The sequence below is a fragment of the Calidris pugnax genome, unplaced genomic scaffold (genome assembly GCF_001431845.1).
Source record: "Calidris pugnax isolate Ruff unplaced genomic scaffold, ASM143184v1 scaffold145, whole genome shotgun sequence".
Lineage (NCBI taxonomy): Eukaryota > Metazoa > Chordata > Aves > Charadriiformes > Scolopacidae > Calidris > Calidris pugnax.
In genome coordinates this window covers 865,618-928,649 of record NW_015090939.1, presented here as the reverse complement: position 1 = coordinate 928,649, position 63,032 = coordinate 865,618, and the positions used below count along the sequence as shown (strand labels likewise).

General features: G+C 50.6%; 3 protein-coding genes across 4 annotated transcripts in view; 2 read left to right on the top strand and 1 right to left on the bottom strand.

Moving 5' to 3' along the window:
• The first annotated feature begins 13,800 nt into the window (after nucleotides 1-13,800).
• On the top strand, nucleotides 13,801-25,499 carry LOC106893657 (transmembrane protein 45B-like). Its single transcript, XM_014951822.1, has 6 exons — nucleotides 13,801-13,873; nucleotides 21,222-21,423; nucleotides 21,735-21,947; nucleotides 23,278-23,462; nucleotides 24,353-24,498; nucleotides 25,339-25,499. Exons 2-6 carry the CDS (start codon nucleotides 21,240-21,242, stop codon nucleotides 25,454-25,456), a joined length of 846 nt encoding a protein of 281 aa, XP_014807308.1. The 5' UTR covers nucleotides 13,801-13,873; nucleotides 21,222-21,239; the 3' UTR covers nucleotides 25,457-25,499.
• An 8,712-nt stretch (nucleotides 25,500-34,211) lies between these two features.
• Nucleotides 34,212-39,751, top strand: LOC106893660 (transmembrane protein 45B-like). Of its 2 annotated transcripts, none has more exons than XM_014951824.1 (7): nucleotides 34,212-34,334; nucleotides 35,372-35,576; nucleotides 36,011-36,220; nucleotides 37,414-37,598; nucleotides 38,244-38,389; nucleotides 39,198-39,291; nucleotides 39,336-39,751. In XM_014951824.1, the coding sequence occupies exons 2-7, from the start codon at nucleotides 35,390-35,392 to the stop codon at nucleotides 39,369-39,371; spliced, it is 858 nt and encodes a 285-aa protein (XP_014807310.1). In that variant the 5' UTR covers nucleotides 34,212-34,334; nucleotides 35,372-35,389; the 3' UTR covers nucleotides 39,372-39,751. The 2 variants fall into 2 exon arrangements, with proteins under 2 accessions (XP_014807310.1, XP_014807311.1); XM_014951825.1 differs by having other exon boundaries at nucleotides 34,234-34,356.
• An 8,085-nt stretch (nucleotides 39,752-47,836) lies between these two features.
• Nucleotides 47,837-63,032, bottom strand: part of APLP2 (amyloid beta (A4) precursor-like protein 2) — a 54,060-nt gene continuing 38,864 nt past the window's right edge. Inside the window, exons 11-18 of the mRNA XM_014951826.1 lie at nucleotides 62,491-62,619; nucleotides 59,548-59,647; nucleotides 58,837-59,007; nucleotides 58,203-58,238; nucleotides 55,363-55,445; nucleotides 53,763-53,837; nucleotides 52,745-52,900; nucleotides 47,837-49,528 (exon numbers count right to left, since the gene is read on the bottom strand). Coding sequence (XP_014807312.1) covers nucleotides 49,427-49,528; nucleotides 52,745-52,900; nucleotides 53,763-53,837; nucleotides 55,363-55,445; nucleotides 58,203-58,238; nucleotides 58,837-59,007; nucleotides 59,548-59,647; nucleotides 62,491-62,619 — 852 coding nt within the window. The 3' untranslated portion in view covers nucleotides 47,837-49,426. The remainder of the gene's footprint in view (nucleotides 49,529-52,744; nucleotides 52,901-53,762; nucleotides 53,838-55,362; nucleotides 55,446-58,202; nucleotides 58,239-58,836; nucleotides 59,008-59,547; nucleotides 59,648-62,490; nucleotides 62,620-63,032) is intronic.

The following is a 63,032-nucleotide window of genomic DNA, read 5'->3' as shown; positions in this document are numbered from 1 at the left end:
GTGGTGGATCTGGAGGGTGGTGGGTTAGAAGGAAGATGTAACAATGCCCGTGGTGGATCTGGAGGGTGGTGGGTTAGAAGGAAGATGTAACAATGCCCGTGGTGGATCTGGAGGGTGGTGGGTTAGAAGGAAGATGTAACAATGCCCGTGGTGGATCTGGAGGGTGGTGGGTTAGAAGGAAGATGTAACAATGCCCGTGGTGGATCTGGAGGGTGGTGGGTTAGAAGGAAGATGTAACAATGCCCATGGTAGATCTGGAGGGTGGTGGGTTGAGGGGAAATATAGCGATGCCCATAGTGGATCTGGATAGTGGTGGGTTAGAAGGGAGACATAGCGATGCCCATGGTGGATCTGGAGGGTGGTGGGTTAGAAGGAAGATGTAACAATGCCCGTGGTAGATCTGGAGGGTGGTGGGTTAGAAGGGAGACGTAGTGATGCCCACGGTGGATCTGAAGGTGAATCCATGATGCTGTGGGCAAAACCCAGGTGGGACGTGCAAGCCCTTCCCATTGACCACAGAAATCTGCAGCAAATCCCTGCTTCATTTGGTCTGCTCAGCTCCAGCGGCGCATCCCACCCCCGAAAAGGAATTAACTGAAAACAGGGGGAAAGGGGAAAAGCAAAGAACCAACACAAGGAATTTTTCTCCGCAAATAGGGAAACGTCTCGAACGTGCCACTGGCGTGTTGCTGCAGACAGCTTAAGCCGAGAGAAAATTCTTTGGCAGTGACATCAATTCAGCAGTAAGTAATGCATTTTCTAGGGCTGAGATTCAATTTAAGGTCTCGCCAGTGAGTGGAATGATTGAATGGTACTTAAAAAAAAAACACCAAAAAAAAAACCCAACAGAAAAAAAACCCAACCAAAAACAAAAGCCAAAAACCAACAAATGAGACTCCTTTTGTTAAGCTCTCATCAGCCCATAATTTAAAAGGTTTTTTTTCCTCCCCCTTTTTTTTCTACTTGAACTGTGGCTTATGTACTGAAGTCTGCTAGAACTGCCTTGAACTTGGCTTTCTCTAGAAATAACCCCATCCTGCACCAAACCTAGAAGCTGACAATAATGTTTTTAGATGCTGAGTGACTCATCTGAGGCTTTGAGCATCTTTAGCCCCTCCACGTTCATCCCTTTTACCTACAAGCTGAGACCCAGCAGAAACCATGAATTCCCTGGTTGGCTGGGAAGGAGAGCAAGAAAAGGGTGATTTTAGGCTCTGCATCCTTGAGAAACACAGCACAGAAAAACTTTTTTTTTTTTCCTGGTAAATCATGCAGCTCTCAGCAGTCAGTGTTTTATAACCTCCCTAAACCAAAACCTGCCACCAGACCAGCAGGTTTAATAACCCCCGGCAAATCTGTCCTCTGGAAAGTGTCATATTTTTTCACTCCACAATAAAAAAAAGATTAGAAATTGCCATAATTTTACAGAGAGCTCTCACTGTCTATGAATTTAAGTCCAGCCTGGATAATGCTTGGGTGAATAGGCAGTAAAGAATAGTTTTGTACTAGCAAGGGAAGGGCTTAAAAGTTTATTTTCTCGCTGAGTGACTAGAGTTAGGCAAAACCCATCCCCAAAGGTTTCGTTGCTGGTGATGCAGCTGCAGGGATTGCCAAATACATGCTCAACAGAGGACTAGTATTCTAAAAATAGTGATTGGATTGTTAACTCTGTCTCCCTCTTGATCCAAATTAAGTCTGAGGACGGATCTGGAGCTGGTGTGAAGGGAAGGGGGGGTGCCGCTGAGCTTAGCGCTTTCCACCAGCTCTGTCCTCTCATCTCCTGCAGACCAGGGCTAGGAGGAAAGTTGGGGTGACCACCAGATCTCCACCTTTAAATATGGTGTGGTGTAGGCTAAGGCATTGTTTCACGCTGGGGGAAACCTCAAACTTGGACTGTTTTTGGGTCAATACTTGTTTATGATCTTGGCGTTGGGTTTGCAGGGTCTGCTGTGCCTGGCCGCATGGTCAACCAGAGGCTGTCTCTGGCTGGCAAAAGGGGTTTTATCTCATGTGGCTGTTTGAAAATGAGATGTTTAATCAAAACTGGTTGTCTTGACTCTGCAGCAAAGGGGGAGAGAGGGAGGTGAAGCCAGCAGCTCCTCCTAGCTCTTATAGACGCATCTCTCTGGCCAGGGTGAGCTCATCCATGGTGATGCTCACTGGGTTTGACTCCTGTGCGGGCGTCTGTAGGTGGATTGAGATGGTTTTGAGGTGGTCTGCAGGTCAACTGAGATGGTTTTGAGGTGGTCTGCAGGTGATTTGAGAGGGGATGCAGCAGGTACTGGAGCCTTTCCCTGAGCATCTCCAACTCCAGTGCCACCTCCATGTCACTTGACTTTTGAGTGACATGAGCCCTGGTGACTGGAGGTTCCTGCAACGCCAGAAAAAGCTGTAATCTGTGTCCCAACGAGAGCCAATGGTTTTTCAGAAAGGTTTTAGGAGGGACTGGTTCTGATGAGGTCCAGCATCCGTCCTGGGGAGGGGTGGTGTGAGGCACAGCCGGGTCGATCTCTGCCAGACATGATCCTTCAGGTCAAGGTTGGAGGACTCTGTGGGACAAGACATGGAAGCAGCTTCCATTGCTGAGCTGCAACCCACTCTAGAGGCACCTTATCTTCATCTCTACTTGTGTCTATTCACATGCAATCAAAACCCTAGGGGTTTGGGATTAGATCTGCTCTGATGTTTCCTGGGGTCAAACAGCAGCTGGGTGTAGAGTGTTTCTCTTGGGTGTTTGTGCCGCGGCTGAGGAAGAGGAGGCTGAGATGGGAAGAAGCTGTGATGAAGCACATCTCAGCTTCACACTGTGGCTCAGATTTGCTCGTCAAGTCCTCTCTCTCGCTTCCTTGCCTTGCTGGTGACTGCTGTGAAGTGAAAACCCAATAAATGGAAATGCTAGGCAGGGGGGAAATGTTAAAATAATACTACCACCAGGATTAGATTAAAATAAAATAGGAAAATCCCATTTAGGAATCAACTGCCACTAAATAATTCATCTCTCTCTCTCGTGGACCCTGTTTCCTGCCCTGTGCTTCAACAACTACAACTTTTTGGTTTGTGGAGTGGTTTGGAGAAAAAAAAAAAGAGGTGAGGGGAGAAAAAAGTAAGTCAAAGGCTCCAACATGTGTTCTTGGCCGGTTGAATTCAAGATGAGGGTTTTAGGCTTCCCGTGGGAGCTCCCTTTCACAGCTCTCCCCTAATCCTCTGGAAATCGCCTGTTCCCTACAGCTGTTGGTTCACCAGATAAACTATTTGTTCAATTATTCTTGGCCGAGATGGCTGGGGCTGCCTCAAAGGCTGCCGGCTCCATCCCTCGGCCCACTTCAATCGCCTCCGGAGGAGCCCCAGCCCGTTTGAAGCCCACCATCCTCCTCACAAGACCTTCTCCCCTCCCACCCCCGCGTCCTTTTTTATCCCGTCACGACGTCCCCCGAGCGCGGCCGACGATGCTCCGGCGCGGCTGGGAGGGCGTCTCCATTGTGGGAGCGCCTGGGCGAGAAAATAATTACAAATGAAAGAGAGATTAGCAGAAGCTGTCGCGACAAATGCTGCCAAAATGGTTTCTGGAGCGCCGGCGGTCCCTTCTAACGGGAGCAGTCAGCTGCAGCTGCCGTCCCTATGGCCATGAGGAGAAACAGGGGTCCCGTTGGGACCCCGGCATGAAAGCCCAAGACCCGACAAACCACGGCTCGGGGGGGATGAGATGATGGACCAGGGCAGCTTCGCGTCATACAAATGGACTGGTAATTAACACAATTTATTTTTTTTTTTCACATTTGTCTGCCCCCGCCGCCTCCGTCCCCCAGGCTCCAGCTTTTGTAGAAGAGTTCAAACCCGTCTAATAAATGGCTCGCAGCTGCTGAGAGACAGCTCTTGCCTGGTGCTGGGAATGGCTCTGGGTTCACCTTGCCTTCGGCCTCTCCAAGAGGGTTTGTCCTCACTTCAGGGAAAGCCACATTTCAGTTTGCCAAACCTCCCCCCTCTTTAACCAAAAGGTGAGGATAACAATAGAACGAGAGGGAACGGCTTCAAGCTCCAACAGGGGAGGTTTAGATTGAACATTAGGAAGGAATTTTTCACCCAAAGAGTGGTCGGGCATTGGAACAGGCTGCCCAGGGAGGGGGTGGAGTCACTGTCCCTGGATGTGTTTAGGGGACGTTTAGATGCAGTGCTGAGGGACATGGTGTAGGGGAGGACTTTGTAGAGTAGGGGAGATGGTTGGACTCGATGATCCCAAGGGTCTCTTCCAACCTCTATGATTCTATGATTCTATAACAAGTCGTGGTTATCTGGGTATGTCTGGACACATGGGAAAAACCTTGATGGTCTTCACAGGAGATGGTGAATAGTTGATTATTCATGAAAGGAGGAGAGATGGTGTTGGGGAAGATGTTCCTACTGGGTACAAGGCTGAAAGCATCCCGCCCATCTGCCTGTGCCTGACTTGGCCCAGGTAGACCTGATGGATCTGAGGTGTGGGGTGGATGGACACCTGCACCCCAAGAGAAGGCGTGACAAAATACCATTTTTCCTTCATTCACGTGGTAGTAGAAGACCTAACTCCATCTGCATGGGCATGTAAGCCCTGCATTGTGCAGGCTTGATGTGAGCAATGAATGAGAGCTGTGAGAAATGGAAATGTCCAACTAATCATTATACTAATAACGGAGTGTTTCCCCCAAAAAATCAAAGTTCAGGGCTAACTAGTGCCCAATATTTCTGGGAAAAGGAGGGGAGGGTTATTTGGAGGAAGAAGAAGAGAAGAGACAAAAGGGTCTATTATTTTTAAGGCTATTCATCTCCTGGAGTGGTTGACTTGGGGGGTAATTTCACCTTGATGGCCAAGGCAGTGGGACCATGCAGGGTTACAGGAAGGTCACTGGGATGGATGCACGACCCCTGGAAATCTAAACGTAGGAAGCATGCTTTAGTGGTTTGGGGAGAAATGATGCAAAATAAAGCAAAGAGCCTAGAAGATTCACCCCAGCTGAGCAATAGATGACCATCAGGAGGCCAAGATGAAGATGCATCCTTGTCTTCTCCCAAACATCCAGCCTCACACTAACCAAAGGGAATGGGAGGTTGGGGTTTCCTTTACCAATAACGCTTTAATCACCAGCTCTTATGCTATAGGCAGGATACAAAGTGTTGTGCTTTGGCCTGGAGCTGTGGGGAAGCTTTGCCTTGATGACCAAGGCATGGTCAGAGTTTTGTAGTCCAGTGGGATTAGGAGATGTGTTTCCCTTTTCCTCCAGACACTGAGTTTTGCCCCGGCGAGAGGAGATACTGGTTGTGTCGCTGCCAGAAGTGGTGTGGGACAAGAAGAAAAGCCATGGTGAGATGTGCTTCCCCCCCGGGCTCCTGTCTCCGTGCCCACAGCCACCCAGGTCTGCAGCACCTCAGCAGAAGCACTCCATCCTTCTCCTCTGGGTTTTTTTCCCCCTGGTTTCTCAAGCCAAACGGGATGTGCAACCTCTCCATGCCTGCATCCCTCTCCTAACCTCCCTCTTACCCCCTTCCACCCTTCACCCATCCTCCTTCCATCACCCCCCCACCCAGGGGGTTCCTTCCAGCTGCTCCCCCCGGCATCTCCTGAGCCTCACAGATTGCTCTTGAAACTGGGAACGTCAAAACACCATTAGAAGGTCCCAGGCCAGCACACAGCTCCCTTCGACGAGGACAGGCTGGCGCTGAGGGCATCTCGCCCGGGGTCTTTGAAGCGCCCGCCCGCGCTCGGCGGGGACAGCTGGGCCCTGCCACAATCCCCTCGGCCCTTTGGGGCTAAGCCGGGGCGTTTTAAAATAAGCCCCCCTTGCCCAAGGGTGACAACTGCACAATTATTTTAGACGCTGTTTACGGACCCCGCCGGCGTAACCGGAGCCCGGCGGGGAGGAATGGGAGGTGGTGGGCGAAGGGGGGATGGAGGAGAAGCAAGGAGAGATGGGGGACAGCCCTGGGTGGGTTTCACCCTAATTAGCAGCCCCTTCGTTTCTCAGAGGGGTGCTGGGAAAGCCCTGCCTGCCTGGAAAAGCCTCCAGCACCAAAGCAGGGGCTTTGCTGCAATCCTGGTTTTTGTTTAAGGATGGTTTGGAACCCCTCGGTGCCTGTTTTAGGGCTCACCCAAAAGCAACGTTGCCTCCTGGCTGGAAAAGGGGCGCTGGTGGGTGGGATGGGGCAGCAGGACCAGCACACAGCTCCCTTCGACGAGGACAGGCTGGCGCTGAGGGCATCTCGCCCGGGGTCTTTGAAGCGCCCGCCCGCGCTCGGCGGGGACAGCTGGGCCCTGCCACAATCCCCTCGGCCCTTTGGGGCTAAGCCGGGGCGTTTTAAAATAAGTCCCCCTTGCCCAAGGGTGACAACTGCACAATTATTTTAGACGCTGTTTACGGACCCCGCCGGCGTAACCGGAGCCCGGCAGGGAGGAATGGGAGGTGGTGGGCGAAGGGGGGATGGAGGAGAAGCAAGGAGAGATGGGGTGGAGGCTGGGGGGGACAGCCCTGGGTGGGTTTCACCCTAATTAGCAGCCCCTTCGTTTCTCAGAGGGGTGCTGGGAAAGCCCTGCCTGCCTGGAAAAGCCTCCAGCACCAAAGCAGGGGCTTTGCTGCAATCCTGGTTTTTGTTCAAGGATGGTTTGGAACCCCTCGGTGTCTGTTTTAGGGCTCACCCAAAAGCAGCGTTGCCTCCTGGCTGGAAAAGGGATGCTGCTGGGTGGGATGGGACAGCGGGGAGGATGGGAACTGCCCCTGGGTAGTGCTTGTGCCTCAGTTTCCCCATCAGTAAAACAGAGATAGGATGGAGGACACAGCCCTGGGAAAGGAGGTGAAGGGACCAGGGTCACGAAATCATGGGATCGCCAGAGTTGGAAGGGAACTTCTAGAGATCCTCTAGTCCAACCCCCCTCCCAAAGCAGAGCAGGATCCCATCCAGGTGGGTCTTGGAGATCTCCAGAGAAGGGGACGTCAATGGTTTTGGGTCTTCCCAAGGCCATTGCCATGGCCAAGCTGTTGCAAAGTGCCTTTAGCAGAGGGAAGGCTGTGACAAAGCCACACCAGGAGCTTCTCGCTGGCAGTTTGGGGGTTGGAAAGCTCACCCCGAAAAGGGGATTCAGCCCCACCATTCCCCCAGGGCCTTGCAGCCTGGTACCCTTGAGCATCACCTCGGCGGCGGCGGCGCAGGAGCCTTTTTTTTCTGCGAGCCCTCAGCACCACCTAGTGTTCCCAAATATTCCTGGGGTTCAGTTCTGCACACCCGAGACACATCTGGCCACATGACACCTCTTAGGTCCCCATCGGATTGTTGGTCTCCTGGTTCCCCAAGGTGGGGGACAGCAGCATCATCCCACAACCCTCGTCCCTGCATCCGCAAGGACCCCACAGACAGAACATTTGCTGCCTCTTTCCTCCCATTTAACACCACAAATCCCTTCTGCCAGCTCTCAGGCTGCTCCCCCAAAACCCCCAGCACCCTCTTCCCACCCCTCAAAAGCATCCTCCTCCCTGGGCACGGATTTTTTGGGGCTGCTGAAATGCTTCTCTTCTGCAGAGCTTGGGGAGCTGCTGGTTTGTAGCACGTGGGGGTTGGATTTCTCTCGCTAAAGGTCAATAAATAACAGGTTTTGAATTTGCCTTTGTCCCCAGGTGTGGGTTGTTTTGGGGTTTTTTTGATGAAATGCAGCATTTAGGAATGATGGGGATGCTGAACATGAGCAGAAATCACAAAGGTTTGCTCAGGAAAGGGAGTTGGAGCTGGAGTGCTGGGGAGGAGGGTAACCATGGGCAAAAATTGTAACCCATGATAAATATGGGGAAGAAGGAAAAGTAAATATCAGCATTTTCCCAAGCCTAATTAAAAAAAAAAAGAAGAGTTCAGCTTTAACGTGCCAAGATGACGAACTAATTTTCCCCTCTCTCTTTTCAGATGGAAGTACCCACCACATCTGTTCCTGCCCACGCCTCGCGGCTCTGTGTCCCCAGTAACCCCACCAGGAGCCAGAGATGTTTAGGGTGCTGCACCTGGGGAGGAATAACCCCCCCAAACCAGGACAGGTTGGAGGTGACCTGCTGGAGAGCAGCTCAGAGGACAAAGACCTGGGAGTCCTGGTGGACAACAGGATGCCCATGAGCCACCAATAGGCCCTGGTGGCCCAAGATGGGTGCCCCCCAAGATGCTGCTCTGCCCTGGGGAGGCCCCAGCTGGAGCACTGGGACCAGTTCTGGGCTCCCCAGTTCCAGAAGGACAGGGAACTGCTGGAGAGGGGACAGCAGAGGCTACAGAGATGATGAGGGGCCTGGAGCATCTCTCTGCTGAGAAAAGGCTGAGGGACTTGGGTCTTTTTAGTCTGGAGAAGAGAAGACTGAGGGGGGATCTGATCAACACCTATAAATACTTGAAGGGTGGGTGTCAGGAGGATGGGGCCAGGCTTTTTTCAGTGGTGCCCAGGGACAGGACAAGAGGAAATGGGCACAAACTTGAACATAAGAAGTTCCACCTAAAGATGAGGAGGAACTTCTTTGCTGTGAGGGTGGCAGAGCCCTGGCAGAGGCTGCCCAGGGAGGTGGTGGAGTCTCCTTCTCTGGAGACATTCAAACCCCACCTGGACACATTCCTGTGGGACCTGCTCTGGGTGGCCCTGCTCTGGCAGGGGGTTGGACTGGATGATCTCCAGAGGTCCCTTCCAACCCCAGGTGATTCTGTGATTCTGGCTCCAGGTGTTCAAGATCAACCTATCCCCAAATGAATGCCACTTGCTTTAAGAGGTGACGTGGGCTGGGGAGGTGACATTCCTTCCTCTGCCACCAAGATGTGCCCTTGCTCCACTCCCAGCTTGAAGGAGAGGGGGGCGAAACCACAAAATCAGACCTTTGGGACGTTTTTTGGGTTGTTTTTTTTTTTTGCTGTGCCCTTCCTCTGCCTGCACCAGCTCCCTGTAAAAGGGCCTGGGAGAAAATGGCAATTTATTTAGCCGAGAAGTGCTGCAGCTGAGAGAAATGATCACTGCAAATTAAAAAAAAAAAAAAAGAAAAAAATCACTGCAGAAATAAAACAGAGCAGCTCCCAGGGGAGCTGGGATTTTTTTAAATTTTAAGATTTAAATTTTCCTGCCTCCCAGGGGCCATATCGATGGCCTGGCCCTCAGACACCTGTGGGCAGGGGCTGCCCACCTGTACCTCTCCTGGTGGGGTCATGCAGGTGTTCTCCCCTCTCTGATGCCAGGATGGAGCTGGTTTCATGGAGAACGTTGTTGCCTGCCTCCTTCTTTCACTCCACGTCAGCTGTAAGTTATTTTTTTTCTCCTGCTTGCCCCTGTTAGACTTTCCCAGAGTTTTGCCCACTTTTTGATGCAATACCTTTAAGCTTCATCACCTCTCCCTGTATCTCCCTTTCCCTGTTTTCCTGCTCTCTTTCTCTTACATTTCTTTCATCTGGCTACACAATTTGCTTTTTAATGGTCTCCTGTCCCTGATTAGAGCTTTTGCCTTGTCCAAGCTGTGCTGCCATCCAGCTGGGATGGATGCAGTTTGAATCACATCGTGGCTGAGCCCTCCCTGCTTTTATTTAATTCCAGTCCCCTCTTGTCTGTTTTTACCCAGCCGGGGTCTGAGATCTGGTCACGGGGGGGTCTGTAATAGAAACCTTGGGGGTTTTTTGGGTTTTTTTCTTCACTTATGTCTGATTTCTCTGCCAAGCCTGTCCCCAGAGCAGTCCCTGTTCGGCCCGGGTCACGGGGGGGTCTGTAATAGAAACCTTGGGGGTTTTTTTGGGTTTTTTTCTTCACTTATGTCTGCTTTCTCTGCCAAGCCTGTCCCCAGAGTGATCTCCGTTCGGCCCTGCTGTGCGTGGATGCTGTTTTTACTCTCTGCAGATGTGCCATGTCGGATTTGTTCATCTTCTCCCTTTTGCCATCTGGCAAACTCCTTCCTCGGGAGCAAGAATTAGGTTGCGTTTCAAGTGGGACTTCAACGGGTCCCTCCTTGTCTCCTTTGCTGATTCTCAGTTTGCCCCTCCCCAGGGCTCTTTTCGCTCCCATTCCCACCCAGCGTGGGGACTAAAGGGTGAGGAGCAAATGGTGCAGGTGGTAGCTTGAAGGGAAGGCACTGGGGACATCTCGTTGCCCCTTCCAGTCCCTCAAGGGGCTCCAGGAAAGCTGGGGAGGGACTCTTGGTCAGGGAGGGGAGCCACAGGACGAAGGGGGAAGGGTTTGACACTAAAAGAGGGGAGATGGAGCTGAGATGTGGGGAAGAACCTCTTTGCTGTGAGGGTGGGGAGAGCCTGGAATAGAAGCTGTGGCTGCCCCATCCCTGGAGGGGTTGAAGGCCAGGTTGGAGGGGGCTTGGAGCAACCTGGTGTGGTGGGAGGTGTCCCTGCCCAGGGATTTGATGATCTTTAAGGTCCCTTCTAACTCCCTTCTAACCATTCTTTGGTTCTAAGAGATCTCAGGATGCTTTGAAGGGATCCTTCCCTGGGTACCAGGAAGGCTGATGATCTGTAGGAGGTGGCTTATTTGGTGGCTGGATGACAGCTGAGGGAGCTGGGATTGTTCAGCCTGGAGAAGAGAAGGCTCCAGGGAGACCTTATAGCGGCCTTTCATTATCTGAAGGGTGCCTATAGAAGAGCTGGGGAGGGACTCTTTGCCAGGAAGGGTAATGATAGGACAAGGGGAAACGGTTTTAAATTGGAAGAAAAAAGATTCAGATTAGATCTCAGGAAGAAATTTTTGACTCTGAGGGTGGTGAGACACTGGAACAGGTTGCCCAGGGAAGTTGTGGATGCCCCATCCCTGGAGGGGTTGAAGGCCAGGTTGGAGGGGGCTTGGAGCAACCTGCTCTAGTGGGAGGTGTCCCTGCCCAGGGCAGGGGGGGTGGAACTCGATGATCTTTGAGGTCCCTTCCAACCCAACCCATTCTATGATTCTATGATGTGACCATTGTCCCACAGATACATTGCCTGTGGTGGGTGCCAAGGTTTCCCCTGGCCCCATGCACGGGTGCAGGAGGGGAGGGAAAGGAAAAGAAGGTGTAATTATCCTGGATGGAAAACACATTGCTCTCCCAGCGAGGGACCTCCTAAATACCCATGTCTGGATGAGTGTGCCTGCAGAGAGCCAGCTCTCCAGGTTGTCCCCTGATTTTCCTGCATCTTAAAATTGCAACCCGGGCAGCTCCTCTCTCCCAACGCGTGTCCACCCAGCAGAGGACTCTGCCACCCATCCCTTCTGCCAGCACACGATAACGAGGGAGCTAATTCCCCAGCTCTGACACCTCTTCATTTACAGATTTTTTTTTTTTTTTTAACAGAAAAATTCCCCCCCTGATTTCTCTGAGCAATTTATTCAGAGCTAATTTACCCATCTCTCCCTCCTTTTCTCTCTGGAGGCTCCAGCCTGTGTCTGACACTGCATCCTCGGAGATGGCAGGTACCAAAGAGCACGTTCTCCTCCCAGAGAGCATCCTGAGGTGTTTCCCAGGGCAGCAAACTCCTATTTTCCAGCAAACCCTGCAGATTTGGGTGTCGGTGGGGCCGGCAGGTTGCTGTTTTGCTGTCAGAGTTCCTTAGGGGCTGCAGCTCTGCGTGGGACAGGGCAGGGAGAAAAACAGCCATCAGGAGGTGGAAAATCAGAGATGGGCAGGACACAAACCTCAAAAATTCCTACAACTGGGACTGTGATTTTTTATTTTTTTATTTTATTTTTTTATTTTATTTTTTTCCCCCAGGATGGATTTCATGTGAAGGCAATAAGATTCAGAAAAGCTGTTAATCAGGACTCGGGCCCTGGGTTTTGTATTTTTTTGTGTGTGTGTGGTGCAACGTGGGGACCAGGGCTCCCCCCCACCTCCAGAGATGACCCCGTGCCAAAATCTGGGCACGGTTGAGATGAGTTCCAGCCTTTGCATGGGATTTCAAGGCTGTTTAAAGAACAGCGAGGGGTTTTGAGCTCTAGTGAAGATGGGGCTATAAATTAGAGCTGATTTCGTGTTCTGTGGTGTTTTATGGGTTGCTCTGGACCACATGGAAAGGCGAAGCTTTGCTGAGGTTGAACCTCCAGCTCAGGGATGGTCTTTACTGCCATAAATACAGATGGAGAGGTTATTTGTTTCCGTCTAGTAAGGTCCATCCCCACCCACACCCCGCGGTTTCGCTCTGCAAATATTTGATGGTGCAAATTTCCTGGTAGCTGAGAAACACCCGACGCGGCGCAGGGGAGCGTTGGGAATGGGCAAGCTTCCATTTCTGAGCCAGGTTTAGCTAAAGGTCTGGGTTTTTTTAGCTAAACTCAGGTTTTTTGAGATGAAAGGAGCCGTGGGATTTATGTACCAAGTCCAGCAACTTCACCACTAATCACCATTATTTCTACATGGCCTTTTTTTGCTTCAGTTGTATTTTTGGACCTATATTTTTTCCCTATATCTAGGGAATATCCCCTATATTTTTTTTTTCCCCATGAGCTTGCACACAGAGGCAGCAAATCCCCAGTGAAATAATTCTTCATGTTTCCAGCCCCCCCCATCCCACCTCTTGTTTTCCTCCCATTTGTTTCTCACCTTGGTTTCAGGTGTGGAGATTTTTGGGGGTAAAGCCTCCCATGTGCCTGATTTATTCTGATTTATTCCAGGGCCTGCAGGACAGGCATTAAAATGGCAGGAGGCTCCTAGGACATTCATGGGCCAATTTAATGGAGGAGCTTCCAAGCTACAAAAAAAAAAAAAAATTAAAAAAAAATAAATGCCTGGAGCTTGGCTTTTGCATCTGGAAAATTTGAATTGCCCCACCTGAAAAAACATGCACAGTTTGGGCATCCAAACCCCACCACTGATAAAAATCAGTGGTGGGAGGATGCCTGGGGGGTGCTTCCTCCCTTCCAGCAGAGCCCACCCCTCCCCGAGCAGTGAGAAAGGGTGAATTAATGGATAATTATTTTTACAAGAAGTCACCTGTTTAAACAACAGCGCCAGGACAGGGTGAGGGAATAGAATTTGATTCTAATAAATCAAAATCTTAATAATAATAATAAAAAAAATAAAGACAGGGGGTTGCCAGACAGCGCTTTTAAGCGTGAAGTCATTTATAAAACGGGGTGGAAATGTTTAAAACGTTAAAATTGGTCTTTCTTACTGCAAATTCCCTGGGGCAGGTGTGTTTGCTCTCAGTGATGGAAGTACCTGAGCTGCTCTGTGAAAGCGAGTTAAAGGCAGGGCCGTTGCACAGAAGGCTCTGTCAGTCCTTCTTTTACAAATAGCGATAATAACGCTTACCTCCCTCCCAAGGGCGTCGTGGGGGTTAATTATTTAACATTCGTAAAGCACTCGCAGGGCTGGAGATGAAAGTGGAAAAGTATTATTAAGAATAAACTACCTTTTATAGGAGGCCTGGTCAGAAAATTGCCTTCGGAGTTGAAATATGGGTTATGGGGGTAGGGGGGTAGGGGGATCCCCAGAGGAGCATCCATCACGACCTGGGAAGCACGGAAAATAAAGTGCTCCAAAGAAATTAATCCACTCGGCAGCAGGTCGTGGTTTGGGGGGTGCAGGGGTCCCTGGGGGGAGGGAGTACCCCCTCTGTGATTTAGGTGTTGGGAGAAGTTTAATGATTGCAATGAAATGTGAGAAAATAAAGATGGGGGGGGGGGGAGAGGAAGGAAAAGGTAAGTTTTTCAAATCGGAAGAGGGTTTTTTTGGGGGGAAAGTGCAAATTTAAGCACCTGTAGGCTTTTTTAAATGCGTCCTAGGTTGTCTTTGCCCTCTTGTTGTTGTGAAGGGGGGTGGTTTGGGAGCAGGGAGGAGGCAGGAGCTGGAGGCAGGGAGGAGGCAGGTGCCTCAGGCAGGGGAGGAGCAGGGCTCACCTGGGCGCAGGTACGGCCGCAGGATCTGTGGGGCAGGTAAGGGTCTGGTTTGGGGAGGGAGGGGGGCTTCGTGTTGGGAAGGGGCTGGGGAACATCACCCCGAGCCATGGGGGTCACCCCACATCCCCCCTTCCTCTGTAGATGGGAGGGGAAGGGTCTCCATCTCTTCCCGCCTTTTTGGGTGGGTGGGGATAGGGGGGAACCCCTCAATTTGGCATCCCAAGCAGCCCCGTAGGAGGAGAGGAGAGGGATTGGGGTGATCCCAGACCCCTTCCCCTTGTAAAAGCAAACTGAGGTGTGTTTGGGGGGGTACATAGGGGTGTGTGGGGTCCTAGACCCACCAGAGGTGTCCCACCACCCCAGGGTCCTCAATCTGGCATCCCAAGCAGCCCCATAGGGGGAGAGGAGAGGGATTGGGGTGAGCCCAGACCCCTTCCCCTTGTAAAAGCAAACTGAGGTGTGTTTGGGGGGGTACATAGGGGTGTGTGGGGTCCTAGACCCACCAGAGGTGTCCCACCACCCCAGGGTCCTCAATCTGGCATCCCAAGCAGCCCCATAGGGGGAGAGGAGAGGGATTGGGGTGAGTTATCCCAGACCCCCTCCCCTTGTAAAAGCAAACTGGGTTGTGTTTGGGGGGGGGTACATAGGGGTGTGTGGGGTCCTTGACCCACCAGAGGTGTCCCACCACCCCGGGGTCCTCAATCTGGCATCCCAAGCAGCCCCGTAGGGGGGAGGAGAGAGATTGGGGTGAGTCATCCCAGACCCCCTCCACTTGTAAAAGCAAACTGGGGTGTGGTTGGGGGGGGTACATAGGGGTGTGTGGGGTCCTCGACCCACCAGAGGTGTCCCATCACCCCAGGGTCCTGGTGGGATGGGGCAGAAGGGGGGGTTGCTGGTGCCCCCACAGCAGTGGGGCACGATGGGGCAGCAACGCTCTCCAAGGAGGAAGTTGGAAAATAAAAACAGGGTATGTGGGGCTCGAAAACAGGTTGAGGGGAGAGTGGGGCCACGTGGTGGCATGGAGACCCCCCCAAACCTCCCCGAACCCCTCATCAGGACCCTCCTTGCTCTGCTCCCCAGCCAAATTAAATGTAAAAGCTCTGCCCTGAACAGCTAGAACAAAAATCACCGCCAAATTGTGGTGCGCTGAACCAGAAACTCTCTCCCCACCCTCCTCTCCCGGCGGAATTGCCCCCAAAATGCCTCTTTCAGTGCCTGAAAACGTGCAGATGAGGAGGAAAAGTGGCGTCCAGGGGATTGCCCTCCCCGAGGGACGGTGCCTCCCTTCGCAGGGCGCAGCTGGGGAAGGGTTTCTTCCTTCTTCCTACCAGCTTGGAGTTAAAAATAACACAAACTGATAAAATAAGGGACGGGGAGGTACTCAACGGGCTTGGTTTTTATGTGCTTAAGGTGAATAATTGGATATATCTGGGGTATATTGTGCTGGAAATGGGTTTCTTTAGTCTCTCGTCCTGGAGAGTTTTTCTTGAGGGATGCTGAAGGCAGCGGGGAGGAGCACTTACCCTGTGGGGCGATGGGGGGACAATTCTAGGACGGGGAATGGTCTCATCTTTGGAAAAATATGAGGGTTTTTTGGCGTTGTTGGTGGTGGCAGTGTTGGTTTTCAGTCCCTGTGTTGGGTCGGTGCTTGTGAGGCAACGGGGGTTGGTGGAGTCAGGGCTATTCCATCATCGCCCATCGCGGAGCTGGGGCAACCACCACCACTGGAGAGCACTTTAATTCTCTTCAGAAGAGAATGCTGCTTCTTTTCTTCTCAGAGGCGAAGAAAAATCACTTTTAAGAGGATAACACGCGTTTTCCCAAACAGATCATTTTTAAAGTCAGACCTCGTTGCCTTAAACCCACAAACAAACGAACGCGGGTTGTAAAGAGAAGCAAAAGGATGACGAAGCGCCCGTTCCGAGCCACTGTAATTAAGAAGGCTTTGGCTAATTTGTTTTATTTCTCAGCTTTCTCTGCTGGGCTGTAACTCGGAGCTGCTTCCCTGACGGCGGGGATGGAGAGTCCAAAGCAGAGAGAGAGGGGACATCTCCCTCTCCATCACCAGGGCTTCGGTCTCTCTCTTCTCCCAGCGCCTCTTTCCAGTTGGGTCCGTTGTGTCTATTGAGCAGATCTCAGGTGTGACATCTTCATCCCAGTTTGAACATCCACATTGATTTTTCCCATGACAGGGGGTCTTTGTTTTCAGATTAGCTCGATCTGTCTCCTATGTCATAGAGTTGTCCAGGCTGGAAGGGACCTCCAAAGGTCATCTAGTCCACCAACAGCCGCTCCTGATGGTCCTTCAGATATTCCCCAGCAATTGAGCCCAATAGATTCCAGTGATGATGTTATTTTTTAACCTAAGGCTAAAGCCCCCCCAGGATCTTTTAGGGGCAGAGAAGTTGCTTTCCTGGGCTGGCAGATGTGGCCGGGCTTGGGAGTATTATTAACGAATAACATGATTGTTGGGTGTCACCACAAACACTCCCCGGTGCAGACGGAGGCAGAGATAGAAGGAAAACCGAGGATAATGGGATGAAATGGTTCAGAGTGGGGTTTTAGCCTGACGTTAATGCATTAGGGATCCAGCCCCTCAGGGAGCTAATGGAAGTGCTGCTAGGGTTAGAAGTGCCTCTGCAGACAAATAAGACAGCGCTGGTAATGGAGAGAGGCAGCAGGCAGGAGGAGAGCTGGTATTCGTAGGTGATGCCTCTGCTGATGTCTCTTGGGTGTCTCTTCTGCCGTCTTTCTGTCCTCAGAGGGGACATCTCCCTCTCTTCTTCTCCAGTTACCCCATTGCTGGACTGTTGGACCTGTTGGTGTCCAAAAGAGGCCATGGAGATGCTTGGAGGGCTGGAGCTGAGAGAGTGGTTCAGTCTGGAGAAGAGAAGGCTCTGGGGAGACCTCATCACCTCTTCCAGTCCCTAAAGAGGCTCCAGGAAAGCTGGGGAGGGACTCTGAATCAGGGAGGGGAGCCATAGGAGGAGGGGGAAGGGTTGGACACTGAAAGAGGGGAGATGGAGCTGAGATGTGGGGAAGAACTTCTTTGCTGGGAGGGTGGGGAGAGCCTGGAATAGAAGCTGTGGTTGCCCCATCCCTGGAGGGGTTCAAGGGCAGGTTGGAGGGGGCTTGGAGCAACCTGCTCTGGTGGGAGATGTCCCTGCCCAGGGCAGGGGGTGGAATTGATGATCTTGAAGGTCCCTTCCAACATGAACCATTCTATCATTCCCCCCCAGGTGGAGGATTTGGGCCGTGGGGTTGTGTTGTACGGGGAGATACTCATGGAGAGCAGGCAGAGTAGGAAATGAGCTGATGGAGGATGCTTTTTTTGGCCAAAGCACCTCATCCACTGCTGGTCTGTCGGTCTGGGTTTGATGCTCTCCTCCTGCAGCCTCAGATTGAGCAGGAGGAGACACAAACCACCTCGAAAGCCTTAGAAATAGCTTCGGTCTTTCCAGATCCACACCTCAGTGACGTTCCCCAGCTGAGCCTCAGCCCAGCCTGTTTTTTTTTTTTTTTCTTTTCTTTTTTTTCGTGACCCGAGACATTTCTCCTCTGAGTCAGCCTTTCCCCGGGGACCATCCCTGTGACCTGCAGATGCTCTGAGATCCAGGCAGCAGGTCCCACGGTGAGCAAACCAGCTCTGGTGTGGTTGAACTGCCTGATTTGCAGAGGTCTAAGGGCAAAGTTAATTGCAGGGGGGTGATGGCTGCGAGCTGTTGCCACTGGAGAACTTTAGACTGTAATTTCCAAGCTGGAGAAAATGGAAGTGATGCCCTGACCGAGACATTATCAACACACTAATAAGACCTTTGCAAAAAAAAAAAGTGTTTGGTAAAGCGAATGAGACCTTTGGAAAACTCAAACAGTCCAGGGTTTTGGGCTGAAAAAAGACTATTTTTGGCTGCCAGGGTAAGGGCAGGAGGAGGGGGTGACAGCCTCCCCATGTGTTTGCATGCATTAACCATAAACCAAGAGGCAACCAGCTCTTTTGGGAGGCAGTAAGAGCAGATGAAACGGTAAATCATTAAGCGCGGCGTTGGAATAAACAGGGGGCAAAGTGCATTAATTACAACTCGTTACGTGGTGGCGTTGCCGACCGCGCCACGTTCGACGGCGAGGGAGAGGGGCAAAGTCAGGCCCCGCAGGGATGCCCTGGGGGTGGTGGTTGGTGGTGCCAACCCCAACATCAGCTGGACCTTCAGCTTTTTATCTGCTCCCCAGTGACCGCAGGCAAAAATCTGGCTGCCTTTGGAGCTGTAAGGACAAACGAGAGCCTGTTTGGCTCCAGGGAACTCACCGTTGAAAAGATAATTGGTTTGGCTTTTTTTTTTTTTTATTATTATTATTATTTCCCCCCCCCTCTGTGCTCACCTTTTGTATGTTTTCAGAGGAGGAAGAGAAGCAGGGGAAATAGTTTGGCTGGTGACGCATCCCAGATAAGCCACCTTGCTTCCTCCAGGTGAGGGATTGGGTGGGTACAGGTGGCAAGAACCCCAAAACAGTCCCCATCACCCTGCAAGGTGGGTGTGCTGGCTGCTGGACTCTATTTAAAGCAATCTTTAAGTTTCCTTGCTGGGTCAGTGTATCCTTTAGTTCCTCCTGTTTTGACTGTGGTGATCTCCTGTGGGACACCATCAGGTCCCATTAAACATCTGCCTTTAAAATGGCTGGTTGACAAGGTTATATGTATCCTTTAGTTCCTCCTGTTTTGACTGTGGCGATCTCATGCAGGAAACCATCAGGTCCCATTAAATATCTGCTTTTAAAATGGCCAGTTGATGAGGCACTAAACCAGACCTCCCAGCACTACATCAACCCGTCTTTTGAACACCTCCAGGGATGGGGCCTCAACCACCTCCCTGGGCAGCCCATTCCAATGCCTGATGACCCTTTCAGTGAAAAAATTGTTCCTAATATCCAGCCTGAACCTCCCCTGGCATAACTTGAGGCCGTCTCCTCTCGTCCTGTCGCCTGTGACTTGGGAGTCACAGGTGACATATATTTGACTCTGTATTGCTGTGGAAGTGTTGTAGTGTTGATATGGCATGATATGGCTGTGGTACATCTTGTCCTGGTATTCTGGTGTGGGCTGAGTTCTGCTTTCAGTTGTTAACCTGATATTCTACCATGGCATGTATGCAACCATATTTCACCCAGAAAATACAGATTTCTCAGCCACTTCCCTGGCTCAGGTGTGCTGCTCCCTTAATCCACAGGGATACAGGTGGATGCTCCGATTCCCTGGTTGTCTTTTTTTCAAAGGACTAAAAAAAGGCCATTGTATTAATCCACTGGACTGTGCTACCGTTGCCGGTAAAAAGCGTCTTGCTTTGATTTTGTGTTTAATTACCCGGTGCACCCACTGTCAATAAATCTCTCCTTTCAAGTCATGAAATAAGGCAGAGCCTTGCGGTGCTGCTAACGGCTGCCTGCAAAGCTGCTTGCCCATAGGGTCAAAAAATAATCCTTCCCGTGCATGGCTTTTCCACCCTCGGATTAAATCCCCTCCTAAATTTGTTGTCATGAAGCCCTCGGTGGTAGTTCATGGGTACTTGGTGAGGGCAAGGTCATCAGCTGTGTAGCTGCCTGCACCAGGGTGGTGTTTGCATGAGCTGGCAATGTTTGCTTACCTCCAGGTGTTGGATCAAGCCAGGTTTGGTTAAACCAGTTCAAATTGGGCAGGTCGGCGACAGGGCTGATCTCACCCGGTGGATTTTCCTGCCTCTTGGGAGATGGTATCTCCCAAGAGAAACCCAAACCCTCTTGGGCGTGGGTTTAACGGGGAGAAACGAGGTGTCCCTGGGACAAACCGACCTGAAATGAGACATTCATAAAGCCAAAGCAATCGCTCTTCCTCTCAAAGGCTGGCATCAACAAGACATGGTCAACCTCATGCCCTAACTATCCTTTACGTAGAAGGCAGTCAACAGCAGGATAAGAGCATTTTTTGCTTTATATTTCCAGCAGGTGGGGGCTGAAGCCCAAAATGCAGCCTCAAAAGAACAAGACATGGTCAACCTCATGCCCTAACTATCCTTTACGTAGAAGGCAGTCAACAGCAGGATAAGAGCATTTTTTGCTTTATATTTCCAGCAGGTGGGGGCTGAAGCCCAAAATGCAGCCTCAAAAGGTGGTTTAAGGATAACAGGGTCATGGGAGTCTGTCATGGAGAGGTCACCAATTTGGTCACCAAATTCCATGGGTCCATGCTATGTAGATGAATGGATGGATGGATGCATGCATGCATCCACGCCACCAGAGACCTGGTTTCTGCCCGGTGTTAAGCTCAGCTCGGCATGGAAAAGAGCGTTAATAAATAGAAAAGGGAGTCCTGGGTGCTGGCAGCCCAGCCTTTGCTATCAATTAAAAAAAAAATAATAATCCTAATTGACCAGCCTGACACAACCGACCTGCGATCGCGCCAAGGCAGGCCCCCGAACATATGCTCGAGCCCACATCAAAGAGCTAATCGGTTCTCCACCTAATTAAGCAAACCAGCAAATGGCAAACAGGAGCCGGCTGGGTTTTAATTGCTGTAATTCTCCTAGGAGACGGGTCCCCCGGCCCTCCTGCAACCGGTGCACGTGTGTGTGCTCAGGCACAGAGGCTCCAGCAGCTCTGCTGGGATCCCCGGGGCTCCTTGCAGTGCAAATCCTGGCTTAGTGATGCTCTGGAGAGAGAAGAAAGGGTGGGAGGAGGTGGTGATGCAGGGAGCAAGTCATTTTCTCTGCCCAGAACCAAAATGTTTTATTTCCAGCAGCTTTTGGAGCGTTGGTTTTTTTTGGAAGATAAATTGTTAACAAAATGCTTTGGCTTTGCAAAATAGATGTGGCATGAGTTGGGTTTTTTTTTTTCTTTCCCCTCCTTGGGCTGGAAAAATTCCGGGAATTTCAAAAATTTTTGGACGTAGCACATCACTTCTGTGGCTGTTCAAGGAGCTGAAGAAACCCACTGATGTTTGCCCCTAGACCTCACTGTTTTCTCTCCTGCATGGTCCCAAAAAGCCCACCTTGCCCTGGTCTGCAGCGGATGCTCTCGCTCGTGCCTGCAGAAGGGTAGGAATAGGAGGAGCTGGGAGGGATCCCGGGGGATGCAAAGTTCAGGCTGGGATGTGTCAGAGATTGCAGCAGATACGGGGCCTCTGCTAAACTAGCCTGGGCTCTGGCTTTTTTGGGTATTTCCTAATCCTGGGGCCAAGACCTCAGAGAGGTCCCACCTCCCACCCTTGGAGGGTTCCTCAGTGCTTCTTCCTATTCCCTCACGCCTGGTCAAGACTTTTCCAGTCCTCTCTGACAAGAAAAAACCCATTTTTTCCCCAGTGCTATGTCAAATAACTGGTTTAAGTTGTATAATGACATTGTTTTTCTTTGCCTTGCAGCCGGAGGAGGTTGTCAGGATGGCGAACTTCAAGGGTCACGCTCTCCCAGGCAGTTTCTTCCTCCTCTTTGGGCTCTGGTGGTCTGTGAAGTACCCGCTGCGGTATCTCAGCCAGACAGCAAATAAGAAATCCCACAGGACTTACTGTTTCCAACGCGTGGATGCCATCGAAGGGGGAGTCAAAATCATCTTCGCTCTAATAGGTAAGGGTTATATTTTACTAGTTCCCAGCCTGTAGCCCTTACTCCAGAGAAACTGGTCCAGGCGTGGAAGGATACATCCTTGATGTTCACCTTGTCTTGATGTCTAAGAGAGTTGGATGTGAAAAGACCAAGTCTCGTAGCCCTTCCCAAAGCAGAGCTACCATTAATACAGGATTTTTATATCCGGTCCTTCCCCCCCTTAACTCAAAACCATCAGCTCTTGCTTCAGATCCGCCCCACAGCAATGAGTAGCATCAACCATCATTGCGTATGAACCATCAGAAATGGGGTGCTCTTGGGTGTCCGTGCAGGGATGCTGGCAGAGCAGTTCGTCCCAGATGGTCCACACATGTACCTCTACAGCGGGGAGAACCACGACTGGGTGAAGCTGATGAACTGGCAGCACACCACCATGTACCTCTTCTACGGCCTCTCCGGGGTGGTGGACGTCTTCACCTACATCTCCCAGGTGGTGCCGCGGGGCCTGGACCGCCTCATGCTCTCCGTGGCCGTGTTCGTCGAAGGTGGGTAGAAGGTGGTGCTTAATTCTGGGAGGGATGTTGGAGGGCGAGTCGGGGAGGGACCAACGTTTGCCGGAGTGAGATATTGCTCTGAAGGCCCCTGAAGATAGGACATGTTGTAGGTGATGTATTATCCAAGGGCAATCCGTGTCAAGATGGGAAATACAGGCATCACTAGGTCCTGGTTTGGGATTTCTGGGGTGACAGCGGTAGCAGGCAGCAGGATGAGTTTCCTCCTTATGATAAATGGCTGGTGGACGCTGCATTTATCTTGTGTCTACAGAGCTGTTTGCGTGCCCCGCGTTCTCCCCCGAGAGCCATTAATTGCTCTGCAGGCATCGTCATCCTCATCTGCTTGCCTTGCACGTGGCGGAGTCGAGTGACTTATTCCAGCTTCAGCACATCATGAATATCATTTTGGCTTCAGGCTGTCTTGCGGGTTGCCAGCCAGGATTTCAGACCCCTCTTGGATCACAGAGGGAAAAGACAATAGGAAATGAAGGTCTTGCTTATACAGAAAACCCCCTGATGAAGGCACATCTCTTGTTCTTTTCCTTTTCCCCGTTTCCCGAGGTTTTTGAAGTCACAGCAGGGGCAGCGCAACAGGCAGAGTTTGGCATGTAAGAAAAGGAAATCTATCATTTCCAGCTCCTAAGAAAATGATGAGGTTTAGCGACAGAAAAGTAGGACACAGCAGGAGCCTGGCTAAGAGGGGAAGGTTATCTGAAGAGGTGACAGCACCGGCATGGGAAGAAAACCACCCTTCTGTTGGTCTCCATCTTGCTCAGATCTTCCTGCCCCTAGGTTGGGCACCTCATCCCTCCAGGATGGTGGGAGACCTGGAGAGAAGGGTCCAGGGGGACCTCATAGTGGCCTTCCAGCATCAGAAGGGGGCCTACAAGAAAGGTGGGAAGGGACTTTTTACAAGCACATGTAGAGATAGGACGAGGGGGAAGGGTTTGACACTGAAAGAGGGGAGATGGAGATGAGATGTGGGATAGAGCTTCTTTGCTGTGAGGGTGGGGAGAGCCTGGCCCAGGTTGCCCCGAGAAGCTGTGGCTGCCCCATCCCTGGAGGGGTTGAAGGGCAGGTTGGAGGGGGCTTGGAGCAACCTGGTGTGGTGGGAGGTGTCCCTGCCCAGGGCAGGGGGTGGAATGGGATGATCTTTAAGGTCCCTTCCAACCCAAATCATTCTATGATTCTGTAATTCTATGTGGAGTCCCTTGTTTTCATGATGACCTGTCTCAATTCCCCAACCAGGCGGGCGATTTACTCTACCAGGGTTCTGTGGTCAAAGGCTGGTGGTGTTACAGCATGGTGCTTATTTTGGCAGGTTGTCTCTTTTACTACCACGTCCTTCACCGCCCCATGCTGGATCAGCACATCCACTCCCTGCTGCTCATCGCCATCTTCTCAGGAGCCTGCAGCGTCATGCTGGAGGTCTTCCTCCGCGACAACATTGTCCTGGAGATGTTCAGAGCCGGCGTCACCATCGTCCAGGGAACGTGGTTCTGGCAGGTCAGTTCTGCCTCCTCTTGCGGAGCAGAGCACCGAGGTAGGAGAGCAAGGGGAAAAGAGGAGAAGGAGATGTACATCACCCATCAATCGCACGTCTCCGAAGGATAATTTTGCTGGGCTGGCTTCATAAATAGATCATAACCCAGGATGAAAATTCACCCATCACAGGTCATCTCTGATGACTGCTCCTGCTGCAATAGCCGTTTGTCTTGGCTTGTTGCTTCTCTTGGGGGGAGGAACCATCAAATGCGAGTGCTCACACTCAGCAAGCAACATTCTGCAGTATCTAACGACCACGTACTAATTGCTTAATGTGTCTAATGCACCCTGCAGCACTCCCTCTGGTTTAGTGGGAAGATGCAAACCCCATCAAGCAATGAAATGGCTGAGTTAAAAACACGGCTGGTGTCTGGCTCTGGTGGTAGTTGGGGAGGCAAAGAAATCAGCTGGAGATGATAACCACTGCCCAAAACTGGGCTGCTGACACGAGATGCGAGTTCCCCTCCTCTTCCTCAGCCCCAGGGCTGCTGCGCGAACTCAAATTCAAAGACTAAAAACTGTGCTGAGCTAGCAAAACGTGAAATTGGGAGTTTTTAAAGGGTGGCTCAGAGTCTGCAATGCAGAGGGACGAATCGTGGTTGAGTATTGTAGAGAAAAAGAAAGACTGCAGGCACAGACTTGCTTGGTGGGACCTCCCATTGCGAGGCTGGACTGCAATGAGCCCAGTGCTGTCTCAGAAAAACCAACACACCCGGTCCAAGCTTGAGCCCCTCGGTCACCTCATGGATCGTGGTGAGAACCGAGATGGACAGAGGGTGCTGGAGGCCTCCAGTACATTGATTTTTATTTTTTTCTTCCCCAAAAAGCAATAAAGTTCTTGTTCCACCCAGATCGGGGTCGTGCTGTTCCGGCCATGGGGAGGTCCAGTGTGGAATGAGGAGGACCACAGCAACATCATGTTCCTCACCATGTGTTTCTTCTGGCACTGGGCGGCCGCCGTGGCTGTCCTGGCTGTAAACTACACTCTGGCTTACTGGTATGACTGGGGCATGAGTTTTTGGGGGGCAGGAAGGAGGGTGGGCGGACAGGGATGGGGATGGCTGGAGTGAGAGGCAGATGTTCTCCTGGAGAACAAAGTCACAGCTGAATAAGCAGGCCCTGACTGCTGCAAGTTTTAGGGCACGGCGACGACTGTACACATTATTTGTTGACTGCACAGAATGCAAAACAGTGTCAGCCAGAGCATTGAACACGGAGGAGTCAAATAATTGAGCCCCCGGAGCTGCTCCTGGAAGTCACACTGTTTGTTTTTTTTCTCTGCACTGGGTACTCTAAGTCAAACTTTAATTTGATAGAGAAAACAAAGCATTATCAGGAGCCCCTGACATTTTGTCCCCTCCCTTGCAAGGATTTCGAAGCGCTCGACAGTCACTGAGTTATTGGAGGTGCAACACCACGGTCTGATGGCCAAGACATCACCAGCCCCAAGGATGGCTTTTCCAAGGGGATAGGAAGGGGACATTATCCCACTTTCAGGGGTGCTCCTACAGCCTACGAGCCTCTGGGCTGGGGAGGGATTAGATTGACTATTAGGAAAAATGTCTTCCCCAAAAGGGTTATCAAACATTGGAAGAGGCTGCCCAGGGAAGTGGTGGAGTCACCATCCCTGGAGGTTTTTAAAAGAGGGGTAGATGGGGGGGTGAAGATGATGGTTTAACGGTGGTTTGGGCAGTGTTGGGTTGACAGTTGGAGACTCAATGGTCTTAAAGGTCCCTTCAGCCTAGGCAACTCTGTGATTCTCTAAGGGAGAGAGCCTGGTGAGGGGACAGGTTTGGGTTTTTTTGGCTAATGGTGATTTATCACCCGTGTGTTCCAGGTGCATCCAGAGGTGCACGCGAGGCAGCGGGGAGCCCTACATCAACCTGGGAGTCCGGCAGCAAAAGTGTGACACCAGCTCCCAAGCCGCCTTCCTGAATGGGTCTGATGAAGAGTGAAGAACACAAGCAGAATCCGTTTTCTAGAAGAAAAAAAAAAAAAGGAAGGAAATAATTAAAATCTAATGATATATTTATATTTCGGAAGAGCAAAGTTCCACCTTTCAAGCACGCTGAGCTCACAGGTGGCAGCTCCATCCATACCTGAGTATCACCGTCTCTGAAATGAGCACCCATTTGCAGTGATTTTTTATTTTCAGCAACAAAATGAAGTGCAGAAATTCGAAAAAGGAATGAGATCGCTTCGTCCGATGGGTTCCCGGGCGTGTTTCCATGGTGATGGAGAGCATCCTTCGGCCCAGCTGACTTTTCCAAGCCCCTGGAGGCTTTGACCCGCAGTGATTGAAGGCAGGGAAACCTCCTGGCTGAGGTCGTGCACCTCCAGACCAAGGCATCATCCCAGGGAGGAAGACTAAAAGAGTGTTAAACGCAAGATTACGTCAAATTTGCAACACCGTGGCTTGATTGTGCACGATACAGATTTTATTACCGGAGCTTTGAACTGAAGAAGGGTTTTGTTAATAGTTTTCCTGTTCACTCGAAGGCTGAAAGAGTGAATAAATGTGAAATAAAAATCCCCGCTGAGCTGATATCCTTAAATTTAAGTCTGATAAATTATAGAGGGCGTAATAATAGCTTAGACAAATCCATCCCTCAGACCTGCAGAGCCTGAAGGGCTGGGAGATACATGGCTAAGCAGCAGGGATTCATAAAACATCCCGGTTTTCCATTGAAAATGAACCCTTTCCGCTTGGAAAGCGAGATGAAAAAGGCACAACGCGTTGTTTTTAGCCTCCCTGCGCCAGCTAATTTCTTGCAAAAAAAGTGCAATATCTATCTCCTCCTAGATCGGAGGAAAAGGTGGCAGTTGTGAGTACCAGGATTTAAAAAAAAAAAAATAAAAAAATTAATTATATGTAAAATAAACACCAGCACAAGCTGAATTGCAACCGTGGGTGTCTCAAAGCCGGGGGCTGGAAGGATGCTCTGCTCTGGAGCCTTCTCGCTGCTGGGGGATTGGTTTTGGAGGGTGTGGGGGGATGGATGGAGGCTGATTTTTGTGCTCACATTGATGCTCAAACACAAACGGGCAGGTCCCTGGAGGCTGAAGGGGGGAGGGGGCTACAGCCTGGATTTTATTGCTGATTAACAGTGCTGTAAAGATTAACCAGCTTTCCCTGAACGCCAGCTTTCCTGCATTCCCCCCACTGAGCTGGTTTATGTTGCAGGGCTGGGTGTCAGGAGGCAAAAACAGGCTCAGTGCAAAGAGAATTAAGCAGAGGAGCAATAGATCTCTGTAAATCCATCTGATAAACGCCCCGCAATTAAGTCTCATAAATTGTTACCGCCGAACACGACGAGCATTTTGCAGATAGTTGGGTTTTTTTATGCCGAGTGGGAGATTTATTTATTTTTTTTTCCTAAACTGCAGAAATTCCTCTCGCTGCTACGATAAGACGTGACCGGGGGAGACAGGACTCACTGTCTCACCTCCAAATAGGTGGATCCTTTTTTTTTCCTAAACTGCAGAAATTCCTCTTGCTGCTACGATGAGATGTGATGGGGGGGAGGAAGTGACTGGGGGAGACAGGACTCGCTGCCACCTCCAAATAGGTAGATCCTAAAGGTCCCTTCCACCCTCGACAATTCTATGAAAGGCAGAAAACCCTATTTGCAAGAAAACCCTACGTGGTGGCTGACACACCGAGTTACCTGCAGTGCCGCAGGACCCAACCCGAATTTAACTAAGGGTTTCCGAGTTATTTCCCTTTGGAAAACAGCAGGAACATCCCAATTTCCGTGGAACAGCCTCATGAGGGCAGCAGCGACTGGAGGAGCTGGAGCTGGACCAGCTCCGGTTGAGGAGGACCTCCTCTGGTTGAGGTCGAAGTCACCTTTGCAGCCACCATCCCTCCTCCTGGCTGTCCCCAAAAGCCAGGGGTTATTCCCATCCCAGGACACAGCATTTTAAAGCTGACCTGGGTTTTTTAAAAGCTCTCCTTGCTTTTCGAAGGCGGGAGAGGGTTGATTTCATCCTCCCCGGCTCCTTTCACCCCAAGGTTTTCTTTGTCCCTTGTCACTGCATGGCCACAAAAACCCTTTTCCCCTCCATAGCACCTGGTGTCTGGAATAACCCCAAGGTTTTCTTTGTCCCTTGTCACTGCGTGGCCACAAAAACCCTTTTCCCCTCCGTAGCACCCAGTGTCTGGAATATTTTGGGTCTGCCTCATTAACTCCCAGCTCCTACAAACATCCCAGGACGGTCAGCACGGGGCTGGATAATTTGTTTTCCAGCTCGGGAGCACGTTCTTTCCCCAGGTATGAAGGTCAGCGACGGAGGCGAGATACAGCCTGTGATTAAGCAAGAAAATACAGGCCGTGCTCATTTCTGGATGAGAATGAGGGATTTTTTTGGTTTGGGTAAAAATGCCACGTTTGTAAATAGCCTCGGTACCCAAACAAGGGCGTGAAGGTTGAAGGTGTTTGGTCTGGAGATGGATTATTATAGAGAGATGCCATCACAAGCCACCCTCCCCATTTATGACAGAAATACCAGGACGGTCCTAAATCGAGTATGGCTTTTAACGCAACCTTAATATCAACCAGGAGGCCTGAATTGTGTTTTTTCAGGGTATAAATTCAATTGTCAGCTGGTGTCTGTGCACTGGCCCCACTGGCTGGAGGACACCAAGGGTATATTTGCACCCAGATCCATACCTGGCTCCCAAAGGGCTGCCCTGGGCCATGTCTCGGGGGTGGATTTTTGCCTTGTGTAACTGCATCCTGATGTTGTTGGCCACTGTTGGCTGCCAACAGTCCTGGGACTCAGTGACCTGCCCATCCCAAGGCAGGAAGGAGCTGCTGAACATCCCAAGGGTGATATCTCACCTCCTCTTGCCAAGGAACCCGGCCAACACCTCCCTCCCCCCCCAAAAAAAACCAGCCAAATGCTCTTCCTGGGGCAGAGATAGGATCTGCCTCTGCCACCCTTCGGGGCCCACGTTGATGTAAGGCTGAAATGAGGGTGTAGGCAGCAGAACAAGCCCTGCCTGCGCTCGTGCCACCTGCTTCACCTCCCCTGTTGCCTGTTTATGAAAGCCGGTGTTAGCATTCGTCATAATAATAATAATAATAATAGTACTTTGCACTTCCCGACCAACCATCCATCTGCAGCGCTGGAGCTGCTGGCAAACCTTTAATTAGATTGTGCCTCCCACCACCCCCAGGAAGCAGGCAAACATTATCACATTTTTTCATTAGCACCGAGGGCTGGTGATGAACCTTTCGGGGAGAGGATGTTGCAGTTACAGCTGAGAGGAAAAAAGAAGGGGGAAAAAAAAATATATATATATATTAAAAAATCAAGTTCAGTTCAGGGTTTAGCTGGAGAGGCTGGGGTGGGGGGGGGTAGGTCAAGGAGAGATCTGCCTCCCTGGGAGGAAGAGGATGGCAGGAGGGGGTTGCTGGTACAATCCCATAATATTCCTCCATGCCTCAGTGGTTTGCAGCTCAGGAACTGTGGTGGAGTTGCACCCCTGCAGTGATTTTTAGCACGTGCGGGGTGCGAGTGACCTGCTGTGATTTTTTTGGGGGGAGGGGGTCATCCTTTCTCGGGCTGTCCCCTCGTGGGGCTGTTGTTCCCAACCACTTGTCACAGCAGCTTCACCCTCCTTTTTATGGTGGGGATGGTTTAAAAGGCTGGAACATTTCCTTTCCTCACCCATTTCATGCACCTACAGTTTTTTCCCCACTGTCTGCCTGGCAGGGAGCCTTTTCATGGAAACCTTTCTCGAGGTGCTTTCTCCTCTGTGGCCCCTTAAGCCCTGTAGAGAAAGGCACCTTCAGCCTCAGAGCAGATGGGTTTCAGCTGGGCCTCGTTCCCTCCTCTCTCCTTCCAGCTGCTGCCATCCCAGCCTCGGTTCTCCCTGCTTTCTTCCAAGATCTTGGATCATCCTGCCTGGAAAGCAGCTTTGGGGTATAAGTTTGTCCAGCTGGGTGGCTGTGGAAAGGAAAACCAAGCTGCAGAGAGGTCCCTGAAGGTGCTGCTGATCTTTTTCCAGCAAGAAAGGTATTTCCAGGCACAAATACAGGTTTGGGGGAGAATGTATTGAGAGCCTCAAGCCTCAGCCTTGAGAAGAAGGACTTGGAGGCGCTGGATAAGAAGCTCAACATGAGCTATCAAAGTGCCCTGGCAGCACAGAAAGCCCCTGGCATCGTGGGTTCCATCAAAAGCAGGGTGAGGATTCCACCCCTCTACTCCACTGTGGGGAGACCCCACCTGGAGCACTGTCTCCAGCTCTGGAGTCCTCAGCACAGGAAGGACATGGACCTGTTGGTGTGGGGCCAGAGGAGGCCACGGAGAAGCTCCAAGGGCTGGAGCCCCTCTGCTGGGAGGACAGGCTGAGAGAGTTGGGGGGTTCAGCCTGGAGAAGGCTCCAGGGAGACCTCAGAGCCCCTTCCAGTCCCTCAAGGGGCTCCAGGAGAGATGGGGAGGGACTCTGGATCAGGGAGGGGATCCATGGGAGGAGGGGGAAGGGTTGGACACTGAAAGAGGGGAGATGGAGATGAGATGTGGGGAAGAACTTGTTTGCTGTGAGGGTGGTGAGACCCTGGAATAGAAGCTGTGGCTGCCCCATCCCTGGAGGGGTTCAAGGGCAGGTTGGAGGGGGCTTGGAGCAACTTGGTGTGGTGGGAGGTGTCCCTGTCTGTGGCAGAGGGGTTGGAATGAGATGATCTTTAAGGTCCCTTCCAACCTGAACCATTCTATGATTCTGTTTTCTTTATTGTTTTTAGGGGTAGGTCTGTAAGAAAGATCTCCTGTGGGGGTTGTGTTTCTCTCTGTGCTTGGGCTTGTCAAGCTCCTGAAGCTTGGGTGAAGCTCTGTGTGTTTGTGGAAGCCCCTCTGCTGCTTGTGGGCTTCCCTGATGTGACAGGATGCTGTGCTCAACCATCTTGGAGGTGAGCGGTGATGGGTGTATGCAGCAGAATGGCCACCTCCTTGTTTTCCTTCCTTCCTCCTACTTGCTTCTGCTGATATGGAGATAATGGGGATAAAAGAGCTCCTGGCTATGGCTTGGTAGCTTCTGTGGCTGTGCTGGAGAAAAGCCCATCACCCCAAGGAGGGTTGTGCAGGCTGCTTTGCTTCCATGCTCTTCCAGCCTTGGGGCTTCCCTGGGGCACTTGCTCACGTGTGTGGCTCTTGGAAGGGCTGGGCATGGCTTGTCCTGCAGCCATGCTTGAGGTGGTTTTGGTGGCACGTGGAGTTATGTGCCTGTGGTTGCAAACCTGGGGGAAGACCACGTTGGGAATGCAGGGAGTGGTTGTCAGTGGTCCTCAGGTGGTGGGAGGCTTGGGCAGTGCTCCAGAGGATATTTTAGCACCATCAACTCGGAAGGAGGTGGGGACGCCGGGGTGGCCCATGGTATTTGGTTGCCTTGAGGCACTTGTGTTGCTCATCAACACATCTGGTGAGGTTCTAAGGCTGGGCAGCCATCGGGGATGTGATGACTGGCTCGTGTCTGGGGGTGCTTGGCGTGGGGGAGTGTCAAGTATCAGATAGGTGAAAAGGAGTGGAAGAGGCTGCTGTGTCCTGCCAGCCCATCTTTTGGGGGAGAAAGGGCCACCTTCCCCCTCCTCTTGGTTGCTCTGGGCTGGGAGATGGAGCTCACAAGGGCTCTGCTTTGGTTTGTGATCTCCTGGCCCCAAATCTCCTGCCTCCAGGCACCTTTTATAAGGTCAGACACCCCCCAAAAAAGGGGTTATCGTTGCTCTGGGCTGGGAGATGGAGCTCACAAGGGCTCCGCTTTGGTTTGCGATCTCCTGGCCCCAAATCTCCTGCCTCCAGGCACATTTTATAAGGCCAGACACCCCCCAGAAAGGGTTATCATGGACCTGGCAGCCCAGTTTAGACATTTCAGAGCCCTTACAGCAGAACCTGGCCATCCTGGGCGACGATACAGCCTTGTCTCTTCTTGGTTCCTTCCCCAGTTATCCAAAAAACCCAACATAATAACTAAATATACGTGGTTGCCATGGGAACGGGGATTGGCCGCTCATCCTGATTTTTGTGGCAAACTCTGGGAGGCTTTGCTTTTTTTTTTTTCTTTTCTTTTCTTTTTTTTTTTTCTCCTTAATAGCAGACACGAGGTGTCCCAGGTTGTGAAAGCCGGTTGACTCAGCGCGCCTTGAACTGGCCCGCAGGATGTTCAGCTCTAAACATCCTGTCTGAGGGCCACCTCCCCGTGGTGGCTTCTCCCTTTATCTGCCTCCCGTGAGTAACAGCCACTCCTTGCTGCCACATCTGGAGAGGGAGAAGGACAGGCAGGAGCCACAGGTAAAGTCTCCTGCCCATAGGGAGAGGAACACCTTGGGATGGGATGGACATGGCTGCTTGAGCTTGGGAAGAAGGGTTGTGGGGAGAGTCCATCTCTGCAAAGCAAAGGTTCAGTGTGAGGAGAGCCACCAAGGAGGCTGATGGAGACAATCTGTTGGTGATCTGTGGCTTTAGCTCTCTTTTTGAGGAGATTTATCAGGCTTTGGAGGCGCATCGTGGCAGAGGATGGGCAGGAGAGGGAGTTTGTGCCTCTTCTGTTGGGTGAGGATGTTGACACCAGGGAGATGTGCCCGGGTAGCAAGGATGGAGGAGGATCCACAAAGAGAAGACCATAGCTGAGTGCATTCAGGCTGGCTGTCCTGGGATGCTGCTACCCCTGCCAGGCTGATGGCTGCACCCATGGGTGCTCGTAGAGGGTACACACATGTCCCCATGGACAGCATCCTCCTGGTAGCACCCATCCTTCTGCATCCATGTGAAGAAATCCATACATGGAGAGGAAACCATGGATGGTGATGGACTTGGAGCTGCCATGGATGTGGGGGGAGGGCCAGGAAATTGGGGAGAAACGTTGTCCTTCCTGAGTGGAGCTTGAACAGTCAGTGCAGGGCACCGTAAGGAGAGCAGGCAGTTCCCATATGGCTATTAAGCAGGAGCATCGCAGCCCGGGAGCTGCGGAGGGAGAAGGGCAGCTCAGGTAATAACTTCTGACTGCAGCCATATTTCAAGTCTTCTGACAGACAAACTGGCTCCCAGGAAAAATAAATAACCCTGGTGCCTCTCCTCAGCCGGCGCTCCCTTCCCCGGCTGAAGCTCTCTTGGAGCTTCATCAGCTTTTAAGTGAGCGTGGGCTCCAGGGGAAGCTGGAGGGTGAGAGATACCAGGTTTTGGTGGGGTGGTGGAGATGTTGGAGCGGGGGATGTTGTTTTGCTGTGCCCTGAACCCACGAGCTGTGCGAGTGGACTGTTGCTTTGGAAACGCGCCTGGTTTCTCCTCGAAATAAGTGGCTGTTTTCTAAAAGGAGGTGGTGGTTTGGTGGGGTTTGCTTTTCGAGTGGGTTGCCTCCGAGCTCCTGCTTGACAAAAGGGTGGGTTTGGGACGTCTTGGCTGAGTGAGAGATGCCCCAGGGTATGTGGTGGCTGCTGAAGAGCCGTGTCTGGGTGGTGGGAAGTAAAAGGGGACTTGTGACAGCCACCAAAAGCCTTGCTGAATGGGGCTGCTGAGGGGCTACAAGGCAAAAAGGTCACCAGCCCCAAAAAGAAGAGAAAAGCCTTGCTGAATGGGGCTGCTGAGGGCTTACAAAGCAAAAAGGTCCCCAGACCCAAAAAGAAGAGGATATGGTGTAGGGGAGGACTATGTAGAGTAGGGTAGATGGTTGGACTCCATGATCCCAAGGGTCTCTTCCAACCTGAACGATTCTATGATTCTATGAATGAAGCTACTCAGCTGGTTGGGGTAGGAGATCCCAGGGACATACCTGAATCGGAGTGGTTTGGGGGCTGCTGGTCCCTCAGGTCAAGAGGGAATGTCCCCTGGATGTGGGGTGATTAATCCTTGGGTTAGAACCTCTGGAGCTGCAGGAGGGATGTGTCTGTTGTCATTCCTGATGCTTGGGCACCGGGATGCCTCTGCTCTCCTCCAATCATGCATGTCAAATTAACACTCCTGCTGGGTATCTTGATGGCTCCTGACTCCAGCTTCGGGCGGTTGCCCTTGTAGCCACAGTCCCTGTAGGACAATGGTAACATTTGGTTATGTATCATGCAATTGGGAGCTGCTTAAACGTGCCTTAATAGCGTTTGTTCTCAGTCACTTCAGCATCTAGATGTTTATGCAGGGGAGGTGTGTGCCCTGGACGGGGTGCCCAGGCTATAATGGGGAAAGACATGGGGCTTGGGCCATCTCACCATAATGTAGGCATCCAAAATGGAGCAGAAAACCATCACCCATCCCCGAGCCAGCTCCTGGGACGGGGCGTTTCTCAGCCACCTGAAAGGCTGTTTAGTAACTTCCCTCCTGAAAGGAAACCTTAACACGGTGTAAACAGCTTTGAGCCTTCCCCAGATCACCCGTGTCCTGGAGATGCAATGGATGATGATGTTCTCCAAACCCAAATGTGGAGCTCGCCCACGCAGGGCTGAGCCACCTCCAACGACTCCAGCTCGGCAGCCAAAACCCAACCAGGGACATCTCTTGCAGAGTTCTCCCTCACCTTAGGCACTTGCCACGCCACTTCCTACCCTTATTTTGCAGCACCTAATTACTTTCTAGTGTGGGAGGACTCGAAGAACGTGCTGGAGTTGTTCATCCAGCCTCTGCAATTTGCTCTGGTATTTATAAACGCAGCGAGGATGTGATTTGTGATGCAAGGGCAAGTCGGTGTGGTAGCTTCAGGATGAGTAATGCCTTCTTCCCTGCGGATCCGAGCTGTAGAAAAGGACCAGGAAGCCCATGAGGAGGGAAAGAGCGAGACCTCCTTAGGTGGTAGAAGCATACAGAGAGCAAGGAGAGAGGTCTTGTTGGAGGGAACAAGACCATCCCAAGGTAACATCGAAAGCTGGCTGCTGTAAGCTTTTAGATCATTGCTTGTTCCCTTCTGTGGTTGCTTCTCTGGGCTTTTTTTTTTTTTCAACAATTTGAGTATAGGCTTAAATACTTTACAGGATATGACTTTGTCTGTGGGAGCCCATTGAGCTACCCTACCTTTGCTCCTCTCCACCCTTGCTGGTACTTGGTGGTGCTGGTCCAGCTTAGCATGAAGGCAATTTTCATGCCTTTAGTCTTCGAGCTCTTCCTACAGGAGATGAAATCTCTTTCTCTTGTGCCAAATCACCGCTGGCGTGGCTTTAGTCTTCGAGCTCTTCCTACAGGAGATGAGATCTCTTTCTCTTGTGTCAAAACAACGCTGGTGTGTGACACGAAGGTTGTGTGGAATATGCATGAGACTCCTTTGGGAAGTTATGATGGTTCTTGGGTTGCCGTCGCCTCCTGTTGCGCAGGCGGTAGGGCCCAGCAAAGCCTTGGCTGGCTGGAGCTGCTGTACACGCCGGCTGGATTCACACCCTGCTAATTATCTAGTTGGGAGGGAGTTTATGTTCCGAGGAGATAATTGTTATGTTGCTTTTTATTAGGGAAAACTTTGTTATGGTTCCTCTTCTAAGAGCGTGTAGCTGTTAATGCTTTCTTGGGCACTGATGTGGGTTTTTCCTCTGGTATGATGAAGGTTGGAACAGGTTGTCCAGGGAGGTGGTTGAGGCCCCATCCCTGGAGATATTCAAGGTGAGGCTCGACGAGGCCCTGGGCAACCTGGTCTAGTTGGGGGTGTCCCTGCTGACTGCAGGGGGGTGGGACTAGATGGCCTTTGGAGGTCCCTTCCGGCCTGGACAATTCTATGATTCTATGAGTCTATGAAGTCCTGATGATGTTGCATCTCTGGTACTACCTCTTTGCAGCTGATGTTGGAGTTGTGCACCCCTGCTCTGTTGGGATGCGGGTCCCTGAGGACGCTGAGCAAGTGATCAACCCGACATCTCTCTTGGGGACACTTTGAGTCGGTCCCCAGGCACTCTTTGTCCTTGCAGGTCCAGCAAGCCAGACCCATGACAACGAGCTTCCTCGGCAGTGCCCTCCGGGGCACCTTCTTCTTCATTTTTGGCCTCTGGTGGTCCATACGATACCCCCTGAAGTATCTCAGACGGAAAGCCAATGCCGAGAGCCAGCCCAGCTATGGGGTCCAGCGAGCAGAAGTCTTTGAAGGAGCAGTCAAAGCTTTCTTTGCTCTGGCAGGTAAGAATCACAGAATCCCAGAATCTTCTAGGTTGGAAGGGACCTTCAAGATCATCTTGTCCAACCATCAACCTGACTGACAAAAATAGACACCCACACAACAAACAAGGAGCATCATCACTAAACCAGACCTCCCAGCACTACATCAACCCGTCTTTTGAACACCTCCAGGGATGGTGCCTCAACCACCTCCCTCAGATGATGATAATGATGAGTCTCTGCCCCAGTATCTACTGGCACTTCAGCCGCTCTCTCCCACAAGACTGGGGCTGTTTGTAGTTGGAAGTGGCCGGTGTGGGAGGGCTTGGGGACACTCTGGTGGCACGGTCTGTGATGGAGACCTTGCTATGGGATCCTCTCAGCAAATAGCACTAGGACTTCACCACTGCAAAGAAAGTCTTCCTGCAAGATTGTCCTTCCTTCTCTCTGCCCAGGGATACTGGTGGAGCAGTTCATTCCTGCTGGTCCCCACCTGCAGCTGTACAACCCCAAGACGCACAGCTGGACCGACCTCACCCACTGGCACTACACCACCATGTACCTCTTCTTCCTCCTCTCCGGCATCGTGGACGCCTCCCACGCCTCCCTCAAGCTGCCGCGGGGCTTAGATCGGCTCTCGCTGTCCGTGGCTCTCTTCGTGGAAGGTGAATCACCCACGGTGCCTGGGAGAACATGGAGAGGGGAAGGGCTGGGAGGGTCACCCATGTGCAGCAGCCCCAAATTCCTGGGATGTTTTGAGGCTGGTGAGGTGCTGTGCAAGCAGCCAGAGGTGGAGGGTGTGCAGATGTGAGATGGCACCCCCTCCCTGTTCCTTCCCAAACATGAATCTGGCCATGGCTGGGTGCCTCAGGTGCACAGGAGATGCAGGAGGTCCTTGGGGTGTGTGTTCCTGCTGATGACAAGCAGCTGGAGTCTCTCTTCGTGGAAGGTGAATCACCCACGGTGCCTGGGAGAACATGGAGAGGGGAAGGGCTGGGAGGGTCACCCATGTGCAGCAGCCCCAAATTCCTGGGATGTTTTGAGGCTGGTGAGGTGCTGTGCAAGCAGCCAGAGGTGGAGGGTGTGCAGATGTGAGATGGCACCCCCTCCCTCTTCCTTCCCAAACATGAATCTGGGTGCCTCGGGTGCACAGGAGATGCATGAGGTCCTTGGGGTGGGTGTTTCTGCTGATGACAAGCAGCTGGAGCTCTCTGGAGTCATAAAAAAAGGTGGTGTCCCCCCACCTTGGTTGGATGCACAGAAGGATGAACCCTGATGTAAAGTTCTCAAGATGAAGGTCCCCATCCTTGTGCTCCTCCTGGTAGCCCTATGGCCCTGGCTGGGGATCCCCACAGTTATAGGGGTTGAGATGGCACCCCCTCCCTGTTCCTTCCCAAACATGAATCTGGCCATGGCTGGGTGCCTCAGGTGCACAGGAGATGCAGGAGGTCCTTGGGGTGTGTGTTCCTGCTGATGACAAGCAGCTGGAGTTCTCTGGAGTCATAAAAAAAGGTGGTGTCCCCCCACCTTGGTTGGATGCACAGAAGGATGAACCCTGATGTAAAGTTCTCAAGATGAAGGTCCCCATCCTCGTGCTCCTCCTGGTAGCCCTATGGCCCTGGCTGGGGATCCCCACAGTTATGGGGGCTACTTTGCAGGCAGAGCAGACCCCAGTGTTGGGGCTGCATGGTCCTTGCAGGGTGAAGGTGACAATAAAAGGCTGTTTGCTGTCTGGCTCTTCCCACCAGGCAGATCATAGCAAGACCTGGAGGACAGTCTCAGTTTTCAGGTGTTTTTTTCTTAAAAAAAACCCCAAATCCCACAGCGTCCTTTTCTAATGCAGTGTGAATCTTGGCAGGTTTGCTCTTCTATTACCATGACTACAACGACGGTGCGCTGGACCACCACCTCCATTCCCTCTTGGCCATGGCTATCTTCGTTGGAGCCTTCTGTGCCCTCCTCGAGGTGTTCATCAGAGACCACATCATCCTGGAGACCATCAGGACCAGCTCCTTCCTTCTCCAGGGCTCTTGGCTTTGGCAGGTCAGTGTGCATCCAGTGCTCTCCTCCCAGCAGTGGGCTTCACAGCCAGGAAGGTGGGTGGAGGGGGGCTGCTCTGCCCTTTATGGCACTTCTCTTGGGGTTAGACCTCTAAATTGGTTGGAATATCTTAGCTAATGAGTGGAGGACAAGTGCCAGAGCTGTCCTCGTAGAGATATGCATGTGTAATGTATGCAGCGGGGTCAAACCTGCATCCTAAATGGAAATTAGACCCTACAAGGGTGGGAAGCCACAATCAGGGGGTTTCGATGATTTTATTAGGTCCAATTTCTTCCTCTGTTTCTTCAAAGTAGTTGGAAATATTTGGAAACCTCTCATTAATGACCCAGCTTTGGGTCTAGGGAGAAACACGCAGCCTGGGAAGGTGGCCTTTGGCTTCTCAGCTTTCTCTGGGGATGATGAGCTTTGGAGGAACCTTCTCTTCCTGAAATGCACTCCTGTGTCAGTCTGGGGAGACAAGTGTGTTTGGAGGTGCTGAGGGCAGTGGTCCAGGTGTTATTAGGGATTATTGTGCTCCTAGTCCATAGCCAGCTTCTATGGACTAAAACCAGGAGGAAAGGAGAAGGAGGGATGTGCTAAAGCCTGACACGTGGTGGTGCCTAACACCTCTTCTGTCCATGAAACCAGATTGGGTTTGTGCTGTTCCCTCCGTGGGGAGGACCAGGCTGGGATCAGACCGACCCCAACAACTTCATCTTCCTCACCATGTGCTTCTGCTGGCACTACGCGGGCGCGCTCGCCGTCCTGGCAGCAAACTCTGCTGCATCTCGCTGGTAGGTGGGGGAGAGGGGTCCTGGGGGGTTCCCAACACCGTGTGTGAGGTGGGATGGCCAGAGAGAAATGCCTAGACCAAATGCTACCCTGGGAAATCCAGCCACCAGCATCCCATGGGATAAGAACAATGGGTGTCCATGCACGTCTGAGCATGGGCTAGTCCGTGACTTGGCTGGAATCACGGAATGGTTTGGGTTGGAACCCAAACCTGGACACCTTCCACCAGCCCAGGTTGCTCCAAGCCCCCTCCAACCTGGCCTTGAACCCCTCCAGGGATGGGGCAGCCACAGCTTCTTGGGGCAACCTGGGCCAGGCTCTCCCCACCCTCCCACCAAACAAGTTCTTCCCCACATCTCAGCTCCATCTCCCCTCTTTCAGTGTCCTCCTCCTCCTCCTATGGCTCCCCTCCCTGATCCAGAGTCCCTCCCCAGCTTTCCTGGAGCCCCTTGACAGACTGGAAGGTCTCCCTGGAGCCTTCTCTTCTTGGGTAAACCCCCCAACTCTCTCAGCCTGTCCTCCAGCCCTCCCAGCATCTCCGTGGCCTCCTCTAGACCTGTTACAACAGGTCCATGTCCTTCTGCTGTTGGTGGCCCCAGAGCTGGAGGCAGCACTGGGGGAAAGTCTCCCCAGAGCAGAACAGAGGGGTAGAATCCCCCCCCCTCACCCTACTGGCCACAAAACAGGAATGTCTTGGTGCCACCAGGGAGGAGCCAGTCCTTACCAGCCTTCCCAAGCAGCCTGGGGTGGGTGAGGTGACGGCTCCCACTGCCTGCAAATTCCTGACCCATCTCCCTGTCCCTCCCGCAGCTGCAACGAGTCCTGCCAGCTGAAATTTGGGGACATCGACGTGGAGCTGGACTGTGGCATGTGCATCCGCAAAGGCAACAAGAGCTCCAGCGGTTGGACTGTGGCATGTGCATCCGCAAAGGCAAGAGCTCCAGCGGCGCCCTGCTGCCGGAGAGCCCCTTGGATGACAAATGAGGACGTGGAAACTTCTTCCCCAACTGTGGCTTAGAGCTCTTGAGATGAGGTTTTTTTTCTAAATTAGTCTTGATTAAACTACACCGGCACTGGATGGTGGAGCATCAGAAGTGGGAGGCAGGACCCCAAAGGAGGAACGTGACAGGAGATGCCCAACCTTTCGCGTGCGTCCCTTTGGCCGTAGTGAGAGCAAACCAGGCTCGTCTGGGAAGGAGTTTTTAATTTTTCCATGCTGTGAACTGCAGGACTGGTTTGCTGGTGGAGTCCAACTGGTGTGGCCGAGTTGGCTGTGGTTTTTTTAACATTATTTTTTGCTTCTGCAGAAGCGGGGGCCAAACCAGCCTTCGAAGCTCCCGGTGGCTGTCGCTCACTCTGGTGTTAATGGAGGGTGGGTTGGTTTGTTTTTTTTGTACAAAGCTTAATGTGCACAGAGAATATGTCATCACCAATAAAGTATTTTAACCCACCACCTCAATGGACCTCTTCAATACGGACGCCTTGAGACCTAAAAGTGTGGTTCAGGTGACATCAGGCTTCAAAACCTCGGGGGAAGGTGGATGAAATACCAGAGGGCTGGGAGTGTGTGTGATTTTTGATGTGGCCAAAGCTGCCCTGGAGAAAGGGGTTGGTGGCCTGGGATGGGTGGTTTTTTTTCCCCCACGTAGCTGCTCTCAAAAGTGTGGTTCAGGTGACATCAGGCTTCAAAACCTCGGGGGAAGGTGGATGAAATACCAGAGGGCTGGGAGTGTGTGTGATTTTTGATGTGGCCAAAGCTGCCCTGGAGAAAGGGGTTGGTGGCCTGGGATGGGTTTTTTTCCCCCATGTACTGCTCTTGTGCTTGTGTTAAATCAGAAGCTGAGAAGGTAAGGCAGCCCATTTGTGATGGATCTTGGTGTTCCTGGGGGATGAGGTGTTTGCTGGGCAGGGTTCAACTTGGAGACAGACCCTGGAAATGAGGTGGTGGCTTCAGCTGGTCCAGGTTGGGTGTATGGATCCTCCTGGTGAGGTTCTGAGAGCTGGGCTGTGTGGGTTTGGCTTTTCTTCTCCTCCAACAGCTTTATTCCCTCCCTGGAGCTGGTCGCTACCAACCAAGAGACAAACCAACAGCTTTCACTTTGTCCAGGGGTATGGGGTTTTTATTTTCCCCTTAGGTCTCCCATGAGGTTTGCAGCAGAATGGCACAGGGAGACGCTTCCTGCCATCAAGATCAAAACCTCATTTAAAAAAAAAAAGACGTCATTAAGCAGGATTAGTGAAAGAACAGCACGTTCATCATGGATGTTTGAAACGTCCTTCGCCGAGGGCCAAGCATGTTGAATTGGGGAGCACAACCAGCTTTGGTGGTATTATTATCTTTTAATACCTTTGCTGTCCTGCCTTGGGAGGTACAAGAGATGGCTCAGCCTAAACACGGCACAACTCAAAAAAAAAAAAAAAAAAAAAAACCCAACAAAAAAAACCCACCAAAAAACCCCAAAACCCAAACCTTCAAGCGTTGGGAGGAAAGAAAAAATCCTCCCTGGCTCAAAGTGGTTCCAATTTCCATCTCCTTCCCCCCTCCAACACCAGGAGGTCCCTGGAAGAGTGAGCACTTCATAATTTATTTTATTTCTTTTATTTTCTCCTTTGGGAGCAGGGCTGGAAGGAGGCCAACGCTTCGTGCTGTTGGAGGCTGTCGAGAAAAGGACATCAAGGAGCAAAAAAAAAAAATAATCAAGGTGAGTGCAGGGTTTTGTGTGCTCCTGATTTTTGTCCCCCCTACAGAGAGGAGGGATATTTTGGGGCTGTAAATGGGGCTGGTATCCAGGAGTGATGGTTCCTGTGGGATCTGGTGGGGAGGGTTGCCTCCAACTCGGGCTGATGTGGATCTTCTGAGCTGGAGTGAGAGCCTGAAATGGGCTTTGTGTGGAGGTGACGTGCTCTGGTTCTTAATAACCCTCGTGGGACAAGGAGCTGGGTCGTTGGGTCAACTCGTTATAGACTAACTGCCATTAAAGGGAAGCTTAGAGCATAGGTTATAACCCTACCTACTGCTCTCTGATTGAAAAGAAAAGGGAAAAAAAAAATCATCTCTTTTCCCTTTGATCAACTAATGTTCTTTTTTTTCTTTTTTTCCCCCTGTTTTTTCTTGCCCCGGTGTTATCCAGGGAGTGCTCGATCACTCTCTCACCGAGGTTTTTTGCTGCTGAAAATGTGTTTTGTGGGGATGTTTCTTCTTTGCCTTGAATAAATGCAAAAAAAAGGGTAAATACCCGCCGATCATCTTGGCTGTGTGTTTTAATGAACTTTGTGGGATAAAGGGGAAACGGTTTTAAATTGGAAGAAAAAAGATTCGGATTAGACCTCAGGAAGAAATTTTTGACTCTGAGGGTGGTGAGACACTGGAACAGGTTGCCCAGGGAAGTTGTGGCTGCCCCATCCCTGGAGGGGTTCAAGGCCAGGCTGGATGTGGCCTTGAGCAACCTGCTCTGGTGGGAGGTGTCCCTGCCCAGGGCAGGGGGGTTGGAACTAGATGACCTTTGAGGTCCTTTCCAACCCAAACCATTCTATGATTCTATGATTCTGAGCTAAAACACGGGGTTTTCTTTTGAACAGGGCACACAAAATGACCTGTCGTTTGGTTGGGTGATGGAGGTGCCTCATACCCGAGACATGACTCATGTTCATTGGGTCAATAATGTAGAAATGAGATTATTGTGGCTGTAATTGCCTTTGTGGAGCAGTTTTGGAGCGTGTGGGACTGATACCCCCTTTAACCTAAAGTGCTCTATTCCCATTTAAACCGGTGGGCAATAAAACTCATCGATGCGGCGAGGAGTTATTGATCAGAAAAGCTGGTGCTCTCCACCCAAAACCATTGATGGCCACGCTATGGACAGACACGGGTGACACTGAAACAGGGTGAGAGCACAGAGCTGGGACACCCCTCTCCGTTGCCATCCTGACCCCTCCACGGTTTTTTCTAATTTTTATCATTTTTTTCCCCTAGTCCGGGATGTCTGGTGGGCTGCCATCTACCCCTGGAAGCACCTTGGCCAGAAAGTGTTGCCAGGTCTCTGCTGATCTGCACGTTAACGAGCTGTTAACGTTTAACCAACTGGTTCTGCAGGAGCTCAGGTAGTACTCACCTGAATTTTATCTTTGTTTCCTGACCACTAGTGTACAGAAATGTTAAAAATAGTGGTTTTAATGGCAAATACTTTCTGCTGGACAATGACATGAAGGAATTGATTGAGGAACCGATTGAGGAACCCCGAGCTGAGGTGTTTGGGAGGGATGGAGACCCTGGTGCTTCCAGATTTACATCAGGAGGTGGTGAAGGGCTATGAGAAGACCACTGAAAAGGGGGAAGGATGGACGTTTTCCCCTTTTTCCACAAATTCCTGGCTGCTGGCAAATGCCAGGAACCGGCCATGAAAGCCTGAGGTGGAATGGCTGGAGAGAGCACGAGGTGTGATTTGGGGGGAACCCTCTTGGTGCTGCTGGAGGGAGGAGAAGCTTCTTGGGAGCAGCTGGAAAGGTGCTGCTGGAAGAGCCCAAGTGGTCTCCAGGCTCTGGGTGGAAAAACTTCTCGTTGGTCTTGCTGAGAGAGGTGCTGGAGACTCAGGGTTTAATGAGGAGCTGAAATTAGCACTTTAAGCACTGCTGAAACCCCCTGTTTCAGTTTAATTAGCAAATTTGCTTTCCAAACTTAGTGCGATTGCCGTTCAGAGGACAATTGGATTTTCTAGGTCGCTTTTCTCTTCTAGAACTTATAATTTTAGAGGGTTTTTTTTTTTAAATTTTAATGTATTCCTTGCCTATTAACTCAAGTGATTTAAATAGCAGCAGTAAGCAGTACATTCTTATGCATCTGAGTGTGCATAACTCAAATCTCATCCAAAATTTCACTTGTAAAATAGAAGCAGCAGTGAGACTGGTGGGACATTCATCTGCTGATGGTGGTTTTGCTAAAAGATGGTGCAGGTGAAACTTCACAAAGAGTCCAAAACTGCCGTGAGGGCTGGGTGCTGATCACTTGGGCTGTTGAAAGGCTCTTTCTGAAGGTCTGGTTCCATTTCTGAGGGTTAGGTTGAGGATTGGACTAGATGATCTTAAAGGCCCCTTCCAAACTAGATGAATCTATGAGGTGCTACCACCACTCTCCGCGTCACTTCAGCTCCTCCAGCACCTGGTGAGTACCCTGAGATGCAAAGGTGGAAAAACAGATCTGTTTTGTTGGGTTTTGAGTTCCACCAACCCGTGGGCTACTGGCAACTGATGGAAGTGGTGTTTCCTCTTCCACTGGCAGACTCTGGTTGCAACCCAATAGACAAAACCCACCCAGCTCCTGGATTTGTCTGAAGGACAAGCTCTTGGATGGCTCAAGTGAAGGCCTTGCAGGAGATGTCTGGGTCTTAACTGCAGCTTGAGCACCAGCCATATCACCAAAATAGAAAGTTTTATCCTAAAAAAAAAAAATAATCTCTTATTACACAGATACTGATGTAGCTTATTTTATCTTTAAATTAAAAATATTCATCTTGGATCTCGTAGTGTTGGGCACATGGGCAGTACTTGTGTGTTTGTTTAACGATATTTTTGTTGGGGGTGGAAGGAAGGGGAAGCTTTTGCTGGGGGTGGAACTGTAGTTCTGCTTTAAATTAACACTGCAACAGCACTTTTTGTCACAGAAGCCTTTGGAAGCTGCAGCCAGAGAAGAGGAGTCCACCTAAAATTGGGCATCTTCCCTGTCTTTCCGGGAGAACCCAAGGGAGAAGAATGGAAAAAGCTCAGCTGCTGTTTTTTTCTTAGTGACTGAAGGTAAAACAAGTAAAATTTAGATTTAAATAGAAAAATAAAACCCCAAAAGGCTGCTTAGGAACTTACAGCTTAGTTCCTGGGGCCACATCTGTAGCAGTTTGCTTAACTAACTAATTGATTAATTACCTAATTGAGTCTCAGCTCAGGGGCTGAGACTCCTTGTGAGCTCATGTATTACTTGAGTCATCTTCTGTAGAATCTGGTTGATATTTTATATTTTTTGCTAGAACAAGTACTGTAGAGAGTTACGGTCTCATGTCTGGTCTTGTTTGGAGAGAAAGCTTTTATTCAATGTTTTTAAGTTTTATTTGAACTGCTGTATGTTTTCTCTCGTTGCTGTGATTCACCAGGTACAGTTTTATTTGAACTGCTGTATGTTTTCTCTTGTGGCTGTGATTCACAGGTGTAAGTGGAGAAGCTTCCAAGTAGGAGATGATTTATCCCAACTGCTTGATGTCTTCTCTCCCCTCTTTCAGTGTCAAACCCTTCTCCCTCTTTCCATCGCTCCCCTCCCTGATCCAGAGTCCCTCCTCATCTCTCCTGGAGCCCCTTGAGGGACTGGAAGGGTCTCCAAGGTCTCCCTGGAGCCTTCTCTTCTCCAGGCTGAACCCCCCCAAACTCTCTCAGCCTGTCCTCCAGCTCTTGGAGCATCTCCGTGGCCTCCTCTGGCCCCACCAACAGGTCCATGTCCTTCTGCTGCTGGTGGCCCCAGAGCTGGAGGCAGCACTGGGGGGGGGTCTCCTGGCCCTGGTGGCCATGGAGCTGGAGATGAAGCCCAGGATGTGTGGGGCTGAGCTGCCAACCCACATTCTGGGGCGTGTGGAGCTTCTCAGCCACCACCACCCCCATGTGTTGGTTTTCAGGTGCTCCATCAGTTTAATGTTACCTGTTGATGGAGCAGCAGAGGGAAAGGCACCGCCATCCCCACCATGTCTTCGGGCTCCACTCCTTCAGAAGCACCTTCCATCTCTTCTGCTGGAGAACAGGCTCCATAAGTGCTCCTTCCCATGTGGAAGACAAGAGAGGCTGGGAAAATAAACCCCCCCACTGAGGAACGTGCAGGGAAGGGTTTCCCCACTCCTTACCCCTCGGAGAAGCCGTATGAAACCAACACCAGGAACCTCTGGGACATGTCTTAGGGCCCATCTCCCAAGGAAATACTGCCCCTTGAGGGACTGGAAGGGTCTCCAAGGTCTCCCTGGAGCCTTCTCTTCTCCAGGCTGAACCCCCCCAAACTCTCTCAGCCTGTCCTCCAGCTCTTGGAGCATCTCCGTGGCCTCCTCTGGCCCCACCAACAGGTCCATGTCCTTCTGCTGCTGGTGGCCCCAGAGCTGGAGGCAGCACTGGGGGGGGGTCTCCTGGCCCTGGTGGCCATGGAGCTGGAGATGAAGCCCAGGATGTGTGGGGCTGAGCTGCCAACCCACATTCTGGGGCGTGTGGAGCTTCTCAGCCACCACCACCCCCATGTGTTGGTTTTCAGGTGCTCCATCAGTTTAATGTTACCTGTTGATGGAGCAGCAGAGGGAAAGGCACCGCCATCCCCACCATGTCTTCGGGCTCCACTCCTTCAGAAGCACCTTCCATCTCTTCTGCTGGAGAACAGGCTCCATAAGTGCTCCTTCCCATGTGGAAGACAAGAGAGGCTGGGAAAATAAACCCCCCCACTGAGGAACGTGCAGGGAAGGGTTTCCCCACTCCTTACCCCTCGGAGAAGCCGTATGAAACCAACACCAGGAACCTCTGGGACATGTCTTAGGGCCCATCTCCCAAGGAAATACTTTCAAACAGAATCACAGAATCTTCTAGGTTGGAAGGGACCTTCAAGATCATCTTGTCCAACCATCAACCTAACTGACAAAAATAGACACCCACACAACAAACAAGGAGCATCATCACTAAACCAGACCTCCCAGCACTACATCAACCCCTCTTTTGAACACCTCCAGGGATGGGGCCTCAACCACCTCCCTGGGCAGCCCATTCCAGTGTCTGATGACCCTTTCAGTGAAAAAATTGTTCCTAATATCCAGCCTGAACCTCCCCTGGAGCAACTTGAGGCCATTTCCTCTCGTCCTGTCGCCTGTGACTTGAGAGAAGAGACCGACCCCCACCTCTCTACACCCTCCATTCAGGGAGTTGGAGAGAGCAAGAAGGTCTCCCCTCAGCCTCCTCTTCTCCAGGCTGAATAACCCCAGCTCCCTCAGCCTCTCCTCATAAGACTTGTGCTCCAGACCCCTCACCAGCTTTGTTGCCCTTCTCTGGACCCGCTCCAGCACCTCAATGTCTTTTACGTTACTTTTCAGAAAAACGTTACTTTTCAGAAGCAGCCATCAAAATCCATCACAAAGAATCGACCCCCCAGCGCATGGAACTGACAGACTTTGATTCCAGGCTGATGTATTTATCTGGGAGGACTAATAGAATTTATGGAAGGGGAAAAAAAAAATAAAAAAAATAAAATCTAATACCCAAATTCAATTCTGGAAATTCAAGCCGCAGCCAATACCCAAATTCAATTCTGGAAATTCAAGCTGCAGCCTCCGTCATCTGTCTCTCTCTCTCTCTCAGGTCACCCCACCTGAGGGGGCAGTTCCAGAAGCAGCTTTGGACCGAGGAGAGGCTCCTGGCATCATTTAAATTAAATTTACAGTTTGAAATCAAAACTCTTCCCCGAGTCGTTGTGACAAGCCAACAGACGGCGTTTTCTAGGCCAGCATCTGTTCCTTCCTGCGGAGACTGAATAATTTAACCAGAACGGGGAAGCTCCAGTGGAACCAAGGAGCCCACGTTGAAGGAGAAACAGGACACAGGATGCTCGGATCAAGGGGAAGGAAGATTAATTTCTCTCTCTTGACCTCCTAAACCAGGGAGCAAGGACTCTCTGGTTGCATCACCAAGAGGTGAGAGAGGAGGAATCTGAGTTGGAGGTCACGCTTCGAAGAAGGGAAATGGGAGAGGAAGGACATGGAGAAGCAGAGACAACTTCACAGGCTCTTCTGGAAGAGAAGGTTAAACCACTCCAGTCATTTCCCTTTGGAAAACAAAACCAGAGCAGTGACACAGTAAACACCACAACAGTTGGCCAACTGTTGTTGGCCCTGGGGAGTTGACGTCTCCAAAGAACTTCAGATCCACCCATCCACAATGGACAACTGTGTCACTGAGGCCTGTCTTCTTCTTTGCCCTCTTATCCATGAACGTGAACGTTTCCTACAGCCCCCTTTCTTCTGTCCATCCCTTTGTCTAAGACGTGTGGGCAACACAGGCCCACAGAACCCGTCGGGAGGTCTTCTACAGAAGACCATCTTCTGTCCATCCCTTTGTCTAAGAGATGTAGGCAACACAAGTCCACAGAACCCGTTGGGAGGTCTTCTACAGCCACCCCAGCTCTAACTGACCTGTGCTCCACTGTCTAATGGCTGCAGTGGGAGGATGTAATGCTACTCAGGAGTCCTGGTGTTGGTTCTTTGTCCTTCCTCCTCTTCCTCCTCCTCTCCACAAAGCTCAGCAGGATCTGGAATTGCCACAAAAGACTTTAGGTAGGACTCTACGTTACCAGGAGAGGACAAACAGGTGGGGAAAGGTCTCTGAAGGTTTGAGGAGGACACGGTGGGAGGAAAGAGAAACTCAAGCCAACCCGGGAATGAAGAGAAGAAACCATCTGGAAGTTAAAGTGTTTATTGATGTGTTTAAACTTTGTACATTCCCCACAGACCACACTAAGGAGTTTGCAGGTAAATCTGTGCATAGTGGGAAGAGACACGGAAGGGGGAAGAAAAAAAAAAAATAAAAGTCACAGGAAAAATAGAAAAAATACACCACAGGTTACCAGAACCTCCAGATTTAAAAAAGCCGTGAGCATTAACACCAACTATACAAGCATTACAAAGACATGATGGTGAGTGGAACAACACCCCTTCTTTTGTTCTTCTGGGGGCCTCTGCATCCCATTTCCCTTAAAGCAGGCAGCATCCCTTTCCCAACTTACCCCCCCTCTCTTACCCTCCCCGGGGGTACCTCAACTGCTGTTTTCAACCCAAAAAAACCAACTCCGCGTTCATCAGCTCCAAAAAGTACTGATTATTGCAGTGATTTGGCATTTCTGGGCAAACACCCAAAGTTGTGCCCATGGCCCGACATCACCGAAAGAGACGCGGAGGGTCAAAAAAAAAAAAAAAATTTAATAAATAACCCCTGCAATTCATCTCTACTTACCCCCTGGGTGAGGCAGGAGAGCTGGGGAAAATGAGGAAGTAGTAGCAAGAGGGGGGATTTTGTTAATGCCAGGTGAGGACTGAAGGAAACTGGTTGAGAATGGAGGATTTAAATTCAATAACCGGGGACTTCCGACGCTGGAGCGGAACTGAAATGTGGGAGGGGAATGTGCAGCCCCCAGTATGCACAAACCATGTCCTAACATTCCACTAGGATAACTATAAACAGAGATGCTAGAAGCCTTTTAACTCCTTGCCTCCAGGGAGTCTTGATTCCTAGAGCCCAGACTGCTAAGCAGCAGGGTGCACATCACTGGCGGATGAGGATGGGGGTTTTTTTTTCTCTTTTTTTTTAATTTTTTTCCTTTTTTTCTTTTTTTTTTTCTCATTATAAGGATTTTTGTTAGTTACCATTCCCAACTGCTTCCTTGCTTTTAGGCTGTCATAGCTCCTATCCCTAAATTAATCTCTTTGCAACTCCCAGTGAAGTTCATTTGAAAAAAAAAAAAATTAAAAAAAAAAAGAAAAAAGGAAAAAAAAAAAGAATACTGCTTTATATATAAAAGCCAAACTGACTGAAGAGCCACAACTGTCTCCTTTTTACAAGGCGGGCTGGTACAAACGACCCTCAATATACAGGTGGTCTATCAGAAATAAAATCAACATTTTCCATTTTATATATATATAGAAGCTTGTATCAGACAACAGTACAACAGAACTGGTATTTTTTCAGATTATTTAAAAAAAAAAAAAAAGAAAACTACATCTCAGTCAAATATCTGCAATAGATCCATTTTTTTTTCCCATTTAAGGAGATTTATATATCATATTGTTATATTATCATTTCTTCACCCATTTAAAAGAATGGAAATTGCAACTCTACAGTAGTAATTATAGTCTTAATGATCCAGGAGTTCTGAATGTAAGATGAAGTCCTCTCAAAGCAACTGTTGGTCAGTAGTTGATCCAAAACGCTGGACCGCTTTGGCCCTCTGCCCTGTGTCCTTCCTGGCCAGGGCTCTTCTATCTTCATCTCTTTTATATCTGCATCTGCTCCAGGTATTTGTAGGTGGGGTTCTCGTAGCCGTGGTTCTGCATCTTGCTCAGATGCCTCTCTTCTGGGGTAAGCATGGGGTCAACCTTTAGAGAGACCAGAGTCACGGGTCAAAGGAGGTACTTGTAGGCCTCATTTCATAGCAACAAGAGCCCAACAGACAAATGGTGGATAAATACCACAGCAAGCAGCAAACGGGATCAAAAAAGGTAACTCAGAAACAAAAATTTGCTTAATAGAGTTTCTCCATCGGGTGGTAACACCTACTGCCTGCCCTTGCCTCTTTGGGGATGTTCTCATAGAGTGGTTTGGGTTGGAAGGGACCTTAGAGACCATCCAGTGCCACCCCCTGCCCTGGGCAGGGACACCTCCCACCACACCAGGTTGCTCCAAGCCCCCTCCAACCTGCCCTTGAACCCCTCCAGGGATGGGGCAGCCACAGCTTCTATTCCAGGCTCTCCCCACCCTCAAACCAAGAAGTTCTTCCCCACATCTCATCTCCATCTCCCCTCTTTCAGGGTCAAACCCTTCCTCCTCCTCCTAGGGCTCCCCTCCCTGACCAAGAGTCAAGGGAGAATGGAGCAGTGGTGGGTCCTGGAGAAACAGGGGCAGCATGTGTTTGGTGTCCTCAACCATAGAATCATAGAGTCACAGAATGGTCTGGGTTGGAAGGGACCTTGAAGGTCATCATGGAGATGTAGGAGTGAGGCAAGGACAGCAGGAGGAGCGAGCAGAGGAGGGATGGCTCACACCTCCCACCCAGCCAGAGGGGATCACAACCCCCAGCAGAAAGCTATTGGCCCCAGAAAATCATAGAATCATTGCATGGTTTGGGTTGGAAGGGGCCTTGAAAACCACTGAGTCCCACCCCCTGCCCTGGGCAAGGACACCTCCCACCACACCAGGTTGCTCCAAGCCCCCTCCAACCTGCCCTTGAACCCCTCCAGGGATGGGGCAGCCACAGCTTCTCTGGGCAACCTGGGCCAGGCTCTCCCCACCCTCACACCAAACAAGTTCTTCCCAACATTTCATCTCAATCTCCCCTCTTTCAGTGTCAAACCCTTCCCCCTCATCCTATCTCTACATGTGCTCGTAAAAAGTCCCTCCCCAGCTTTCTTGTAGGCCCCCTTCTGATGTTGGAAGGCCACTATTCCAGGGTCTCACCACCCAGAGAGTGAAAAATTTCTTCCTGAAATCTCACCTCAATCTCAGCTTCTATTCCAGGCTCTCCCCACCCTCAAACCAAGAAGTTCTTCCCCACATCTCATCTCCATCTCCCCTCTTTCAGGGTCAAACCCTTCCCCCTCCTCCTAGGGCTCCCCTCCCTGACCAAGAGTCCCTCCCCATCTCTCCTGGAGCCCCTTGAGGGACTGGAAGGGTCTCTAAGGTCTCCCTTGTGCCTTCCCTTCTCCAGGCTGAACCTCTAATTAGCTAGCATTACAAATTTAGGACCCACTTCTCTCATTAAGGAGGTTGTTATGATTGCACACATGGGTTGGGCAAAGGGGAGCAGCAGCTTTGTGCAGACTCCATTAAGCTGTCATTAGAAACGTGCCTGTTGGAGGCAGGAGGAAGAAGAAGGAACCGCTTCTCAGCATGGTTTGGGTTGGAAGGGGCCTTGAAAACCACTGAGTCCCACCCCCTGCCCTGGGCAAGGACACCTCCCACCACACCAGGTTGCTCCAAGCCCCCTCCAACCTGCCCTTGAACCCCTCCAGGGATGGGGCAGCCACAGCTTCTCTGGGCAACCTGGGCCAGGCTCTCCCCACCCTCGCCACCCCCTGCCCTGGGCAGGGACACCTCCCACCACACCAGGTTGCTCCAAGCCCCCTCCAACCTGCCCTTGAACCCCTCCAGGGATGGGGCAGCCACAGCTTCTATTCCAGGCTCTCCCCACCCTCAAACCAAGAAGTTCTTCCCCACATCTCATCTCCATCTCCCCTCTTTCAGGGTCAAACCCTTCCTCCTCCTGTGGCTCCCCTCCCTGACCAAGAGTCCCTCCCCATCTCTCCTGGAGCCCCTTGAGGGACTGGAAGGGTCTCTAAGGTCTCCCTTGAGCCTTCCCTTCTCCAGGCTGAACCTCTAATTAGCTAGCATTACAAATTTAGGACCCACTTCTCTCATTAAGGAGGTTGTTATGATTGCACACATGGGTTGGGCAAAGGGGAGCAGCAGCTTTGTGCAGACTCCATTAAGCTGTCATTAGAAACGTGCCTGTTGGAGGCAGGAGGAAGAAGAAGGAACCGCTTCTCCGCGTCTAAATACTTGTTCCATTAGTTGGGAGGACAAATCGCTCCGGATTGACTGACTGACTTACTCCCCTGCTAAAGATATCCCCTGAAAAGCTCATTTACTGCTAAATCCTATCCTCAGCCAGACAGGGAAGCCTAATTGAATTCCTTGTGACAAGTGTGAAGTGACAGATCCCAGCACGGCACGGCGATGACTGCTACCTGCATGCTAATAAAGAGGGGATGAAGATGTCAGCAGCTACAGAGTTAAGTCCCATGGAGCTGGGAGAAGAACAGTTGATGGTTTGGCAGCTACTGCCAGCTTCTCCCCCCTACACACGACATGTGATTCAAGGCTTGACTATTTTCATCCTCGGTGAGGGATGCGGGAGTCGTTTCTCACCTCCACAATCCCATGGCTGATGGTCCCGTACTGCCTCTTCCTCAGCATCACCAAGCTGATGACTATCACGGTTGCTATGGCAACAGCAATCACCAACAGACCAATCAGGGCGCTGCTGCTGAAGCTGAAGTCGTCGCGGAGGGAGTTGTCATTATCCTGGAGGGAAGAAAACATGGGGATGCTAAATGCCAACCTAAGAGGTGGCCACCAATAAGGTCCTCAACCATCCGTGGTATCAAGACACGACCAGAGAGTGTAGATACTTCACCTCTAGATATTTCACCTCTAGATATTTCACCTCTAAATATCTCACCAAAAAGATAAATCGCGGAGGGAGTTGACATTATCCTGGAGGGAAGAAAACAAGGGGATGCTAAATGCCAACCTAAGAGGTGGCCACCAATAAGGTCCTCAACCATCTGTGGTATCAAGACACGATCGGAGAGTGTAGATATTTGCCCTGGCGTGGCACGGCGATGACTGGTACCTGCATGCTAATAAAGAGGGGATGAAGATGTCAGCAGCTACAGAGTTAAGTCCCATGGAGCTGGGAGCAGAAGAGTTGATGGCTTGGCAGCTACTGCCATCTTCTCCCCCCTACACACGACATGTGATTCAAGGCTTGACTATTTTCATCCTCGGTGAGGGATGCGGGAGTCGTTTCTCACCTCCACAATCCCATGGCTGATGGTCCCGTACTGCCTCTTCCTCAGCATCACCAAGCTGATGACTATCACGGTTGCTATGGCAACAGCAATCACCAACAGACCAATCAGGGCGCTGCTGCTGAAGCTGAAGTCGTCGCGGAGGGAGTTGTCATTATCCTGGAGGGAAGAAAACAAGGGGATGCTAAATGCCAACCTAAGAGGTGCCCACCAATAAGGCCCTCAACCATCCGTGGTATCAAGACACGATCGGAGAGAGTAGATATTTCACCTCTAAATCCTTCACCTCTAAATATCGCACCAAAAAGATAAATCACAGAGGGAGTTGGCATTATCCTGGATGGAAGAAGAACAAGGGGAGGCTAAATGCCAACCTAAGAGGTGCCCACCAATAAGGCCCTCAACCATCCGTGGTATCAAGACACGATCGGAGAGAGTAGATATTTCACCTCTAAATCCTTCACCTCTAAATATCGCACCAAAAAGATAAATCACAGAGGGAGTTGGCATTATCCTGGATGGAAGAAGAACAAGGGGAGGCTAAATGCCAACCTAAGAGGTGCCCACCAATAAGGCCCTCAACCATCCGTGGTATCAAGACACGATCGGAGAGAGTAGATATTTCACCTCTAAATCCTTCACCTCTAAATATCTCACCTCTAAATCATAGAATCATAGAATCATCTAGGTTGGAAGAGACCCTAAGGATCCTCGAGTCCAACCATATCTCACCAAAAGGATAAATGAACACAAAATTGTTTCCCCACTTAAACATCCTGGACAGGCACCGAGCCACTCCCCATCCCACAAAATACTTTTGTCCCTAAAAAAAAATCAGGTTAGGGTCTAAAAGCGTTTACTGTTTTTATCTTTATGGAGAAATTCTGTGCTGCATGACACTCTGCGTGAGCTGCCAGAGCGGTGCCAAGGCACCAAAATCCCTGGAATTCAGTAACAGGAACCCAAATCCAGCTTCAGGAATTGGCTGATGACTCAGCTGACTCATTAGCCATGTACGTACCGGCTCGTCCACCAGCCCACCCACACGTTCCGCGTTGAAAATCATTTCCTTCACATCGAGGGTTTCATCGATGACCTGAAAACAGTCACAAAAAGTGTTTTATGAAAGGAGCCATCCAAAAAAAAGTGGGAGAAGGAACAGGAGAGCAGACAGGAACCCTTTCATGAACACCAGCAACGCTGAGATCCACCTACCACCTTCTCCCCTGCTCCCAACAGCATGAGATGTTCTATGACTTTTGAAGGCCCTGGGGTCAGTACTGCAACCACCACCACGGTCAGGAACCTCAAACTAATAACTCAACTCAAAAACCTTGGACACAGCATTTCTGTCGTGTCAGATCTAACCTGTGGCTTGAAACAATTTTAAAAGGAAACTCTAAAAAGTCCACTTTCCTTTTGTTTTTTTTTAAACCCAGGGAACTGAGGCAAGCTGGCTGCTGCTCTGCCCTAGTGAATTCTTCACCTACTGGGTCGCTCACCTTCACAGAATCACAGAATCTTCTAGGTTGGAAGGGACCTTAAAGATCATCTTGTCCAACCGTCAACCTAACTGACAAAAATAGACACCCACACAACAAACAAGGAGCATCATCACTAAACCAGACCTCCCAGCACTACATCAACCCCTCTTTTGAACACCTCCAGGGATGGTGCCTCCACCACCTCCCTGGGCAGCCCATTCCAATGCCTGAGAACCCTTTCAGGGAAAAAATTGTTCCTAATATCCAGCCTGAACCTCCCCTGGGGCAACTTGAGGCCATTTCCTCTCGTCCTGTCACCTGTGACTTGAGAAAAGAGACCGACCCCCACCTCTCTACACTCTCCTTTCAGGGAGTTGGAGAGAGCAAGAAGGTCTCCCCTCAGCCTCCTCTTCTCCAGGCTGAATAACCCCAGCTCCCTCAGCCTCTCCTCAGAAGACTTGTGCTCCAGACCCCTCCCCATCTTTGTTGCCCTTCTCTGGACCCGCTCCAGCACCTCGATGTCTTTTTTATGGTAGGGGGCCCAAAACTGGACACAGAACTCGAGGTGAGGCCTCACCAGTGCCCAGTACAGGGGGACAATCACCTCTCAGGCCCTACTCCCCACGCTGTTCCTGATACAGGCCAGGATGCTGGTGGCCTTCTTGGCCACCTGGGCACACTGCTGGCTCCTGTTCAGCCGACAGTTGACCAACACCCCCAAGTCCTTTTCTTTGGCAGCTTCAGGAGGTGGCAAGAGCTTTCTCACCAGGAAAAATGGGTGGGAAGACAGATGGAATGCACTGGCATTTGGTGCATTCAGACAGCAAAGCTACCAGCTAAAATAAAGGTGTATCCAAGGGTCTCTGCTCAGGAAAGCAGCTGGTAAATCAGAGGTTTCTCCAGCATGGAACTGCCAAAGATCTAGATCTCTCTCCTTCCCTCACCCTCCCACCCTTCTGATGCTAATCAGTATTAAGAGCCTACAACAGTCAGAAAACTGCCTCCCCCACACCATATGGATAATGAATCCACTGACATTCTGTAAGCAGGAAGGAGAGATGGAAATAAGCCACCGCGATTAATTAGCGTCCGCGGCAGGCTCCGCTTTACACAATACAAAGGTGGAGGAGGGCTCACCACATTTTCATCCACTTTGTTCTTGCTGTTAATCACTTTTTCCTCGGCGCCGATCAGCCCGTCCAGCTCAGTCATGCCAGAACCTGCACCAAAAAAAGCAAGGCAGGGAGCGTTAGGAGATTTAGGAAGGTCTTCCTACTCTTGGTAGAGCTTCCATGGCCAGCGTGTTTAACCGCGTGGACCTCTGGTTATTAAATCTGTCTTCATGCTGTTGTGTCAGAAGGGGAGCTCACAAGCTATTGCTACGGTGACGAGTGATCAGGGGGGGTTCTGTTAATGAGAGGAAATGAGGTGGCAATGAGAGGAGCAGACAACACTCACCAAAACCCAGGCTGGAGTGTAAATCCAGAAATACCAGACTGTTAAAGTGCTGCTGTTAGAGAAGGCCCAAAGGCAACGTGTCACACACACTTTGTGAGAGCGTGGTTCCTTCCTGCACGTGTCACCCCGGGTCACTGCCACCTCCTGATGGAGGTGCCCATCTCCTCTCCTCAACCCCACGCTCAGCATCCCCAGTTCTTTGGAAATGGAGCACATCAGCAAGTGCCTCGGGAATGAGAATCTCAAGGTCACCCCGCACGGCTCCGTAATGAGCTGCCGTCCCCTCTCTGGCAGGAGCCCAGAAACAATAAATCCCAGGGCAAGGGAGGAGCAAAAACCTACACCAGCCTTTGTAGCGGAGCATCCCTCACCCCTTTCTAGGCTGGAACTAGCAGAGGCTCAAGAGAAGAATATCAATTAACAGAAGGCGGCTGTTCTGCATAAACTGTTTTGATCTGAAGCCTTTATAAATAGATTAGATCAATAAGAGGAGCCCGATGCACAATGCACAGACCTAACACAACAGCCAGTTAGGAGAACACCAGTTTTCCATTATCAGTAGGGACAACGTAACACCCTTCACACCACCAATGCCTCCCTGATGCAAAGCAGGAGGACAGCAAAGCCTCAAACCTACAGCAGGGTCTCTCCAACAAGGAGCATGAGGTGGGGGAAACGTTACCACAGCACTTCCCACTTTGCTGGTGATCCCACACACCTCCCCACCAGCTGCTGAGCTCGCAGATTCCCTAAGACATCATGTCAACCCCTGCCGAAACCGGCAGCGTGGCCTTTGATGAGATGCAAGGAGTTGGCTCCCAGGCAAGTTTTTACAGCCCCAAGCTTTTACTGCCTGAAAACGCCAAGGAAACTAAATGTTTCACTCCACCTCCTCCCAAAAGGAGCATCTCGGGTTTTAGTGCATCCCTTTTTTTCCTTTGGAGACAGTAATCAGATTCCAGGCACGGCCAAGACGGCCAGTCTGACTTTTCACAGCTGTCGAAGCGGGTCGTGTTATTGTTAAAGTCAATGATGGGGCTTTTCTGGAGAGATTCGCCACAAATAGTTTTTTTTCAGAGAACTCCTGTGTCAGCTTTTGGCCCGTGGCTGCTTTATTCAATTCTCAGGAGCCAACGTAGCGTAGTTCTCCAGGGCTGGGAGCTTGGCTTTGCTATTTGCCAGAGTGCTGGACCAAATAACTGACCCAGTTATATACTTCCCAGGGAAAAAACCACACACACACGCACAAAAAAACCCCCAAACTCCCTATCAACTCTTGTGAAATAAAAAGGGAAGGGAGAGAAGGAGCAAGCACAGGATATAAACTTGTCCCCGAGCCATCAGAAACTCCTCCGTTTACCCAAACGGAGAGAACCAGCCTGTATTTATCACCTTTAAGTCAAAGCAGCTGTCCAAAAAGAATATAAATTAAAATAATTTCAAACTAAAGGCTGTCCTAATTCTTTCCAGAGCAGCCAGTACTCTGAATTAGCCGTACACTCTTCTGCAAGAGGGATGAAGGTGACTTACATTTGCAGAGAAAGGCTGATAATGAGAACAGTTTCACGCTATCTGGCCTTCCCCACGTTACAAAACTATTTGTGTTCATATGAAATGGTTATTAACAAAATCCTTTGCTCTCCTTTGAGATTCTGCACAACCTATTGGGAACCAAAGGCAGATTAAAAGTCTGGGTTTACTCCCCACACAGAGCACGTGCCCTGCAAGAGCGTTTTAAGAATTAGCCTTCCATTTTTACTTCAGGAACCAGGTGTGTGGGATCAGCCAGGCCTGATCTCTACCTGAGACAGGCAGCAGAGAATTTCATTTAATGCCAATATTTCTATGTCACTCTTAAAGCCCTGACAGCCCCTTTTTAAGCAAGAACCAAGTTACTGCAGAATTACCAACGAGCTGAAGGAGAAATGGACAAGCACAAAGGACGTCGCTAGCATGGAGAGATGCTACGTGTGGAAAGGTGATGCCCAGGAGAACACAAAGAAGGAAGCTCCTCACAAACACAAAGAAGGAAGCTCCTAATTTATCTGTCCCAGACCAGCCACGTTCTGTAATCTCTAGGAAGACATTTAGCCAGGAAACACAGCCTGTGTCTGCTGTAGGGCTCTCGTTCCTCGTTTGCCATCAGGAGGTAAGGACAGATTCCACCACAGGCAGAAGAACCTCTGGACCATTCCCCACCAGCACTGCAAGGTTTATTTTGAGAAGTGTGGAAGGAGATGCAGACGTGTAGGCCCACGTTTTTTGAGAGCCATGAAGCTACTCCACGCTCTCCGAGACACCTCGTGAGCCCATCAGAGAGGAACACACACAATCAGATGCTCAGACCAACTCATTTCTTTAACACTAGGCCTAAACAAGCAAAATCGACAGTTACTGATCTAAATGAGAGCAGGGAAATGAAAATAAAGGTGATAATGGAACTAAAACGAAGCTACCAAACACACTGAGAAGGTAGGAGAGTGATCGAAAGCACTGTGAGGGAGCAGCTTAGAACCAACCTTTTTTCATTGGATGGTACAAATCCGGCTGAGGATCTAGCAGGAGGGAAAACAAAAACAAAAATAGCAGAGAAAGGAGATTAAGAGAGAAAGGAAAAAAGGTTTGCGCATGATTTCTGACTCAGACCCTGGGAAAAGCTTTTAGTCTACAGCTTTCTTTAAGCTCAGGACTCTATTCAAGCATTTTAAAAATAAATACGCACGCACACACCAGCTGTCAACACCCAATGATACCAAAAAAATACAGATATCTATTTTTGAAAGAAATCAAGAGAATTCCTGCAGCCTTTCAGCAGGTCACGGCACAAAGACTTAACATTACATGAGAGTGCTTTGGTTAAAGACTGAAAATCAATTCCAGAGTCAAGCCACACAGGAAAAAAATCTAACACTCCCTGCAAAATGGAAAGAGATGAAACAATCTGGCCGAGAGAAGAACTGGAAAAATCAAGACAGCAGCTCAGGGCAAATTATTAGGGTATTGCCTCTTTCCAGTGGACTGAGTCTGAGGGGTGCTGCTGGGGGGACCGTGTTACTCTTCAATCAGCCTTAAAAAAGGGATGGAGCTTTCTGTGCCACCGAGTTGAGGTTACATTTTGTAAAACCAGTGAAGGCAAATTTCAGTTCCACGTACCTTCGCTTTCAGACAAGGCCGGGAAGGTTTTCACCTGGAAGGGACGGAAAGGTTTGCCCTCCAGGGGAATTTCTTCGCTCTCCTCGGAGCTGACCCTGACATCCACCTGGGATTCAGAAATGGAGGAGGTGAACTGATCCATGTCAGCACGTTGCTCCTGAAGCAGCTCATCTGAAAGGAAGAAGAGGAAATTGTTACAGAAGCTGCGTGAAGCCTGGCAGGAAGAGAAAGGGGCAGATGGTTTGAACCTAGAGCCGAGGCCGGGCTGCAGGGGAACACTGCTCGGGGCTCTGCCAGGTTATCTGATCTTGCAGGCTCTGATGTTTCATCTGGAATTCTCAGTCAAGGCCTTGGCTACAAATACAAATAAGGGCCGAGAGGTTTGATGTGGCAAGAGGTTTTGGCAAAATGGGATTAACCTCCTACAAAGCGGGAAAGCATCTGCTTATTTTCACGAGTCTGTCTCATCTCCCTTCAAGAGAGAGAGCTTTGCTTTGTTGACTTCTTTTCAAATGGACAGTGGAACAAGCTATTCTGGCTGGTTGTGTTACAAACCCCAGAGAATACACGCCCTGAGATACCTAAGCCCAAATGCTTGTTGTTGAGAGCATCCCCTCAAAGAAGACAGCAGTCTCTCTGGAGCCCACTTCATGTGATATAAAAGCTCCTAGTCTAACACGGTGGCACAGGAGCTGGCACAGAGCCACTCACCAATCTCATCCTGGATTTCCTCAGCCACATATGGCACCTTGTAGAGCAGAGACAAGCTTTGATTCATCCGCTCCTCGATCACATGGAGATGTGTCATCACCTGCAAATGTACCAGAGCGTGTTGGAAGAGGAGAGGACCGTCACTCGGTCAACAAAACACATAGTGGTGGGTCTGCCACGATGGACAACAGACTGGGACACAGGTCCACCTAGTCCAGTTCACCAAGTGATGGTTTTTAACACTGGAATTGGCCATTTTACAGGGCTCTCAGTCTTCTGGGAGCAGCTGGGGGTGGGAGGGAGGACTCAGCCAGCTCTCCTCACCAGCTCTCTGCTGGTGTTTCCCATATGCCAGATACGGTCATAATTCATTTCCTGCAGCAGCTACAAGCAAATGCTTTATTAAATGGATTATCAGTCCTGCCTACTAGGATAGATACACAGGGAAGGGAGCAGACAATATTATTTATCAGAACAAAGGTGCCTTTCAGAACAACAGTGGCATTACATTTGTCTTACACCCACTGTACCCACCCACTGGTGACAGCGTTCTCCCTTTCGGTTGAGAAATAAATTCAAGCTCTACGCAACCTCAAATCCCTCTTCCCCAGCATATTAAATTCACTGGTGAAGTCAAGCCTGACCTGAAGAGGGTGCTGCATAATCAGGGATTATTGCAGACCAAAGAAAAACATTTATGTGGACGGGCAAAATGTTGGAAAAGAGCTAAGGAGGTGAACGGTCCCGTTTTACAGCCTGACGTGTACCTGACCTTTCAGAGCAAGGATGAAAGCAATTTAATTTTACATGTGGCAGCTTGTCAATCAAGGGAATCGATTGAGGAGCTTAAAGTGCATCTGAAAAGTAAAGGGAATGGAAATTGAACTGTACCACCCACATCCCTCCTATGTCGATCTGTTGACACTGCAGCCTTCAGAATGAATTAAAGGACTGTTTAGGTTTTAGCTTAAGAACACAGTTCACACACTCCTCCCTCTTGGGCTTTGGCAGCATCAGAACAAAGGGTCAGGGTGGACGGGGCTTGATGTGCTAAAGCTGTCTCTGAAAACACTACCACACATTCCACATCATCACCAGCCAAGCTTGTAAATACCACAATCTCTCCCCCGTCTGCCTGAGCGTAAGAAGAACCACAGAACCAGTGGCAGGAGAGACAAGAGCTGAAGGTACATCCATAGCACCCAGAAACAACCTGAAACCCAGGGGAACAGGCACCTCCAAGGTTTGATTCTAGAAAATCAGGGCAACGCTGCTCCGAGGTGACAGTAACAGGCTCCAGTCCCTGCCTGGCCCTTAAACCACAGTATTTCCACCTAAAGGTTATACAGACAAGAAATAAAGCATCTTTCCCCCAGTAAACTGAGACTGGTAACAGATTTCATTCCTCCAGCTGTGACCTGAGAGTCAGTTCTCTCTGCTTCTCTCTGAACTTGTGAAAAATAAAAATCCCTACGAGCAGACCTTTCAGTGTTAAGAACTTAATTTAAATCCTAAGCTTTTCGCCATTTTAAAAGTGGGTTGTAAAAACAAGTATCAGGACATAATTAAAAAGATTTGTGGAATATCTGCAGCTACTCTTGGAAGTACAATGGCCAGGTTTGATATCCACTTGAAGCAGCACGTTCACATACACTACCCAGCAGAAGGAAAATGACTTTGTGGCTATTCAGAAGTAAAATACATTCCAACAGCACACAATAAACTCATCAAAACACATTTTCTAATAAAGCCAACAAAAGCTTGGCAAGGGCTATGTATTATTCTTTGGAAACAAGGCAATAACTCTGCAGAGGCACACGAGAATTGCCACAAACCCAAAACACAGGCATTGTGAAGAACAAGGATAATGAAAGGAACACAGAGACACGAGGTCTTGAAAGAAGTGAGGAAGCCTGTTCAAGGACAACCAAGTTCCAGCAAATCATTTCATGGGTGTCTAACAACAAAAAAAATATGCAAAAATGATACATCCAGCAAATCATTTCATGGGTGTCTAACAAAAAAACCACAAAAATGATACCAAACTGGTTCTAAATCCCTAGACCAACAATAATTCATGACAAAAATCAGCGTTTCAATTTTTAACACAAGGAAAATCCAGGTGGCCAACAGGATGCCCAGGAGCCAGCAATGGGCCCTGGTGGCCAAGAAGGCCAAGGGCATCCTGGGGGGCATCAGGAAGAGTGTGAGCAGCAGGTGGAGGGAGGTCATCCTGCCCCTCTGCTCTGCCCTGGGGAGGCCCCAGCTGGAGCACTGGGACCAGTTCTGGGCTCCCCAGTTCCAGAAGGACAGGGAACTGCTGGAGAGGGGACAGCAGAGGCTACAGAGATGATGAGGGGCCTGGAGCATCTCCCTTATGAGGAGAGGCTGAGGGACTTGGGGCTTTTAGTCTGGAGAAGAGAAAGCTGAGGGGGGATCTGATCAACAGCTATAAATACTTCAAGGGTGGGTGTCAGGAGGATGGGGCCAGGCTTTTTTCAGTGGTGCCCAGGGACAGGACAAGAGGAAACGAGCACAAATTTGAATAGAAGAAGTTCCACCAAAACATGAGGAGGAACTTCTTTCCTGTGAGGGTGGCAGAGCCCTGGCAGAGGCTGCCCAGGGAGGTGGTGGAGTCTCCTTCTCTGGAAGGAGACCATTCAAACCCCACCTGGACACGTTCCTGTGGGACCTGCTCTGGGTGACCCTGCTCTGGCAGGGGGTTGGACTGGATGATCTCCAGAGGTCCCTTCCAACACCATATCATTCTGTGAAACTGGTACAGAGAGTGTATCTGGTGACAGGCAACAGGCACCCAGAACAGAGCTCGCTGCACAAGGATGACAAGTTGCTATAGTACCCAGCAAAATTAGCATGAGGACTTGACGCGCGGCTTCCAGAGCTGGGTAACAATGCCTCCCTTGATAGAAATGTTCTTAATACCTGAGATTTCATCTGTGCAGCCTTTTCTGGGTCAACTGCCAGGACGTGCTGGTAGTGGCGGATGGTGTGCAGCCGGTCCTTGTTCTCGGCACGAACGTAGCGCTTCAGAGCCTGCAGGATGCGGTGGGGCTGTGGGGTTTGAGGAGGGGAAGAGTTCAAACCCATTCAATTCCAATAAAATTCACAGCTGAAACGCAGCACTTCAGCCCTGAGCCCGCTTTGTTACTGGACAGATCAATCACCTGCGTTAACCTCAGATATTTTCTTTCTGAATTAAGTCTGACTCAGAACACTAAACAACAACCCCCTGCAGCGCTCCAGGCTGGGGGCAGAGGGGCTGGAGCTGCCTGGCAGAAAAGGACCTGGGGGTGTTGGTGGCCTGTGGGCTGAACAGGAGCCAGCAGTGTGCCCAGGTGGCCAAGAAGGCCACCAGCATCCTGGCCTGTGTCAGGAACAGCGTGGGGAGTAGGGCCCGAGAGGTGATTGTCCCCCTGTACTGGGCACTGGTGAGGCCTCACCTCGAGTACTGTGTCCAGTTTGGG

Coding starts and splice junctions, on each gene's coding strand:
- LOC106893657 (XM_014951822.1), top strand. CDS start 21,240: ATGGCGAACTTCAAGGGTCACGCTCTCCCAGGCAGTTTCTTCCTCCTC. Junction 23,463..24,352: donor AGGGAACGTGGTTCTGGCAG/GTCAGTTCTGCC, acceptor TGTTCCACCCAG/ATCGGGGTCGTGCTGTTCCG. Junction 24,499..25,338: donor AACTACACTCTGGCTTACTG/GTATGACTGGGG, acceptor CGTGTGTTCCAG/GTGCATCCAGAGGTGCACGC.
- LOC106893660 (XM_014951824.1), top strand. CDS start 35,390: ATGACAACGAGCTTCCTCGGCAGTGCCCTCCGGGGCACCTTCTTCTTC. Junction 37,599..38,243: donor AGGGCTCTTGGCTTTGGCAG/GTCAGTGTGCAT, acceptor CCATGAAACCAG/ATTGGGTTTGTGCTGTTCCC. Junction 38,390..39,197: donor AACTCTGCTGCATCTCGCTG/GTAGGTGGGGGA, acceptor TCCCTCCCGCAG/CTGCAACGAGTCCTGCCAGC.